At 37.4% G+C, this 72089-nt stretch overlaps 2 protein-coding genes across 8 annotated transcripts; one reads left to right on the forward strand and one right to left on the reverse strand.

Moving 5' to 3' along the window:
- Positions 1-3392: 3392 nt before the first annotated feature.
- Positions 3393-15509, reverse strand: LOC147487714 (uncharacterized). 7 transcript variants are annotated; one of them, XM_086571365.1, is made up of 14 exons: positions 15106-15403; positions 14915-15013; positions 11780-11888; positions 10593-10730; positions 9008-9061; positions 7235-7335; positions 7037-7154; positions 6602-6715; positions 6174-6209; positions 6040-6088; positions 4502-4579; positions 4337-4390; positions 3740-3819; positions 3393-3643 (listed from the first exon to the last, which is right to left on the reverse strand). In XM_086571365.1, exons 1-13 carry the CDS (start codon positions 15138-15140, stop codon positions 3758-3760), a joined length of 1047 nt encoding a protein of 348 aa, XP_086427491.1. In that variant the 5' UTR covers positions 15141-15403; the 3' UTR covers positions 3393-3643; positions 3740-3757. The 7 variants fall into 7 exon arrangements, 5 of the variants coding, with proteins under 5 accessions (XP_086427491.1, XP_086427490.1, XP_086427488.1 ...); XM_086571364.1 differs by adding an exon at positions 15421-15509 and having other exon boundaries at positions 3550-3819; positions 15106-15152; XM_086571362.1 differs by having other exon boundaries at positions 3550-3819; positions 15106-15402.
- Positions 15510-36613: 21104 nt separating this feature from the next.
- LOC147487715 (uncharacterized) lies at positions 36614-43288 on the forward strand. Its single transcript, XM_086571654.1, has 7 exons — positions 36614-36910; positions 37009-37212; positions 38203-38327; positions 38820-38824; positions 39374-39544; positions 39819-40005; positions 42890-43288. The coding sequence occupies exons 2-7, from the start codon at positions 37186-37188 to the stop codon at positions 42909-42911; spliced, it is 537 nt and encodes a 178-aa protein (XP_086427780.1). The 5' UTR covers positions 36614-36910; positions 37009-37185; the 3' UTR covers positions 42912-43288.
- Positions 43289-72089: the final 28801 nt, after the last annotated feature.

Raw genomic sequence — 72089 nt, forward strand, 5'->3', positions numbered from 1 at the left:
AGCCATAGCAGCTCTCAATTCTGGAATTTTGACAGCTTGAGAAAAAGATGTAGGAACAACTGAAGACGAAACTTTAGACAAAAAAGTTTTATGACAAGTAGAAAAGTTAGTGTCAGAAACATAGAAAGTCATAGGATATGGAGTGGAAGACCGTGTTACCTTAAAGTCCGAGTAGATGAGGTTGGCCGAACGAGAAACTGTAGGTGCCTTGGTGAGAGTAGGACAGTGATAATCTTTGATGAGAAGTGGTGGGGGGTTTCGTACTCTAGTAGATCGAAGTGAGGTAGGATGGTTGGGTTGTGGTGGCTGAGGGAGTTCCAAAATTGCAGGGGCCGGAGTTGTCTGAGTTGGAAGAGTGTCAGTAGGGAGGGCATGGGCTCCGATTTGTGGGGGCTGAGGGCTCGGGCGCGCTCCGTCTACTAGAGTGACAGGAGACGATTGAGGGTCGAATGTCTCATTGTCAGGGATGGGTAAGGGATAAACTGGCAGATGGGATGGTGGGAAAGATAAATTTTGATAGGGGAAGACATTCTCATGGAAAATCACGTCACGGGAAGTATAAATTGTCTTGGAAGATAAATCATAAATGCGATAGCCTTTCTGAGCATAAGGATAACCAATGAAGATGTCAGGTTTCCCACGGTGATCAAACTTATTTTTAATAGAAGTGTTGTGAGCAAAACATAAACAACTAAAAACACGAAGGTAGACAGAAGTGGGAGGTGTTGTAAATAAAAGCTCATGAAGTGATTTGTCATTTAACAAGGTGCTAGGAATTTTGTTAATGAGATAGCCTGCGGTGAGTATGCATTCACCCCAGATGGATAATGGGAGATGAGCTTGAAAAGGTAACACTCGTGCAATGTTGAGTAAGTGACGATGTTTTCTTTCAACAGCGTTTTGTTGGGGAGTAGCAATGCAACTACGTTGGTGGATAACCCCATGTTTTGAAAAAAATTGTTGCATGTTATGGGATATAAATTCAGATCCATTGTTGGATCGAAGGATTTGGATTTCATGAAAATGGTCATCAATGTTGCTATGGCCAGATATGAGTGAATGTATTGTAGAGTGAAATTGAGTATGAACCATGGCAAAAAAGGATTGTAAATGCATGGCAGTTTCGGATTTGACAGTCATAAGATAAATCCATGTAGCACAACTAAAATCATCGATAATAGTTAAGAAAAAAAGAGCATTGGAATAATATGGTAAATGAAAAGGACCCCAAATGTCACAATGAATCATTTGGAAAGGTCTAATAGTTTTTATTGAACTATGAGAAAAAGATAAACGTGTTTGCTTAGCTTGCGGACATATATTGCAAGTAGCATTATTGGAACTAGAAATGAAAGAAAACTGCTTAACTAAAATCTACAAAGGCGTGGAAGAGAGATGTCCTAAGCAATAATGCCATAAATTATTGGTGGTGGAGTTGTGAGATGAGCAAACGGAAGCTAATTGGAGATGGTAGAGTCCCTCATTAAGCCGTCCCAATCCAATCTTCTTCTTCGATAACTGGTCCTGAAAAAGGCAAGAATCATTAGTGAACGTGACAAAGATAGGGTGAGATTTGACTAGTTCACTAATGGAAAACAAGTTAAAATGAAAGGTGGGAACAAATAGAACATTGTCAAGACACAATAGAGGAGAGAGAATAATACTACCAACATGAGTAATTAAATGGTCTGTGCCATCCGGAAGTTTAAGAGTAAAATGTGTTAAACAAGCATGATAATGAGAAAACAGATGTAATGATGAACATACATGATTGGTAGCACTAGAGTTAATGATCCATATGGATTTAGAAAAACTCGATAGAGATATATATATACCTATCAGATTTGCTTGTGAAGTGGTACTACCTGAATTAAGCAAACTGAGAAGTTGGTTGTATTGTTCAGTAGAGAAAACAGAAGAAATGGAGCCTGTAGCAACCGAATTGGCTTGAGTAGGCTTGGGTGGATAACCATGTAGTTTGTAACATGTACTAATATGATATCCAACTCGGTTACGATGGTTTGCAGAAAGGGCGCTGCAGCGTGTGCGGGTTGCCCCCAGATCGGAGGAGGGCTCTTAGGCCTTGGTGAGAGGCAAACCATTGTTGTGCTGCGGAGGTCTAAACGGGCCTGATTTCGAAGAAGAAGCCCAATTAGTCTTCTGAAAGTGAGTTCTCAGGGCAGCACCGTCTGGAGCAGAAGGAAGAGAGAGTGCATGAATCTCTTGTTGCTTCTCCTCCTGTCGGATTAAAAAATAAATCTTGGACATACGAGGAAAAGGATCCATTAAGAGAATTTGACTGCAGATGGATTGAAAACGAGTATCTAGGCCTTCCATGAATTTCATAGAACGGCCGTCTTCAACCTCTTTAGCAAAAATAGATGCATGATCACAAGTACAAGCAGACATAGTAGATAAAGAACTTAATTCATCCCAAAAAGATTTAAGCAAAGTGAAATAAACAGATACCGGACGATTATCTTGCTTGAGAAGAGTGACGGAATCCTTCAGTTGAAAAACCTTAGGTGCATTAGTTTGTGAAAAACTATCACCTAGATCTTTCCAGATTTCGGATGCAAAGTCGGCATAGAGGATGCTGCCACGGATATCTGGAGAAACAGAATTCATAATCCATGAAGCAACGAGGTCATCACATCGCGACCACTTGGATTTTTCTTTAGGAGTGCTGGGAGGTGTGACAAAGCCATCGACAAAACCAAACTTATTCTTTGCTCGAAGGGCTCTAGAGATAGACTGTAACCAAGTCGGATAATTGTCACCGGATAACAGAGGAGATACGAGAATAGCCTGGTGGACAAAGAAAGGATCATCAGAACTTGGAGGAGAGTCATTATTGGTGTTTGAGGCGTCGGCCATTGAAAATTGAGAGGAGGCGGAAGCTTAGAGTGGTTAGGGTTAAGGTTTGGATCAAAATTAGGCTGATACCATGATAAATTAGAGAGAGAAAGATTTGAGAATATTTACTTGATTGATTTATAAGGAGATTACAATTGTTTATATAAATATTATAAATTCTAAATATAGATTACAAGTTTAAAATATAAACAAAACAGTCGGTGTGTATTTGACTAACACGAGGCATGGGGCACGCTATATCTACTGGACAATTGTTATGCACGAGGCGCGGGGCGCGCTCTGCACTATTACGTGAAGAACAACTTCTAATGTTACTTGATCTTTCTTATTTAAACAAGAAGGAATTGTATTACGTTCTTTAAACAAGAAGGAATTGTATTACGTTCTGGAAGTTTTGAGCTCAATCTATGACGGACAAATGCATTCTTTTTTTCACTTTCTTATATTCTATTTACTAAAACGCATAACAATACTTGATAGTCTTCACCTACAAAACCAAGTATTAAACATGCACGTATCGATAAACGGCTCATCATATGTACAAATTTTGTATGTTCCTGTATTACAATGGATCTTTGTAAGTATGACAATCTATGACAATATCAAAAAAATCTTTTTCAACGTTTGCACCGTGACTTTAATGTGCATCTTGAGTTCTTTTTTACGTTTAGATTTGTTGATCATAACCTTTTATTGGTAAAGATTGTCGACCATAACTCCATAGTACAGACTTCAGACTTTACAAAAGTACAAATGATGACAATCTCTGAAAATTTGCAAAAATTTGCATTATTAAAGAAAATGAGCTGTAACATATGATTATCCAAAAAAAATGAGGTATCCATCACCAACAATCAAATACCTAATAACCCCAAAATGTTCACAGAATATGTCCAAGTATCAAACCATCTTCCCAAATAATGTCGTCATCATCGTTAAGGCCTACAACCAAGTTGAAGCACAAAAGCATTAAACATATATTATAAGAAAATATAAATAAATAAATGACAAGAGTCTCTATAACAATATTTTGTATCTAAATGTAACTGCAAATACACTATCAAGTTAAATGTGTCTTATTGATATGATTATCAGAATTAGAAATTAAAGTAAATTCATGATAATAAAACCAACAAAAATAGCCCCAAAATGTTCGCTGTCCAAGTGTCTAACCATCTTCCCAAATAATGTCGTCATCATCGTTAAGACCTACTACCAAGTTGAAGCACAAAAGCATTACACATGTATTGTAAGAAAATATAAATAAATAAATGACAAGAGTATCTATAACAATACTTTGTATCTAAATGTAACTGCAAATACACTATGAAGTTAAATATGTGTCTTATTGATATAATGTCGATAATTATCAAACTTAGAAATTAAAGTAAATTCATAGTAATAAAATCAACAAAAATAGCCTTGCTCTAAATAACATAAATTATAATTAATAACTAGCCTGCATCTTCATTGACATTGGGACCAACATCGATTGCCTGATCACCATTACTCTCTGCAATTAAATTAAACAAGAAATGCAGTTAAAATTTAAGTAACTTCATGGTAATAACACTGACACAAATAACCTTGCTCTAAAGATCAGAGAGTGAAATTCAAAACTAGCCTGCATCTTCATTGACGTTATTAACACAAGCAACTTCTTGATTAATCTTGAGACAAACATGGATTACCCGATCACCATCTACAATAAGATTAAACAAGAAAATCAGTTACAAATGTAGCAGTGAAATTAGAGATCAGAAAACATGACAACAAATATAAAGATCAGAAAATAAAAATTAAAACTATGCATCTTCATTGACTTGATCAACACAACCAGCTTCTTGACCAACATTGGGACCATCACCAGTTGCACTTAAATTAAACAAGAAAAGCAGTTATATGTATCAAAAAGAACCTGGCAATGATGTCCAGTGTGTCAAAAAAACATGACAAAGATCAAACAAGAGCATAGGTCTGTTCACGCCAGGACCATAAAGTTGACCAGATAATGTGCCAGATCAAAATACTGCATTTCTACTAGATGTTTATTTCAAAGGATCATTAAAAGTTCAGATGATCCTTCCATCAGCTAATCCGTCTTCTTCAATAGTACGTTGTATGGTCTAACAGATTTAAGTGGGCACCTTAAGAATTTGGAGGATGCAAATTGCTTATATAGATTGGGATATATTTCTTAAAGGAATTCAGTGTGATTTGCTCCAGATAAGAAGCAGTTATGACAGCAATCAGAGGAACAGTACTGTAAAGATCATCCCCTCTGGAGCAGCACTGTAAGGGTTACTAGTAGAAGAGGAAGAGGTCTTAACACCTCTGGTTATGACGAACCGAACCTGGATAGTTATAGCAGAAGAGGAAATGGCAGAGGCGATTTTCAAAGGCCTTGAAATAAATCACAGAAGCAATGTTACACCTCTAACAAGTTTGGACACAAAGCCAGGCAGTGTAAGGATCATATTCAGTGCTATAATTGCGACAAGCATTGTCATTATGAACGTGAGTATAGAAGTGTGCCTCCTTGACTCCTCAAAGGCTCAAACCCTAAAACTATCTAGCTAAAGGCTCTTACTCCTTGGGCCGACATGGCCAGCTAATAATTTTTATTTTTATTTTTTTTAAAAATGAGGTCCCAAAAAGGACGCCTAATACATCACTTACACTATGGTTGGAGTTTAAATCAAGTTCGAAACAAACATAAAAGTCTTAGACCTGTGTGTCGTTTATGCAATGATCTAAAACGGTGTAGGTTTGTGTTGGTCTTTAAAGATTGGAGCATGAACCACCACATTCACCATTGAACCTACCAACAGCCAACCAAGGAAACAAGAGAAATCCTCACTGCTAAAGGAACACGCAAGAGGGTTTATTCAGCTCTTACCCGTAGATACAGCAATTTCAGTTAAAAAATGAGTATCTTGAAATGGTCCCACGTAACATATCTAATGTATTTTTAATGGTTCCACAAATTAAGTTAACAGGTGGGCAATGCCAAACCTTGTTGGAGTGCACTATGAAGGAAAAAAACGAAATGGGGGAGATGAGACGGAGAGGGGGAGGGGGAGGGGGTTTTCACTTAAATTATATGAAATTATCTCATAAAAAATACATCAAAATGGAACTAAGATGATATTTATCACGTACCAACAATCTGTGTTCTGATCTGAACCAGTTTTACTCGAAAATCTTCTCCCTGCCGAAAATCATGCATGAATCATTTGATATAAAAGGACAAAGTAAATTGCAGTTGAACCTTTTATTTTTAGAGAAAAACTGACCTCCTTTGCAAATAATTCCTGATAAAGAACCCTACCCTGCCAAGAATTAATTATGCTACAAAATGAAACTAATAATAATGCTTGAGGAGAAGAGCGTGTCAATCTACTTGCAATGAATTCTATTACAGTAAAGTCATTAATAAATGCCAGCGGATGCAATATGAAACACAGAACTAATTAAAATTATTCATTACATAACATCTGTATCGTACGAAGACTTCAGACAAGTAAATACTGGTACAAGACAGAGGGGATCTATCATCATTCATAAACTTCTCGGAGACAGGAGATCTATTATCATTCTTATTACATACAGTGTCTCAAATGCCATGGCAAAAAAACATAAATATTAGAAGCATATCAGCACATATGCAGGATATAACGAGTATGAAATAAGAAACAAGTATGAAATAAGAAAATCAGCACACCTGCACTACAGGACTTGGGGACACAATATTATCTTTGACAACTTCAAGTGCTCCACATGGATTTGGAACATTCTTAATCTTTTGAAGTTCATGCAATAATGCAATGTGCTTTCTCTGCATATATTTCCAATTACTCACTATAAGTATGAAACTTTCTTCCATGTGCAAAATATACAATACTGAAAAATACTTCCCAGAACATCATTTGGAAATCTAACTGATTTTAACTGGGTGTGTGTCCACATATATATTTTTATGTTTAAACTTCAAAACAATAATCATGCCATGCATTTTCAAGTGGCGGAACATGAGATGGAAATTTTAATTTTCAAACCGTTGAGATTAACAAAAAACCTGCCAAGCGATAGCATTTCTCACGTGCACATCCAAATAATAACTGTAAAACAAACAATAAAAGACTTATTGGCAACACACTGCATATGTGGTTGAATGCAGCTTACAAAACTCTCGTGCTTTTTGGCGTTTCAGCATAGTGTCACATTTATTCTCGCAATAAATGGGAATTGGTGGATTTGGTAAGGGCTTCTGAAAGCTGAACAGAGGTGAAAATCAGAACAAAAACATATACCAAACAACACCATAAAGATTTTGAGAAAAAATCCTGAAGTGAACCTTAATTCACAAGAAGTGCATATCTCCAGCTCCAATTGCTTGAGTTCAGCACTACGGAGAGACAATATATGATGGATGTTGGCCCCAACTACAGCATAAAGCTACAGCACAATTACATAATGCATTTGTATAAGAACAAGCCCCAACCACACCAGACGTTTCTATATAATATGAAAGAAAAGTAAATTGTCCCTGTGAACACTTCCGCATGTGATACGAGATGTGAGCCACTTGAGTAGCCTAAGTCTCGAGTTTTAAGACTTTGTACATTTGCTAGTACAATCATTATAGGTAAATAGTAGGAACTTAAGGACAAAAAAAAAGGATTTCAATAAGAAAAATCAGAAATAGAAGACACTACATTCTTAATGATCGGTGTTTAAGAAACACTTTAAAGCCTCAAGCCTCTCTGAGAGAGAGAGAGGATTGTTACTTAAACATAACCTAATAGGGATATTTTAATCTTTAAAGAAGCTATGAGGGGATAAGTCATAAAAAAAAAAGGATGAGAAGGTAAACACAAATAATAACACATGAGGCTTAAGCCTCAATGCGCTAAAGCCCTAAAAGGCTTAAGGGCATGTGTTGAGGCTTAAACCTCAGTGCATTTTCTTAAACCTTGACAATGACATTCCACTATGGAATCATAAGCTGTATAGCCATATATTGCCTTAAAATGTTGTACTAATTTTTTATTTCCTCTTGGTCTCTCTTCTCCCTGCTCTCCTTTCATTCACTTTGCCATTCTCTTGTGGCTATGGTTGTCAAACAATTTTATCTTCCTCTCAAAGCAGGATGTTGTAAGCCTGATAACATAAGAGAGATTCAACTATGTAGACGTATTTTGTGGAGTTGCCGAGCGCTAAATAACGCCACCAGGGCAAGAAACGGCTATAACCCCCCCGATACACACACACACTGGAGTAGCTCGAGTCCATATTCACGTAACCATGACGATACAAACAAGATTAGACGCCTATCAGATGATGACATTCTTATACTTTCCTTTGTTAACCGATTGAACCAAGGTGACTTTTAAGCATTTACGGCCTTTATTAGCTTTTGAGGTGGTAGTTTCAATCCAAAAAACTATACTATTTTTTTTTTTTTTAATAAGATGGAGGGTTTGGCAGACCCTAACCTGTATTAGAACTGATTAAAGTCTTACATAAATCATGCCCCTTTTATCCTCCTCGACAATTTTACATAGTTTAGCATCAAGGGGAGGTATAAAAGTGCATATCTCATTTGCATTAGTATCAATACCCGCTAGGTAGTCTGCAGCCCTATTCGCGTTTCCCTATAAACATGTTCAAAACTTACAAAATCAAAATCCAAAACAAGCTTTTGAATCTCTAGCACCAAAAACTATACTATTTTTCACAAAGAGATTCATAGGAAATTGTATAGAGAAGGATTTCCGAAGTAAAGGTAATCGGTGGAGTAGCCTCACGGGCACCTTCGCATGAGGATAAACTTTGAGAATTCAATGAGTCAAAGTGGCGTGATCTGCTTATTGACTATGGCGGTGCACCTAGAGATGTTACATTTCTAATGTTCATCACAGTGTTAAAATTTGCTATTAGCATCCATGAAAGGATGTAAGGAACGCCATCTCTTTGGTACTTCAAGTTCATTCGAACTTGTTGAACTGTGGTTCTTTAGAAAAACAGAGAGAATCATGAGTTTGTCCATCTCATGTACTGTCTAAATGTGGCATCAAGATATATAGTCAATATCTACATATACAAAAACTATTATATATAGCAATACCTGGTCATAATCCAAAGAGCAGTAGGAATTTGGCCACGGTAAACTCTCAACTTGCTGTACAGAGGTGTCCATCACGCATCAGATCAAGAACAAAAGAAATATATAAAAGAACTGTTAGAACTTAGCAAAAATACAAGGGAAGAAATTTATGGTCGATAGTAATTTTTGTATACTACAATAAGCTCTTGGTTTCTGGATAATGGATTTAATTAACATGACAAATGCAATCCTTTCGTTTCCTTTTTTTCTTTTTTGTGGCTCAGTAATAAAGAAATTTCATTAAATGAATAAAGCAAAGTCGGGTGCAAAAGCTTACTGCCTAGAGGTGTGTACGGATCGGTTCGGGTGGGATTTGGACTGAAACTGACCACTGAACTGACCCTATTGGTTTAGGGGTTAAAGGATCCAAACCAAACCGACACTTTACGCTTAACCAATCTGAGCCAAACCAAACGGACACTTTACGCTTAACCGTTCTGAACCTAAACCAAACCGACACCTTTCAGTTACATCAGTTTTCGGCTCTAAATCAGTGGGAAACAAAGGCCATAATTTCAAATAAAATAAAAATTAAATCTTTAGATCATGTCTTTGATGAAAAAGAAGTAGATCCATCGGATTTGAACCTTATTCTGCACGTAATCTTTTCAAGTTCACTTTCACCCATCAAATTGGCCATGTGAAAGTTCAAAACCACAAGTTAACCGACTTTGGACCTTAAAAGAGCTAAGGGATCCTTAATTTCCCGCATACAAGGATTTGGAAGGAGAAAAAGATACATAAGATAAGATAGTTGAAGAAGACAAAGAAGTGTTGTTCAAGTGGGCTAGTGTGTGTCCAAGCTTCCGAGGAGTGGATTATATAGAATTTCTATATAATTGGGATGCTTTTGTAACTAAGTGTATGCGTGGGTATGATTGAGTAGCTACTTGTTACCTAAGACCTATATGCAATTTGTGACGTGTAACCTTTTGAACTATAATGAATAATATTGAGTTTTATCGATCAAGAAAAAAAACAAGCGAGGGAAAAAGTATGGATGGAGTAAGAGAGAGGGAAGCCAACGGCTGGATAGAGAATGAACACGTAACGTTTAGTTTCATTTAGGTGAAGATCTAATGCTAATAATGACTCTTTGGCAGCTAAAGGTTAAAAAGTGGAAAATTTAGGAAACCAAATTGAGAAACGGTTCAATTGGTTCTCTCGGATTTTTGCACACCCTTACTAATGCCATATGGAAATCTTAGTCATCAGATTGTGAAGTGAGAGCAAGAACGAGAGCGAGAGCGAGAGCGGAAACGGGAGAGTAAGAGCACCTAACTTGAGAAGCTCCACTACCTAGAGCACCTTTGGAGCGCCCACAATTAAATAATAAATTACATTTTTTTTTATATTAGCTACATAATTATGTAATTAACATATTTAAAACTTATCAAGTACTTGTTTCGTCGTCTCCTCACTAAATCTGTTTGACACTAAGTTAGTACCGAAACAATTGGTTAGCATTTGACAGGTGTTCATATATACCTAATTTTCGACAAGTTTTATAACATGAAGTGATATAAAAATAGTGACACATATTCACCTGATCTAAATAGGTTTCTAAATTAGTTGCATAGGAAGAGCAGACACTCGAGCAAGAAGAGAACGGCAAATTGTGTCCTTGATCCGACAATTCCATCTCTTTCCATACTTCTCTCTCATTTTCACGTTTGATAAAATCCTGTTATTTCATTTCCTTTTTCAGTTCAAATGTTGCAAAATTTATGTTCAAAAGAATTATTCGTTATTTGAAAGTTCAAACTAAGAGTGGAACTTATAGATAGTAAAAAATAACCACATAGAGTGCGGTTTGGAAATTTGAGATTGCGGTTTCCACTTTTAGAAAGCGGATTGCATGCAATTTTGCTAATAAAAAGCTAAACCGCGAGTTTAGAACAGAAGCGATTAGCCTAAGTAATGCTTTGGGCGACTAAGATGGAAATTAGACATGCCCACAACCCCAAACTGTTTCAAACTAGACCAGACGCCAACAAGATGTTACGAAATGGAATTATGCAACCAGATCATCATCGTCATTTTAAATTTCCTAACCTTATCAACAGAGTTGAAAATTTGTGGACCATCAAAACCTGAATACAATTTCTGGCAAGGTCAGAGATACCAAAACGAGCTAATTTTTTCTGAAAATGATCACATTGTGCAAGGATACCATAATAATATCCACCAAACAGCATCATCTAATTCATAGTGTATGTCCACTTGCTATTCAGGAGGAGGAGGAGGAGTTGGGGGAGGGAGTGATTTCGGTATATTTCAAAATCCCTATAATTAAGCTTTCATTTTTGGGTGAACTAGTATTACCACTACTAGATGAGCCAATTAGGATTTCCCCCCACTAGATGGGAAATTAGGGTCTCCCCCCTAAATACACACAAAAAAATTTCGGTCAGCCCACTTTGACTTTTTTTTTGTGTGTATTTAGGGGGGAGACCCTAATTTCTCATCTAGTGGGGGGGAAATCCTAATTGGCTCATCTAGTGGGGGGGTAATACTAGTTAACCCTTCATTTTTTAGTCAATATGAGTACATTCATAGTGTTAAAGGCACAACTAGTATTTGTATCGATCTTCTTGCTGTCGATAATTCCCACAAGTTTTATTTTCAGATTTCATGGACTTTCATTTCTTCATTCTATAATATTCAGAATATTCAGAATATTTCAACCATGGAATGCCAGTTACGATTTAATTTGAGAATAGAAGACCTTACCTCCCTGCGTACCAATTGTTTCTCTATGAGATGATTCAATATTAGGTTGAAATATTCTTCATCCATCACGAACTCAACCCTGAAGAGGTCTTCTCTGATCCATTCATGACTACACCATATGAAAAAAATAAACCAATAAGCACACATGGTCGCAGTGATGTGGAAACAAGAGCAACTGTCACAGAACAACTCCTGCGCATGCTAAAGGCAGTCTTTTCAAACAAGCATGACAAGTTCTCAACAAAATTTAAATTAATACCACCGCAATCAACAAGACTTGGTAGGCATAATTAGGAAAAAAAATTAAAAAAATAAAACATAAAAAATCTTACTAAATCTTATTTTAACTTTTTCTCTTGAAGTACAATTTGACAACATGGATACACATCCATGGCAGATTTCATCAACACCAGGACCAATCTATATAATAAGATAGGGTTTTTGGGCACTAGAAGACAAAATAACATTTAGGCAAGGACAAAGAACTGTCCAGATTGATTCTACCAACCATCGAACGGCAGCTGTGCATTTAAATTCATCGAGATGTGTGTTTTTAGTCATTGATAATTAACATTTATCCAGAGCACATTACAAGTTTACAACGCATAAGCTGTATGGCCATTCCAGTTGGTAAACAGCCGTTCCGTTAGTGACTGCTCGCGGGTTCGAGTTCTGCCATGACATACTTTGTTTTGATTTTATTCTTTCATTATGTTTAAATTAATAAAAGAAGAGCATGCCCTGTAAGGAGTCAAACCTGGGGTCTTCACCTGAACATTGCATGAAAATAATCATGCAACCCAGTCTAACTGATTATTTTTGGAGGCCTTATAAAATACCTATTACCTAGGTTACATTGACACGGGCACGCGTGTCGGTGTCCGACACGGATACGGGGTGTCGGATACGGCGAGCAGTTGAAGATCGACACGGGGACACAGATAGGAATAATTAATTAATTTTTTAATAATTATAAATTTATTAAATTAGATGGTAAATCAGAAATTCGAGGTAAATTAAATACAATATGTGTCCGTGTGTGTCCGACACGGATACGGACACGGACACGTGGATACGTATCTGACACAAATTTTTTTCAAAATATGGCGTGTCCATGTAACCTAGCCTATTACGAAAATAGGGTAACAACATTTTCAAATCTAAAGCATGCCGAAGGTGGGCCGATGAGTGTCTTTAAAACACAGGGCATATTCTAGTAGAGAATACTATTGGTTGAGGAACAAACCGAAAATCTCAAGTAGGGTCATGTACCCCATCTAGGACAACCAAAACAGGTTCAAAAAGATAGTAAAATAAAAGTTGGCATAGCCGAAGAAAGGCAGTAAAAAAAAATCAAAATAAATTAAAAATAAATAAATATAGGCCTTGAGCACATCCTTGAGAAATAGGCTGAAAACTTTGCCCTTTACTTTGACGTGGTCAACATTATAAAGAATATACCAGACAAAAACAGAAAAATAGTACAAACTATTAGAGAAGACAATGGACAAATTATTGGTACAAAGGCTATCCGCCGTAAACTGCCTCCCCACAAGGAAATAGTTTCACATTGTTTATCAATTCTTCTGATGAAAACAGAAAACATTTAAAAGGGCGTCCTCAATGAAAGTGAAGGTTTGTCCCTTAAAAATTATATATAGTTTTATACTATTATGTAAAGGCGCGAGGAGAGATAAAGCAAGAGAGTGATTCCACGTTGGATAATTTCTTCTCCTTAAATTTTGGTATGCTTAAGAACCAATTATCCGCAACTACTCTAAAACACGTTCGCCTCTCATTGCTCCAAAACTACCAAAGACATTTTTTCGAAAGTCTGATGTATCAGCTCTTTTGATTCATATCATTTCAAAGACGATCCACCACCATTATTCAAAAAGTTGCAAGGAACACCAACAACCGCCTGCGATTTCTTTTTCAAACTCTTAAGAGTCAATTTTTTAATCCAAACCCAACAACCTTATCTCGACTGTAACCAGATCGTCAGTCAGCATTTCAAGATACGATAAGTACTCGAGATGAATCATGGTGCTCTACAGAGTCTTTGTAGGCTAACTCTTTGACGGAAGAGAGATGCACAGTCTGAGTGAGTTGAGATGCATAATCTGAGTATAAGCCCATTCATTCATATATCAAAGTAACAAAATTATAGGAAGTCGATCTAGCAGCAAGGAGCTACTTGACCTACTACTAGTACCCCCATTCCCAATTACAACCCACTTTATGACAATAGCATATCCCAATTACACATAAAGTCTTGATAGGTCACCCCCCTTGAAGCAGGGATCAGCACATGCTAAATCATAAAGCTCCTCTCGGATCCCCTCCACAACCTTTACAACATCCTACTCTACTTGCTCACTCTTGCAACCCTCTCCTTGCATAAATTCCACGCAATAGCTCCTGGAAGATGTTCTACCACTATGAAGCAAGACTACAAAGTTTTTTAGTATATTGAAGGGACTTTTATAACCGGACTACTCGACTTTAAAAGTGAATGGTGAAAGGCAGGAATTATTTATCCATCAAAACTGACAACTTTTTTTGTCCCAAACAAGGTCCACTTTGATAGTCTGACGATCTGTGGGCAGGGCTTGAGTTCCAAAAATAGCTCATGTTACTTCTTTGAAAAATCATGTCAATTGATTAAGAATATTTTCCTTAGTCTAGTGAGACTTACAAGACAGGAACTTGGGTCATTCAGGCGAGACAAATAATTTTTTTACAATTTACCAAATTGTACAGAAACACTCTCCATTATCGGTGGTTACTCGTAAAGTTCTTTAAGTGCAGTCATAACTAACTATGAAACCAAGAGAAAACACATTGCATTAACTAAATAAAACTTTTATAATCCCATCTTTGAAACTCTAATGAATAATTGTTTTTAAGTTTACCTTAGCTATCTACGTAATGCCAAGTTACATTGACACGGATATAAAGTGTCTGACACAGAGAAATATCAAAAATTGAGATACACACATACAGAATGTGTCTGTGTGGTGGATACGTATCCGACATGGATTATTCTTAAAATATGGCATGTGACATAGACACGATGAAAGCCATTCTAACATCAAGTGCTAGTTATCAAAAAGTAAATTAGTACAAACTCACTGTGTTAAAGCCTTTATCATTCTGACAGCACCGAAACCTATAAAACGTTCCCCTGCTTTCTCCGCAACATAAAACAATTCCGCGGCTTTCCTTGCCACCCTAATTGTTCCCACATAAAAAATAAAATAAATAAGACTAATATCAGTGATTTGCGTGTGAGACTCTTGAAATAAAAAAATTAAACAATGTACCTCCCAAACAGAGACAATTTCTGACACTTATCCATTCCGTGATGTCACTAGTGCATCAAACAACATAGGAGACAGTACAAATAATTAAACAAGATCATCAGTGTCCATAACCATTGCTACTCCAAAAAGAAGTTCTACTTAATCATACAAATCTATAAGTAAAATCATCAACACCAACTATTTGGCAATCCAAACAATTCTTCTTGCTCTAACATTAACATTATAAATCTTTTGATAATGTATTGATTGTATAACTGTTTCACACATCAAATAAGAGGAGAACGCTAGTAGAATAAAAAAATGGAAGAGGATTACCAGCGCTTGAAATGAGAGGGGAAAGATTTGAAAGTGGTGAACCCACCAAAATGCTTATATACTTTTCAAGAAAACGTTTTAGTGGGGTCCCCACTTTGTGATGTAAAAACGTTTTAGTGGGGTCCCCACTTTGTGATGTAAGAAATGATGAGTGTGTCGAAATGAAAATATAAAAGGCCCATCCCAAATAGTTATCAGGGAACCCCCATAATAACCAAATGGTTTATTACCCCATCATCTTTAGATCCTCCATGTCATAAAATTAATCCAAAGGTTAGGTGTGGTTGGTAACTTGGCACCACCCTATTTTGTTTTAGATGAATGTCAAATGAAATGAAAATGTAGAGCATAAGGGAGTTTATTATGGCAATTGTGATTTTTATTTTAGCTAATGTATGTAAGAGCATCATGACGTTGTTATTTTTATTTTCAATTTGAGTGACAACCAATTTGAGTCACCAACGCGTTGTCAAATTATCATTTCTTTTATAAGAATTGTCAAAACCGGAGCCAAATTGGTTAAGAAAATAGAAATGGTGTGCACGGTACAACTTGACCCGTCCCAAGAGTGGGATGGGACTACTTTAGTCCAAGTTTTTTTTTGTTTTTTTAATAAAAAATTCAAACAGTTCGATTTTGTACCGTTGGATTTTATTAACATTGGGCTTTTGCACTGTTGGGCCTGAACGATTTTAGAAGATTTACAAAAATTATACCGTTGGGCTTTTTGTAAATCATTGGGCTGAACGATTTGAGAAGATTTGCAAAAATTGTACCGTTGGGCTGAACATGTATTTGAGTGGTATTAGATTATGTTTTAAGCCGCACTAATTTATTTAAATTTTATGTTGTAATCTGTTTTTTATTATTTACGTGTATATGTTTTTCTTTAAATAAAATTGTATTTTGTTTTAATGAAAGTATATTTTCTTGAAAAAAATGTGTTTGTTTATAAGTTGAAATTAAAACAAATCAACTCAACTAGAAATGAAAAACATTACAACTTAATTTGAAATAAAATACAAAACATCTTATAAAATTCTACGGACTTAAAAACACATGCAAAACAATTAAAGACAATACACTAGGGAATTAAACAAAATACAAATATTACATATCCTACACTTAAATTCTAAGAGGTAACGACTTGTTTCTCCACCACACATTGAAGGATTGCATTGATCGCGACAAGCCACACCTAGGGCAGAAATCATCGCTTCCTTGCAAAAATGACATACGTGTATGTCAACCTTTTTGAATGATAGATGTTGATATTTGAGGGACAATCATCAACATCACACTTTAGAAGTTTGTCTTCCAATGTTCCATCATCATTGATAGTTATGACCACTATCATCATGCCGTTGCATTCAGGGTTTGGGCATTTGATGTTAATGTATGGACATGAAGTAGCGTAATGACCAACTTCCTTACACCACTGACAAATCTCAAGTGTAGAAATGTGGACAATATTTGATCTGCCCATATTGGTAGTTGAAGTTGAGAAAGATTAGAGAATGAAAATGAGAAGCTGAAATGAGGAATGAAAATGACTTTGAATATATATGCAAAGGCCCAACGGATAGAAATATATCCGTTGGGAATAAATGCCAACGGATATAAATTGATCCCCCCTTGGAAAAAATGCCAACGGATATAAATTGATTGGAGGAATAATAAATTGAGGCCCATGGGCTTATTAGTCACGTTCACATGGGCTTGATTGTTCACATGAGAATTTCTTTGTCTACATAATAAAAAGCATGTATAGATTCTAAGTAATAATTAACGTAATGTCTTGAATTTAAATTAACGTAATGTAATAATTAATTTAATGCATAAAAAAAATTGGACATAGTCTCCTTTGTTTAATCAACATAATTCATATACCTAAACCTGTTAAGATTCTCAAAAACCTGTTCAAACCCTAAAAAACAACAACAACCAACAACAAAAACAATGACATAATTAAATTATTACAAAATAGTGCAATATAACACTATGGAGCACTGCCCTGACTGCTCTGGCCACTCCCTCTCCGTTTTCTCCCTCTCTTATTAGGAGCACTGTTTTGTTGCATGATATAAGTAGCAATTCTCTAAAACATCAACACAATGCAATTAAAAATATATATATATATATATATATATATATATATATATATATATATATATATATATATATATATATATGAAAATATAAAATATATAAAAAAAAAACCAAGGCTTAATAAAATTACCAAGGCTTTGTTTGTCATCATCTCAGCCATCCTATCGCTTGCTCTTTTGCTCTTTGCATTCGTTCTTCGCCTAAATAGCCATAATCTTGTTGAGTGTGCTCAATTAAACTAGCTCGAAGCCCCTGGTTGATTTGCCTTTCATCTGTTTCCTGCATTGTGTCAATATTGTATATAAGTTAAATATACATAGTGTGTTTAAATTAACATAATGAAATATAAATATACCTCATTAAACTGTTGTAGATCAGGTACAAGCACCGGACGCTCCAAGTGAAATGTGGTCTCCATTCCCTGAGAACTAACAATGCGGTATGACCATGGGTCATATGGATCACTAGGTAGGGGTGTATAACCATGATATACTCTAGATGATCTTGTGGAACTTGCAGGTTCTGGGAATTGGACGTCTCGCCTAAAACTCTGACTAGTTGCGACATCCATGTTTGCACCTCTATACAGTGGACCCGCAGATAGGCTTCCCCTAGAAACTTTTCGCCAATAAGTCTCATAATCAAGACTGGAGTTCACATCAACATAATCTGTAAAACACGGCCACGCACTCTCAACGCGATACCGTTCAATCAAATTCTAAAACATCCATCCATGGCATATATCGTGGGTGGGGAGCAGGAATATAATGATATCCAATGGTTTGCATAGTCACCCTATCTCCAAGGAACCAAGCACATTATATCGGGGGCTTGCAATATGAATCTTTTAACGACATTAGAGTACTATATCGACAGATATGCATATTCTCAAATTGAGAACCTTGCCACGGACTCTAAACAATAGATTTCATACTTTTCGTCTCTATTTGGATCCTAGCAGCTTGAAGATCATTATGGACCTCTTCCTTTAATCTAGCATGACCAAAAACAGCCCATCCCTGTGGGCGAGGCCATAAGTCCTTATCCCAATCCTCTTTCAGTATAGGGTTTAAGCAAGCCAAATACTCATATACCACGATCTTGAAATAATCAAATGAAAGTGTATCTAATTAATTTAAATTATATAATATTTAACTAACAAAATAAAAACTTATATCTTAAAAGTTAAATCCTATTGAATTACTGTAGTATCCAAGTAATTCCGTTGCATTGCTTCCCATTTGATTTGTTTGTACAAACAAATCAAGCCCTCAGATATAAATGTGCCATGAAAGCACCTCCCCAATCAAAATCTTCCAAGCTATCAAGGTCTACCAAAGACGCTTAACCAACGTTGTAAAACCAACTTGTAAAACCCCAAAAATATAACAAAAATCCTAATAAACTCATCCTCCTCCCGCAGAGTTTGGGTCCAAATATAGGGCCAACGTCACTTCATGTTCTAAACAATATTCAATACTCAATCGGTGCATGAATTTTTTCTCGATGTGGGTTCAAAATGTATCTGCCATCCATATTCTCTGAAACAAGTCTACCTTCAACATCAAACAACGAAGGCAGTAGAGTCTTCAACCTTTCAAAATCATCTTCGATACTTGAATCAAACAAAACTGGCTTCTTCTCGCCCACACTTAAACCCGTTAGCATTGTAAAGTCAAGTGGTGTGATACCAATCTCACCACATGGAAGGTGAAAAGTGTGTGTGGTGTGCCACCATCGTTCCGCCAATGCAAATATCAGTGGACGATCAGTCCGAATGCTTGTACATGATATCAATGGACCAAAATGTGTTCCCAAAATTCGAGCTCTTACGTGCTCCATTTCCTCCCCTCTTTCCACTAGATGACTCCAGAAGTCTTTAATACTCGGCATTGCGCATCTCCATCTCATCGAACTCATTTTCTATACGTTGAGGCATTTAATCAAATAGTTAGTATACGTTAAATTTTAAACACGATTTTAAATCAAAATCAATTGAACAACGTTCATAAACTCATACTTACTCCGTCAGTGTTATATAAACACGAAACATGCATGTCTGGATTGGGAGCCAATGTCGGATGATCAACAATACTCAATCTCTGTGGAAAATTGAAATCATTTTCCGGTACGAGTTCACTCTCATTTTCGGAGGATTTGAACTCCCGAGCCCGCATAATAGTCTTCTTCTTCCATTTCGGCGGCGTTGATCCATTGCAAAAACGAAACAAATTTGGTTGAAAATCGAATTTTTATTGGGTGATTGAAGGTTTGGATTTTGAGTTATGTTGGTGAGTTCTTGCGGGGCAAATGTTACTTGAACATTGTTCGCGCGTTTTCAAATAAAATGGGCTAATGGAGTGCACGGGACAACTACTCCCGTTTTTAAAAATTTGGAGTGGAACGGGACAACTTGACCCGTTCAAATTTTTTTAGCAAAATTTGCCCAGACCGCATTGTTTCGATCCCTTCCTTTTAGAAATTTTTCGCTCCTAAAAATGATGATGTGTCACAACGAAATTTAAAAACGCGTTGATGATGCTCTAATGCTAGTGAAAATGACCAAGTCTTTTTTGACACACACACACAACCCGGTGGACACACGCGACAAGATCAAGTTAAAAATACATGCACCAGGTCTGTTCATGGCTTCATGCTTAGAGCAAGTCCAATGGGGTAACTGGAAATGGAATCGGAACTTTAGAAAAAAATTATGGCTTCGGTATTTATTTTTAAGAACCGTTTAAAAATGGGAACTAAAAAAATCGGACTATATAAAAGCGGAACTTAATAGTTTTTTAAACAAAAAAACCAGTTGTTGTACTTTTAACATAAAAATCATCAAAATATAAAATATAAAAATTCAAAACGTTTATTTATATATTACGAACTTTTATTTATTAGTGTAATATGTAGTTTTTATAGTATTTAATGTTATAAATAATATTAAAATATAGTTTACAACCTTAAATATATAGTTTTATTTAACTTATTATTGAATGACATAATTATTTATATGAATATTTAAAAAATGACTCATTCGTACAGTATTTTTGTGTTTTTAGCACACATTTTTTAATAAAACTAATAAAAAATAGTGCAAATAGTAAATATCTTATGAAACGAAATGAAGAACCAGAACTGGAAATACCGCTATGAACCGATGGTTATGGGTATAGTTCCATAATTTTAAGAACCGAAACCGTAAAATTAAATAGTTCTTGCTTCTTACAACACTAAGAACTGGACCGTTGACACCCTTAGCTGTATGGGCTGCTAAAGTGTCATATAACACCCCCAAACACCAAAATGTCATTCCAATGAGGCTGCTAAAAGGGTCCTAAATATAGCTGGTGTGATAAATCCAGCTAAATTTGTGGTTTTGTCTAGCAGCTGCCATAATTATGTTCCGGGAGACGGACGACAAAGTTTCAGTCATTTATATGTTAAATTTTGACGGACGGCACACTTTCTACCGTCTGTGCTTTAACTTTCAACTTAAGTTTCGAAAATATTGAACGGACTACACACTTTCTGCTGTAAGTATCAATTTGGCACTTCAACTTTAAAACCTCCATTAGAACTGTTTTTCGGTTTTCACATGCCAAATTTAACTTGCCTAGCTAAACCTACCAAAAAAGCTTAGGTGGCACCTTTTATCAACTCTCCATTGGACTTGCTCTTACCCGCCTAAAGGAAACCAACAAATTCCAAAATGAACCATTGGTGCACCCTGTCGGCTGTCAGTGCCCATATTAGTTTGACTCAAATTGGAAGTGTGGTGGATAGCTATCTGTTTTGATTTGGGGGTTTCTATGTATAAGCGAAATTAGGATTAATTGATAAAGTGGGTTGAAATTAAAGATGTGGGGAATCAATTAAAGAAATGTAGAAAATAATGATTGGGGTTGTGCTGTATTGCCCAAGATACTTCATATTTTGTGTCGTGCCCCGTGTTGGTGTGTCTCGCGGACATACAACTCAAATACGACATCGACACTTTTAGATAAAGAGGTAGAGGATAATGTACATTATTTAAAATATGGCCCAAAAAGATATTATAGAATCGTAACGGCAAAATTTGACTTATAATTACTACACGTCTACCACCATCTTGTAATGCAGTTTTTGTTATAAAAAAATTTAAAATAAAACTAAATGTTAGTTGTGTCCACAAATCTAATTTAGGTATTAGATCCGGATTTCGGAATTCTCGGAATTCCGACAAATCCAAAATCCGAAATTCATCAAATTTCGATCCCTATATATTCTGAATTTCGGTTGATTTCGGAATTATTAAGATTTTGACTCTATATTCGGAATTCCAATTTTTTAAAAAACCAAAATATTAGGCAGAATTCCGACGTTTCGTTCGTAATCACGAACAATGATTATACCATGTCATGTCGAATTCAGTAACAGTGTCCTAATTGGACACTCATACCCGTTGTATGTTAATGGATGAATAAAATCCCCAAACATATAGAGATTAAGTCCCTTCTTTATTTTTTTTTTTTTTTTCAATAAACATCACCCATATATTACGTAATTATAAAACCATAGGTACCAGATTCTGTTCCAGGATACACTTTGGAAGATTACTCATGTTCAGTTGATGGTAAGCCTATCTTGCCAACTCATGAGCATCCTCATCCGACTCCCTACTTACCCAATTAAAACTAATAGAATTGAAAGACAACAAAAGATTGTTTACTGAAGCTCTCAAGCTTTCCAAGGCCCATAAACATGTGTGGCCAGACAAAGCTCTGATTACCTATTAGCAATCCCCTTCAAATCTAACTTCTTTCCATCCAGATGAGATGGCCAAAATCACAGCAACCTCTACCGCTACCATTTCTGCTTCTTCAACAGTTCTGGCTTTGTGCCTCCTGGTCGCTGTACCCACTATGCTACCTACATCATCCCATGCTACGCATCCAGCTACCGCCCATCTTGTCCCTTGTGAGAAGGAAGCATCAAACCTGATAATAACACAATCATTATGTATGCTATGAAAAATATTATTGTAATGTAAATCTGCATCAGGGTTAGAGAGATCAGAACTCTCTTTAGAATAAGCCTGAATACATCTTATAGCATCCATGTTACTTCTCCTAATCACCCTCTCCCTATTCTGATTCCTTCCCTCAAACTTCAACTCATTCCTAGTTTTCCAAAGGTTGTTGAGGAGGCAGCATGCCAAAATTCCTGCCTGTGCCTTCTCCTCCTTATCAGCACTTTGACACCACTTTATAAACTTGCTCACCCACTCTTTGATAGACCCCTTCCTAGGATCATCCACTATTAATCCTAGCTCAGATGCATACCAAATAGTTTTAGACCAGTCACATTCAAAGAACAAATGCAAGTCAGTTTCCAGAGTTTTGAAGCAGAAAGGGCAAGAGAAGTCCCCTGGTATCTTCCTTCCTACTAGCCTATCCCCCACAGGCAAAGCACTCATATATAACTTCCACATAAACATCTGAGTATTAGCTGACAATTTAGATTTCCATATAGTGTTGATAGTGATGGAATTGAAACTGGAAGATTGTCCTTCCCACTCATGTTTATGAAGTCACAGTTAAAATACCAGTCCTATCCTCACACCAAACCATCTTATCCTTACCATCCCCAGTAGGTATAATAAGAACTTCATGGATTTTTTGTGACATAAAATGGTCAAAAAGAGTGTCTAGCTTAGTTGGATCCTTGCCAAAGCCATCCTCCTTGAACAAGTCAGCCACATGCATATCCTGAAGCTGAGGATTCACCACCCCCAGTTCATGGAGAGTCCTTGGTTTCCCATTGCAAATTAACCATGGATCCCTCAAAACTGAGGTGATATTCCCATTATTGATATTCCATACCAACCCTCCACTAATCAGATTGAATACCCTATGTATCCCTTTCCAAAAGAAAGATGCATAGTCAGGAGGCTTCTCCACATCCCCAATCCAGTTTTTACTATATATACTATATAAGGTTTTTGTCCACATAGAGTTCACATCTTTTGCAGCTTTTCAGGGCAGCTTAGCCAACATGGCTATGTTCATATCTCTAGTTTTTCTGAACCCCAGTCCTCCAACTGCTTTGGGTTTGTTTATTGTCCTCCCACCCAATGGTGTGGACACTTTTTGCTTTTTCAATGTCATTCCAAAAGAAGTCTCTGCAAGCTTTATCAATTTTCTCACAGGTTGAGACTGGGATTATATAAGTGGACATGGCATATATTGGCGTTGCTTGTGCCACAGCTTTGATCAAAGTAGCTCTGCCAGCTTGTGACAGAACCTTGGCTTTCTAACCCTTGATCTTTTTATACACTTTGTCCACTAAATACTCAAAGTCTTCTGACTTCTTTTTGGAAAGTATGATAGGAATACCAAGGTATTTCTCCTTGGCTTCAAACTGCCTCATGTTCCAGAACCTTTTGAGCTTGATCTTGTATCTAAAGCCCACATTCCTACTGAAGAACATACTTGACTTATTATAGTTTATTTTCTGTCCAGATGCTTCACAGTATTCACTTAGGGTCTTTTTTTAGATGCCCCCATCCTCAAGGTTAGCTTTAGTGAAGATGATAAGATCATCTGCATAAAGTAAATGAGTAATGGGGGGATCCTCTCTTAACCTTAATGTCATGTATCTTGCCTTCTTGTTCATCTCTGGCTATCATTCTTGATAAAGCTTCAGAGACCAAAATAAAAAAGTAAGGAGACAGAGGGTCCCCTTGTCTGAGCCCTCTTTCAGGCTTAAACTTATTGAGAGGGGACCCATTCAACAACACTTGAAAAGACACAGTAGATAGACATTGGGAAATCAAAGACCTCCATCTATCACTGAATCCAAGTTTGGCAAGAATATTATTAAGAAAAGACCACTCCACTCTATCATAGGCCTTAGCCATGTCCATCTTCAAGGCAACCCAGCCATCATGTTTCTTATTTCTCATGACCTTCATATTATGAAAAAGCTCACAAGCCAACCCAGTATTATCCCCAATATTTCTCCCTTTGATAAAAGCACCTTGAAAATGAGAAATAATTTTATTAATATGACACTTAAGTATATTAGCCAAAATGTTCGAAATGATTTTATAACAGAAATTGCATAGACTTATAGGTCTAAATTTGGAAATATGATCTAGGTTAGAAATCTTGAGTATCAAAGTTATGAAAGCCTCATTAAACGAGGGATTAAGAATCCCAGATATGAAAAAACTTTGTACAAAAGCAATAATGCTAGTTCCAACAATGTCCCAGCACTTTTGAAAGAACACCCCCTGGAATATATCCATCAGGTCTAGGGTCTTTAAGACTCCCAAACTTCTTAACAACTCTCCAAATATCATCTTTGGTAGGTACAGCAGTAAGTAAATCATTTTCCTTATCTGTTATACAAGGGGAAAACAGATCAAGAATACTTTCATTTGACTCAGGAGAGTCAGAAGCAAAAATATTGGTGAAGTAGTTATTAACATTAACTCTTACTTCTTCTTCACCAATGCTCGAATCTCCCTCATCATTTTTAAGTTTTTCTATTATGTTTTTTCTCCTTCTATAGATAGTGGAAAGATGAAAAAACTTAGTGTTCCTCCCTCCATCTTTGATCCAATGATTGGTTGACTTTTGCTTCCAAAAACTCTCTTCCTTGATCAACCAATCTATCAGAAGGGCCTTCAGCCTCTTGGATTCCTCATAGTTCTTCTTAGAGAAAGGTTTTGACAAAACCTTACTCAAAAGCTTTTGAGTATCCTTATTATTAGTAAAGATATTGCCAAAAACCTTTTTATGCCAACTAGTAAGATTATTCTGAGTAGTTTTGATCTTATGCAAAACATTCCAGTCAGGCATGTCATGCATAATAGACCCCCAAGCTTTATCAATCACAGGCATGCAAGTATCATCAAGCAACCATATGTTATAAAATCTAAAAGGCTTTTCATGCTTCACATCAGTTAGATCATTATTTAAGTTTATCAGGATAGATAGATGATCAGAGATTGCATTCACCAGGGTTTTTACAATCATCTTAGGAAACAGCATTAACCAAGAATTAGTAGCCATAGCTCGGTCCAATCTTTCCAGAATATGGTCATGCACCTTCCTGTTATTACTCCAGGTGAACTTAACCCCCCCTGTATCCTAAATCTATCAAGCCTAAGTCATCAATCATCTTATTAAAATCTAACATGCTTTTATTCATAATACTATTCCCTCCTACCTTTTCGTCTAAAGATGCGATAACATTAAAGTCGCCAAAGAGACACCAAGGGCCTGGAACAAGCGGAGCCAAATCTCTCAACTCATCCCAAACCCTTTTTCTGTGACATGCTACTGGATTACCATAGACAAATGTGAAAAACCAAGGCTCATTATGATGATAGTTAGAAAGTTTACTGTCACACGGTTTACGTGTGGCTCCCAAGATATCCAAGTCCACATCCTCTTTCCAAATGATGACATAACCCTCCACTAAGCCCCCCGTGAGCGGTAATCGGAAGGTTCCCATACTTTATCATCCTACTAATCTTACTCATTCTACTACTGCAAGCTTTTGTTTCAGAAAGATAAATTATATCAGGATTGTATTTCCCCATGAGGTCCTTTATTTGTTGAATCACCGTGGTGGTACCCATCCCCCGGCAATTCCAGGCATATATACTCATTGGGGTGAAGGCGGCTGTGAAGGGACAGCCACAGCGAACCCTGGGGGAGAACCACACAGACCCCCACTGCTTGCCTTATCATTCCCAGATACATTCATCCTATTTTCCCTAGTACTTGAGCTTTCCCCTGTTTGAAAATTATTGTTTCCTAGAAAGCTATCATGAACATTATGAAATTGAAAACGTTGTGCTACATATGATGCATCCACTACTAACGGGGTAGGCTGGGTATCAAACCTCTCAGTATCTATCTCATATCCTAGCAGACCTTGCATACCATAATGATTCTCATCCATCTGTTGATGTGGTTGTTCCAGAACTTGATTCCCAACGTTAAGCACCATCATTGAGAGATCAGGGATGTTGTTCTGGTCTTCAAAGATCACCGATTCATCAGACCCATCCGAATCCGATGACGACAGAGTGTCATCCATTTCATTTGACTGCCATGGTGATGGCTCAAAAGAGATAGCTTGCCATAAGAGTCAGATGGATATTGTGACCCCGCAGAGTCAGTGGATATTGGAATAATATGTGCATCTTCTGGGATCAGCTCATTCCCCAGACCTCTCCTTCTCATCTCATATGCATAACGTTTTGCTTTTTTAGATCTCCCTTCTATTACTCTCACACTTCTCCTCACCCAATTTCTATCCCCATTTTGTGCCATATCTTCCTCTTCTCTAATGCCTTCTAGCTTTCTTTTGGTTCCAATGGATATACTACATCCGAATCCAGCCTTTATCCCCCCTATATTTGATCTCCTCTTCACTCCTTTCGATGCCATAGTCTTGAATCCCCTACCACGTGTAGATTTGCTATTGAATTGATAGATGTGCGCTTGACCATCTTGGATAAAGTTCCCTCCTTTTAAAGTATCTGCCTTATCAACTTGTATTGGGTTAACCTTGGAACTAGTAGGATTTAAGAAACCCATCAGATTATCTGTGCGACCTCCTCCTAGTTCCAAAGCCTCTTGTGTAGATTTGCTACTAGTCTGACCCATCATGCTCAACACCATGCCTTGTTCTGAACTGTTCTCAGAGTCATAGCTAAGTTGTTGTCCCCTATTAGAAATGGGTAGGTTTACCCTAGTTGGGCCTGCCACCACCATGATACCTACTATGCTCTCCGGGCTTCTGTTTAATTCTCGGACCATATCGACATCTACCAGCCCACCCAAAGCATCTGAGCCTGGGCCTAACAGGCATGGTTCCTTTGGTCTACTTTCGTTTATGCCTCCCTTTCGACTGTTATGTGCCTTAGAAATACTAGTCGTTATATTATCCGTTGGCCCAGTACTCTTGGACTTATCTGCTTTGTCAGCTCCTATTTCTCCATCATTGTCTCGACTTCCCCTCACAGCTGGTGACATGGTTTTCTACCATCTTTCTTGTCTTGCTCTAACGGTATACTTTCTTCCTCCAAACTCCTGGGCTTCTCCTCCGATCGCCGGCGTTTCATCAAACCGGAGTTTTTTTGGTGTTCCTGAAATAGATATAGACTATTTTCCAGTATATGTTATCCCATTATAGAACATATTGGCTCGAATCTGACTGGTGAAAAAGGGTTTGATATCCTTCGGCGATCCGCCACACTTCATCAAATCGTATCGGTGTTGTGCCCGTATTCTACAAGTGTACTGGTCGTGTCCAATAACTCCACAGAAGAAGCAAAAGACTTCTAGTTTCTCATACTTGAACCTTACCGTCATCATTTCATCTGTCTCTAGCCTGACCTTTTTATCTTTGGACAACCTTTCTTTGATATCCAGAACCACCCTGACTCTTGCCACCGGTTTGCTAAACTCTGGTGGACAAGATATATCAGCCGCAAAGACTATACCCAAATCTACTCCTATTTTCCACACATTCTCTTTATTAATTCTAACTTTTGGTAGATCCCAGATCTAGACCCATAAATTAACAAAATCAAAGAGATGCTCCTCAACCTTGTTCACCCTTGTCCATTCCTTCACTGAGAAGATATAACCATTCAGGACCCAAGGCCCATTCTCTAAAACATGCTTGCGTTCTTTATCATCAACGAAGACAATTTTCACATGTTCTCTATCAATGAGATATACTGTTATCTTATTCTTAGTTTGCCAGGTCCTATGTAGGTCCTCACCCAAACCTTCCAAATTGATAGGATTTCCCCCATACATCTTCCCCACTATCGTAAGAGAGGCATTGACTGGTTCCTCCTCATTCAAACAGTTTATATCCACTACTGCTTCTTTCCTTGCAAAGAAGAGATTGTGCATATCCTTCTGTAACTACTAGATCTTGTCTTGCTTTTCTGTGTTTCCACTAGAGGACTCCCCCCTCATCATCTCGTGACTAGACATAACTCTAAGTAGGTGCTTATCTTTTTTTTGTTCGTAACCATGTGCTTATCTCCTATAAGCTACATATGGGGATTGATTGGATTGACCAAATCTGCCTCCAATAAGGAGACAATTGATTCTATGAGAGGGTAGTTCGAATTTGAATTGTTTCCCCCTTTGGGCTATGGGGGAATGAATCTAGACATTTAGCTTGGCAGATGGGCTCAACCTCTAATCCGGTCATCCCTGACCTTTGATCAATTAATCCTAGTCAAAGGGGTATTTCGGTCATTCCCAATCAATGTCGAATTTTGGTCAAACCTAGTCAAGCATGGTCAAAGTTATCCCAATTAGCAGTTTGATCAAGGACCAGTCAGTTGCTTGAGACTTTAACCTAGTTGCTGGTGTGCAAGTATATATGGAGATCTAGTCAAGCACACTAGATGCATGATCTAGCTGTAAAACAGCGGTCGGGTTTGTCATTTCGTTCACATTTCAATAAAATTGCAAAATATTTCATCTCAATGATTTTAATAAGTTTTGTTGTTTGATAAGTTCATTTTATTCTTCCTAGAACTCATAGACAAGTCTAATAGAAGAAAACTTGATCCCTAACATGTATGACTCATCTCTAAGCTCATACATGCTAGCAAGTGGAACCAAAGCAATGACTTATCTCTAAGCTCATCACTTTGATCCCTAACTAGACACTACACCAACTATCATTTTGGGATAGGATGTAGGTCTAGTTGTTCTTCCTAAACAACTTACCAAACCAACAACGAAGATTTTCCCTCACATGAGTTTTATTAACTCCCTAAACGGATATAATTCTCACTCGGGTAGAGTTTCCGCTCTGAGATCACATAACTAAAGTTTTATTCTAATTAACAGAAAATAAAACTGAATTAAAAACATTTTAATTAAAAATTGGAAATTAAATTCTTCATTACACTAGGAAAGCAGTAAACTACTCTACTCCTACTTGATGGAATGCTAACCATTCCATGAGAAAAACTAAAACTAGACCCTTCTATTTATAGTTGAATGGATGGTCGGATCGAATCTCAGAAATCTGATCCAACGACTGAGATTTGATCACTATTCAACTTTTTGACTTTAAGGAATAGTAATCACTATTTGACACTATTCAACATTATTTGACACTATTCGGAACTATTCATCTTTTGACTTTACAAAAAGTTAAATAATAAAAAATCTAAAATATCTACGTCGTCTTCGATGAATAGGGACGTGCTTGGCTTTATTTCTGATTTCAAACCATATATCCATTTTGTAAAAGTAATATACTGTTGTGTAGAGTTTTCTGCACTGATCATTTTGACAGGTCATATGCTTCAATCGGAGTTAGGAGACGAAAGATGTCACCATTTGAACTTTCTACTGATTTTCGGACTGTTACAAGTCAGTTTGACCAAGTCTTGACCCGAACATGACTCCTTTGGCTAGCTCAAGAACTCAAGTTTGGATTATTCAACTTGTTTCATGGTTTTCTGAGTCCATGAGCTTTGCTGGCAAATTGTAGCTTTAAATGAGCTGATACTGAAGATTTCAAGTCCAACCTTTATTCGGCTGTATTTCATGCTAAAACGCAGGTTCTATGTGTATTTTATCGTTGACTGTTGAAACCTGTGAAAACATGAAAATACAATTAATTTACATTTATTAAACACATAATTGACCCAAATGTAATGTCTCTGCGGGGTTTAAAACACAATTTTGGATACTTATCAATGCACATGCGTAGGCTTGCCTGCTTCTAGGCCCACTGAACCATGTATCCTAGTGCTACCATGTTTGCGTGAAATTTTGGGTATTCACACACGGGTAGATCTATTCATGGAGCAGACCTCCCCAAAATTTAGATTTAAATAAATAAAAATAAAAAATAGTAGTGTTAGAGCATCTTTAGGTGAGATACTATCTTAGCATCAAACACCAAATTAAAATTTGGTGTTTTTTCATCTTCAGGAGATACACATGTTGATGAAAACACCAAAAAAACAACAAACCAAACACCAAATCGCCCAAAATTTGGTTCAAGCTTTGGTGTTGTATCAAATCTCTCTCGCGGTTTTGGAAAAACCGCACGGTCTTTCTAACACCGCATGGGGTTGGGCTAAACAGTGGGCTTCAAAACCGCACGAGAGATTGGGAAAGAAAAGAAAGAAGAAAGTTGATGTGCGACATATCACGCGGTTTTTGGAAAACCGCGTGGGCTTGGGCTTCAGTGGCGCGGTTTTGAGAAAGTCGCGTGGGCTATATGGCGCGGTTTATCCAAAAGTGCGTTATTTGATGTCGAATATTTGATGTTTCTCCTGAAGTTGGTTAGTATTTTTTTGGTTTGGTATTTGGTTTGGTTCAAAATTTTGGTGTTTTCTTGGTTTCTTTCCTAAAGATGCTCTTAGTGTGTTACTATCCTACCTTAGGCCTACAGTTTATATTTTGTGCACACCCATAAACCCATAGTCCTTCTTTCCAGGTTTGTCATTTTTTATTCTTGCAAACTTCATTTTCCATTATTTATGTAACCAATTTATAGAATTAATTACTAACTTTCCTAAACTCAATTTGCTATTGCCTTAATTTTAGTTGAATACTTACACTTTTCATAATTTTATGTTAAGTTGTTTATAAACTATATGTAAAGTGACTATGTTATTAGTTTATGGGAGATTGGGAGCAAGAATACATTTTCTAATGGAAACTTAAAAGATTTAAATTGGTATGTTTTTTAAAGTATTGGGAAGACTTATAGTCTATATTAGGTTAGGCTTTAAGGAATAAATAAAAATTTTTTTATAGTGACATGCAATTGATTTTTGCATAGATATCAATAAGTTCCTTATAAGGAAGCCTATTCCTGATCAATCACCCGTGCCCGTGGTAGTAGAAGATACTCCCCCTTAATCAAGTGCAACATGCGCTAAAGCGAAACTGCGTGGAGAATTCCTTATGGGGAATTTATCGTTAGTAGTCACATTCTGTGGTGCTCTACTTGGTTGAAATTCCTGACTCTGCCACTGTTCACACACCCTGAGTTTTAAACTCGAATGTAAACATATCATGTGTGCAACCCACGAAATAAATAAACACTACCTAATGCTTCCAATAAAAAAAGGGTACGTCAATACAATATGTACTACGGGTTTGAGAATATTGGTTCGATCAAGACTTCACACTTAGGGTGCGTTTGTTTACTCACTTAGTTAAGGAAAGGAAAGGAAAACTATAGAATGGTCACTTTGGAATAAAATGGAATGAAAACTAAATTTTGGTATTGTATGTTTGGTAAAATGGGGAAAAGAAAGGAAAACCAATGGATGAAATAAACCATGTTTGTTATGCAAATACTAAAGAAAAGAAAGAAAAATGGAAATGGGTTTATTTATATTTATATTTTTCTCTTTCCTATTTCATTTTCCATTTCATGTTTGTTATTCGAAAACTAAAGAAAGGAAAGGAAAACAACCATTTTCCTTTTCCTTTTCCTTTTTCCTCTCAAATCCGTGGGTTGACCCTCGGAATAAAAAAAAAACCTTCCCATTCCATAGTTTTGTCTCCACATGAGAAAGACTATAGGGCGTGTTTGTTCCACCTTTTCCATAGTATTTTTGCTATTTAGGGAAAGGAAAAGGAGAAAAAAACCAGGGAAATGGAAATGGTTTTGTCCATGGTCCACCTTTTCCATAGTATTTTTGCTATTTGTTTGCCCATGAAAAGGAAAGGAGACACTATTTTTGCCTTTCCATGCAAAACAAAAAAAACCTATGGAAATGGAAATGGTTTTGAGTCCATGGTCCGGACCTAAAATTTTAAGGAAAAATAAAAAAAAAAAAAAACAATAAGCAATTTACTTTTTTCCTTTCAAACAGATTTCATTAGTTTACATATTTTTACCAAACAGACACTATTTTCCTTTCCATGGCAAACAAACACACCAAACTTATGGAAAAAGTGGACCACTTTATGCTTTTGTTCATTTTTTTTTTCCAAAGAAAAATAGTTTTTTTCCTTTCCATTAGTTTTTTCGAAACCAAACACATTTATTTTTTCAAAAAACTAATAAAACGCAGCCTTAGGCTTCTAAATAAATACAAGTTTCATTTTAAGCATTTCAAAATAGAGAAGGAAGCCAGATACCTAATTGAAAAGTAAGACAAAACTAGCTACACAAACACTGGATGGATATATAAGTCCATTCCCGTTCTTTCATTAAGCAGGCAATGCGTATACAAGTCTGTACACCAATACACCATGTGCTAATCTATAATCAAGAGCTAAAAAAGTCCCGAAAAAACAAAACGTCTCGACCAAAAACCACTTGATAGCCGTAACAAATAGGCAAATGGAATGTACTCGATCTCCAATACTACTAGGGATGTAATGTTCTAGTGATACTTGCTGGGTTTTGTCCATATGTGCAAGTCCCTCTAGGCTCTTGTACCTCTCTTTTACTAATATATATATATATATATATATATAGGTAGTGTTATGGCAAAATCTGCCTGACTCAATGGGGTATCTGTGATAAACTAACGGGAATGGAGATCGAGCCCATCTATGTAGCTCTGGTTGGTAGAGAATCTTGGACTTGCTGCCTTGCTGGGTGTATAAGTCGAACTGTTTGGACTGGTGGCTGTTAGGGCTATGTATGGTATGAATGAACTACTACCCATTATCATTGCATCAGGAAAAAAAAATGAACCACTACTTATCAGAAAAGGGGTAAAAAGTTTAACTTACATAACAGAAGTGCAGATGCACACCAGCTAGTGAAACTCGCCTTGGAGTGTTTGGCCGCCATGGATGGAACACGTTTAAGCTCATGAATTGAGAAACCCCCATCTTGGCTGATAAGACAGAATTACTTGTCGTATCATGAGAGAATTGGTACTCCATAAGCTCTGTAAAATTTTATGACTGTACAGTTGATTTTAGCTAGTAAGGTGATATAATCATGTAGTTTGATTTTGGTTTGTACCTTGTTTTTGTTGATTGAATATATAGGATAAGCTATCTCTATCTCAATAGTTGATTTCTCCGATTAAGAGGGATGCGATGTTTTGGATTAGTCGAATACAACCCTTCGTAGTTAATAAAGTTATACAGAAAGCTATACAAGAAAAATCTTTCATTGGGTAATAACACCAAAAAAGACTACTTCTATGTTTGTTTCCAAGGCAGAAGTTATAACTAAAACAGGGGAGCAAAAAGATAAGAGTAAATCCTACAAAAAAATGTGATTCCAGTAAAAAGTGCAAAGTATCAACTCAACTGAATATATGTCACCATTCGGTAGAAATTACCGTAGAAAGTGGAGAAATATCCTTAAGACTCATCCCCTGTTTTATTTCAAATACTTCCCTGGAAAACAAAGTTTACAGAAACAACCACAGTACAGCCATGAGCTATCGTACCACCAGTAAAAGAAAAGAGTCTAGGCTGTCAAGGTGATCAATCTTTACCTCGGAGCCATCGGGAACTGAAGCTAGAAGCTGCAAAATTCGTGAAAAGTATAGAAGCTTTTCAAACTGAAGAAGCAATGTATTGAATCGGCTTCTTGATCCATACGAATACATCCGAAAGCAAATCCATAATATAAAATGAAAAAATTCACGTAGAGCAGATCAAGTAGAATATGAAATTGGAATCCCAGATAAGCAGCCAAATCCAGTACATGATCAAAAGCTGCCTACCAGGACTATCACACTACTTCAAAAAGAATCTTCTTAGTTGGAAATATTACATTGGACAGAAGGAAATTCCATAAACTCATCAGAAACAGGGACAAGTAGGAGTCTAGGAGAGTACTACATGATGCAAAGTTTCAGGGGATCCGGGCCTGCAGGCACCGTGAAGGCGTGAACATAAACTTCCATAATCTCAATAAAGTGTTCCAGGCTGGAGATCGAGAGGTAGGAAGGATTGGGAGAGACTCAGTGACGTGAAGAATGTGGTCTTTCGGGGTCTGTATGTTTTGATAACCAGAAAATTAGTCTAGAGGAGTTAGTTATAAATATTTAGTAGTCCTAAGACTCCTCTTAAATTTGTTTAGAATTTAATACCCCAATTTGACCAGAATATGAAACTAACCACCTGTTATCCAACTTTACCAGGAATAGACGAAAATATTCTCATTTGGAAACAAACATAACGGACCATCTACCCAGTAATATAGTGAGATACAAAACAAAAAATTCACTTATAACTACCTGCCTTCACATTTAAAAATGCATATAATGAAAAGAGGACATCTAGGGCGCATCAGAGTGTATGAGTGCACAGGAATGAGAGCCCTTGGACAGTACTTCTTTGCTGCAATACACTAGTACTGTGCCTATATGAGTGGCCCAGATGTTATACGCTGAGTACACCTTACGCACACTAGTTTTTCGGTAATGAAAAAACTAAAAATATTATGCCTCCAATATTTTGTGGAGGCATTTGACACTAGTCGTTAAGTCTAAACTCCAAACCACTAGACACTAAACCCAAAATCATTATAAACTAGACCCTAAGCCTAAACCCTAAATCTTAAGACACTAAACCATAACCCCTATAAACTAGACCCTAAGCCTAAAACCTAAACCTTAAGACACTAAACCCTAATCCCTATATCCTAAATTTATAAACATTAAACCCTAAACCAACCCGTTTCATTTAATAGTAGTTAATCAAACCCACAAAATAAATAATTAAATACATTTTGTATCTGCATTTTAAAATGCGTGGTGTGTATGCATTTTAAAATGTATAAGTTTATAACGTGGTGCATCTGCATTTTAAAATATATAAGTTTATAACATGGTGCATCTGCATTTTAAAATGTATAAGTTTATAACGTCCACATTCGGATGAAAACAGGTAGTGTCAAATTTAACTTTTGGAGCAATACACGGTACTTTTTGCTAAATTCTATTCAAACCCAAAATCTACTATTTTTGTTCTAGTAGTTATTTTATCTAAAAGTAGTTATCTTATTCAATCTTATTCTGGTAGTTATCTTATCAATAAGTAGTTATCTTGGAAGGGTGAAAAAGAGAATAATTTATATTAAAAAATAACAGGTGGCACCTGGTCTCGAGTCAAAAGCTTAGATTCTAAAGATTTTCTATAAAAAAACACTTATGGCGGATAAAAACAATATAGGGGTATTAAAACCCAAAAAAACTATGGATAGGGCTTTTGAGTTGTTTTTTTTTAAAATGAGACTCTCTAGCCCAATTTCTTGTTTTGATAACTAACCCCGTCCAACTCTCTACCTAACATTTGGCATGATATTCACAAAGCACGTGAGCGACCTTGTTAATGGGACCACATGAGCATGCGTTAACGAAACTAGCAAAAGGCACGTGCTGCGCATGTATTCAACTGTGCAGCCGTTTTGTTTAACCCCACCAATGAAGACAAATGGCAAAGTTTAGATATTCAAAAAAACAAAAGAAAATTACAATTATATACCTTTATAACATATGTGAAAAAAACTATTTTATCTCTATTTGTTTGATTTTTCCAGACATAAGGCCCATTATGATTAGAAATTAATTTAAAAAACTATAAAACTATAATTTTACTCCTATAAAATGACAAAAATAAAAGTAAAAAATAAAAGAAAATGTGAAATTACCAAACTACCCCTGTCACATACGTGAAAACACTATTCATCCTACCCCATATTTTTTGGTATAGTAAAATAATAATAATTAAATTAATTAATTAAATAAATATTAAACTTTGGTCTTATTAGATAATCGTCACGAGGTTTTGGTAATAAACTTGTAGGGGTCTCACTACACCATAATAGTTTGTTTGTGACAGGGGCTTTTTTCGTTTTGTGATTCCAAATAGGCGTCAGAAAATTTGTGACGCCATTATGGCATCACTGTGGGTTTTGCGGTCACAATTAATCAAATAATTCATTTAATTTATTTAAGAAATGTTTAGAAAATATATTGACGGCAAGGTGGCGTCAAAGAATTTAATTTACCAATGCACGTGTTGGGCATGTGCGACAGGACGAGGCGTCAACACCAAAATGTGTCCAAAGACTTCGATTTCTTCTCGACCTCAACTTAAGAACACCAAATGAGAAACCCTTCTTCTCCACCTTTCTCGATCTATTCGTATTCCACTTGTTTATGTTTTTCCCAAAATTACACTTAACATGGATAAAGGGGTCTCAAAACCACTCGATCCAAAAAAAAAAAAAAAAAAAAAAAACTTAAAATAGGGCAAAAAAACATAGCGCTAAATCTCTCTCTTTTCAATCGTCACTAGGGTTTCTTCTCTACGTCTCTCATGGATACAGTTGCAAGGCTCACTTCCAAAAAATCGTCCTGCTCACTACGTGTTCGATTCATCTGGTAAGAATTCCTCGTTCATTGAGTCTCTGGTCGTAGTTTGCAACACCTTTACCCAAATTTTAGTCAGAAACTCATTGGAAAGGACTATTTCTCTGCAGTATGTAAATACAAAAAGTCAAAAACTATCCAATCTTCTCAGAAAGAGGTTTACAGCACCTAATTGGGTCAAGGTTAGTGACTAACTCTATATTTATTTGGTTTTTAAAGAAGGATTTAGGAGAAGATGACTACTTTGCTGAATGATTTAACAGCACAAGGAGTCAAGAGAAGTTCATATGTCTGTTGATATACTTCTTCAAGAGGTATGTAAATCTTTAAATCTTGCTCTTCTATCTTGATGAGAAGAGGTAGGGGGTGGAGAGAGAGGGACAAGAAAGAAGGAGGGGGGGGGGGTTACTGCTGCATTTGTATTACTTTTTGTTTCTTCGAATTTAATGTTCCACCATGGTTTAAAAACCATAACAATACTATGTTAATTCAATGCAAGTGTCAATAACACGACTCTTCTGATTCTCATGTTTTTTATATCTAGAAGCCATAAGAATAGAAGCAAAGCAGATTTTACCCCATGGAGTTCTCAGGAAGCATCGTCGATCTGACAGCAATAGGAGCACCACTTCCTCCCGAAAGATAAAAGTAGTCATTCTAATACTCAACGTGCCAGGAGCCAACTTTTAGAGAACCACCTTGCAAAATTGTTTGAGCATAAAATGGAGATTTTTACCAAAATAGAATACACACAAGTATTTATTTTCCCGCTATTGGTAAATTTAATTGTTTTATGAACTATAAATTACTGTGTGATTTGTGGGGTTTGAATTCACAAGTGATATCATAATTTCCAGGAATTGATGATATCGACTATCGTAAAACTTTGCCTTAAGAGCATGCAATAATTTGTACGTCTCCAAACATTTAATTGGAGTGGATTTCAGCAAATTCAGTTGGATATCCAATTTCCTCAGACTCCTTTAAAAGAAATTGCTGAAGATGAAGCTGCCATTGACTTCTTGTTGGATGAGGTAAAAAAACCAGATTACATTCACTGGGGAGGGAGGGGTTTAGTTGTCAAATGAATCAAGGTGTATATAGGATCATTTTTCAAAAACTTTGTCGAGTTCGACTGCGTGTATATGGTTTGGTAGAATTGTGTAAAATGAAGATATCACTTGTTGATTGTCAATGTTAGATGTTGCAGCTTCTTATTGTTAGAAAGTACGTTTTTTTTTTCCTTACTTTGGATGTTGTTGTTTCTTAATATATTATTATTATACTTGTTTTTGTTACTGTAGTTGTTTCAAGAAGCACCTGCTTCTACACTTGAGAAAGTACCATGGGAACAAGTGGTTGCAATGGCAGACCAAGTATCAAAACAAGCTACAATAGGTATTATCCTCTATTTATTTTTTGAGAATTTGTGACTTGGGGGATTCTTTTCATATGTACTTGGAGTAATACCTTTAGTATCTGTTTGTGGGGGGTAGGTATAGAAGTAATTTTGTTATGTACTTTGTTAATAATGAGAGGTGAGGCATGAATTTAATTGATGGTATGATGGTTGCATGTGGATTAAGTAATTAAGTGTGGCTTCTTTACTGTTTTACCTGAGAAATTATTTGTGGGTGTGGGTTCTGCGAATGTAAGCATAGAGAAATGTGGTAGGATGTTGGGGAAGGTCTATGAGGGAAGTGCGCTATGTTGCTTATAAAGGAACCTAAATGTTGACTTTTAGCATCAGACTGTGTAGTCCCACACCACCGCAATGCGCCCTCAAAGTTCCATTAGTATTATGTTGTGAAGTGGCCATTAATTATAGCTATTACTTCATGGCTTTAAAGTATTCCATGGTCTCGGGCTGCTAACAAGTATCCCCATGTGTTGCTCCCAGTATAGCCTTCTCTCAGGTAAGAAAAAGTCCTAGCAATAAGAAACGGTGTTATCCTGCTCTTTCGAGGACTAGTGTTCATCTTATGGAAATACCCTGGCACAACTTAGGCCAATCTCGTGTTACTACTCAAGATTACATTATTGGGTAGCGAAAAACTCGGGGACGCTCCTTATTTTATCTCATTACTTTTTATCTTATATTTTTAGCATAAAATTTAATTTGTTTTAGCATATAAATTGAGTGGGGACTTAATTTTAAACGTATGTTTGGGAAAATCAACATAGTTATACCTCAAGTTGATTTCCCAATTGTTATTGAGTTTAGCTTTGTACGTGGCATACATCACAATCATGTTGATGAAAAAGAAAATATAGGTAATTTCTAATGGTTCGTCTTCTCCCTGTTTTATGATCACTTCCCATCTTAATATCATATTGATTTTAGTCTTTTTAGACAACTGAGTTAGCCAGGAAAGTTACTATGTATACATGTACTTCTGGAATTAAGTCATTACTCATGGTTGTTTTTTTCTATGCGGTGGGTTGCTATGGAAAGAGGCGCATTGTAATTGCAAGCACTGGAAGAAAACATGAGTGTTTATTTCAAAATGCTTCAGGGGCTCCTCCTACTTTCTCATGGGACTAAAGTTGGTGCTGGACCTACTCTTTCTTCTTGTATCCATGCATTTGCAAAGAAAGTTGTTGAGTGCAGTTTAACATTTTTTAGAGAGGCAGTCTTATCATATGGTAATATTCTCCTTCTTTGCCTGTCTTTTCAACAACATCTGATTTGTATAAATATTAGGAGATATATTGGATAGAACTGCATCTTGGTCTTTCGTTCTTCTTCTCCTTTTCTTGGGTGCTTAATTACTTTAGCTTTTCTATAGCATTACTATGTAGTAAAAGTTTCTTCTTGTTATTTTTTTTCGATGAATGCACTTGTTGTTGTCTGCAAATTGAAAGTGTGAGACTTGTTTGTAGGAATGCGATGATTGAACTTTTAAAAGTTGATGTGTAGATTCTCGCAGTTTGACTCATATCCCGCTGCTAATTGGCACTGTGTGGGAGGCTTGTGAGTCCCTGAAGAAGACTCCCACCACAAACTACACAAGCATTCTGCGAGGCATTACACAGGCAGCAGTATCTGTGAAGGATGTAGTGCGTGAGCTGAAGTTGCTTCAATTTGAACAAGAGCTCAAAGATAGGTAGAATTTACCCGACTTAAGGTTTGCTCAATTGTTATTAGACTTTTTATATGCAACAGTTCTAAGATTTTTGGTATCACTGAGGGAATTCCTCAGCATGATTTGGTATGCCAATCTTTTTCTCAACATGATAGGGTTTTACCTTTTATTAGTTAAGCAATACCTTTGGTACTCATAAAAAATAAACCAAAAACACTTAGGCTTATAAGTCAGAACCAAGGTTATATGCATATATGGAACATAGATGATTGGCTCCTTTTTGTTGTAAACTTTGCCTTTTGTGTGGTAAATCTATGTGGAGCACTTGTGAAAGTTTTCCATTAAGAAAACACTTTTTATAACATATCATGCTTCCTATTTATTTTGTACATAGTCAAGGTTAAATGTTGATAACCATAAAAATGAATAGCTTTACCTACGAAATAAAGCGATGAAACTTCAAAACGCAAGTAAAACTAAACTTATTACCGATGCTCAATTGCTTATAAAAAATATCTATACTCGCAAATATATCGAAATAGAGTGGAGTAAAGGATTCGTTCCACTCCTAGTCCTTTAACATTCAAGTTTTCTACAATTGACGAGTCTATTCAAAGTCTAATGATAGTATTGTGGAAATTATACTACGATGTGAATTCAAATAACAAAATACAAATAACGGAATGACAGAATGACAGAATGCTAAGAGTTGAATCTAGATAAAGAATTAGGGGAATTTGATTCCACCTTGAATCCAACTTAATAAACTAGCATAGATTTGTTGTAAACCAATCCTTACGTTCTTACGATAAGAATTGGTCATTCTAATCCCTAATTATATATGACATTTCTACCAATTCATAACTAGCATGTGAGGTCGTCCACCCATTCTCATGGCGAATCAACGACCTTCTAGAGTGGAATAGATTCTTACAACGATTCTATACTACACAATCAAGTTTTCATCAAGGCTTCATCAAACCCCTCTAATGGAGGTTTAGCCTTGACTCATCAAACTATCATTTCCAATTGAATTAAAACTAGACATAATATAAAAATTTGAACTTTACTAATTTAACTACTCAAGAATTCAATTCGAAATTAAACAACTAAGGAATGAATAACAACCAAGAATTGAAATTAACAAGAACTACTATTTTATTTATCTAATAAATGAAGAACAATGATTCAAATAATTAATCTAAAATAAGGAAAGAAACTAATTAATTAACTAATTGAAATTCAAAAACTAGATCTACAAGCTATTCTAATGGCTACTTTCTATTCTAAACTATCTAACTATATTTTTCTTAAGAGCTAAGTCTTGTTTTATCTAAAGGAGGAGACCAAATCTACAATTTCGTGCATGGGCTGAGGAGCCATGTTTTGGGCCGGAAAATCGAGCCCAAAGCCCAATTTCTTCAGTCCACAGAGCCCGTTTCAGCTGGCTTTGACTTCAGCAGACTTTTCGTCCACTTCTTCTCCTCTGATTGGATCAAGGCTTGGACCATTGGAAATCTCTTTCCGATCTGGTCATTTTGAAGTAAGGTAGGCCCAAATCCGATGCCTGAGTTCAAAGATATGGTCTTCGGAAGTTCTTCTGACTTGTGCACTATTTCTGCCTGTGTTGACTTTTCAGCTTTTGACCGGGCTTTACAAAGGCTTGTCTCCTTGAATCTTGGTCTTTAATCACAGAACTTCTTAGCAACCAACCCTTGCTCCTTTATCTCACCAAAGTGGCACATTTCTGCACATAATTGACTTCAATGCCTGAAATACATAAAAACACGTAATCAGCATTAACTCTTATTTATTACTCGCATAATTGGTCTAAAAGTATGACTGTTAAAGGGTTAAAACTACAGTTTTGGGCTCTTATCAAACCACCCCCAAACAGCATTTTGTTTATCCTCAAGCAAATATGAGAAATTAGAATAAGTGACCAAAAATGGAGTTCTAACTACTCTCGTTTCGCTGAGTGCGATTGCATTGACCATATGCAACAAGACCTTAAACCACTAGAAATTCCCTAGTGGACGAGTTATAGCCTCGTGAGAGTTTTCCAGTGAAGGTACTCACAAACTTCATTTATACTACAACTACTAAGAAATAAAACTACTATTTCCTTATTCATGCTCCAAATTATCTATATATCTCACTAGCAATGAATACAGAATAATCAAGTCAAAACCTAAGCTAATATATGCATAATAATCAATCATCTACAATAAACATATATACAATGAGTAATACTATGAAATGCACTAGCAGGTCCATTTCTGAAAACTCGGAATAACGTCCTTAAGTAGGTCCTCACATAAATGTCAAGACAAAAACCACTCTGATTTTTCTGCTCAAGTTTCGCTACTCCAGTATGCAGTGGGCACAGTGGGCACACTTTATCTTACAATCTCAATGACACAAGGAAGCCGGAGTCGATCAAATACATCTGCCACTTACTATCATACTAACCTATTCCTAATTGAGCTAGAGGTTCTTATTAGGTGTTGCGGGGATTAGGAGATGGTTTAAGAAGGAAAGAAATGGATATTCAAATAGGACAAGTCTGAGATAATAGAGTCTTCATTTTATGTAACTAGAGAAAACCTTGTTTCTTACTTTTGCTTCTACACTTTGTTTCCATCCTTAGCCATATTTTTCTTTTTCTTTGGCTTTTGACTCCTTTTATTCTATTTTTGGAGTTCTAACTCTTTATTTTCTTTTATTTTTATTTATTTTTTATTTATTTGGATGGAAACTTTCTTTTCTTATTTGAAACGACTGACAAATTATTGATTTCAAAGGTCTTTCTCTTTTCTATTCTTCATCTCTATTCTCAGACTTATTCAAAGAATGGGTAGGCTGATAATTTTTTATTTTTTTATTTTTATTTGTTTTGTAACAGGTTAAAGGATTTGCGGTTATGAAAGGCTAAGGAAAGGCTCAGAGGGGCAACTAGCGGAAAATAATTTCATAAGGGTTGAATTTTTGGCTATATCGATCCAAAGAGGGCCTAAATTCTTGCTTAGGATATGGTATAGTGATCAAGCAAGTGGACGTGTGATTTATCTATCCGGATTTTACTTCTCCCTTGTGTCATTTCTCTAATGTTTCACTCATATAAGGCTTTAGACTATATTCTCACAGGATTTGTAAAATAAGAACTCTAGCCTAGGTTTCAGAAACTTACTGCCAAACAATCCTAGATACTCATGTAATATATTTATGGCTAGATGCAAAGATTATTACCTACATATTAACCTAAGTTTCTACAATTTATTCTAATGCAAAAGCTACGTGAGACTTCTAGATTATTCAAAGCATAGAGAAAGAAACAATACCAATATTCCTAAGTGTATAGTATAAACTTTTTATTTTTATTTTTCTGAATTTTTGAAATTTTAACTAGAAATAAATGCATATTATACATATCTATATCCTAATAGATGCTTTAATTACACGTGTTTCTATGCCCCCAAAACAAGAAACATGCTTTGTCCTCAAAGTATTTTAAATAAAGAGGGTAGGAAAATACCATTGAAACGTGTGAAATTCCGGAACATCTGCAAAACAAGGTTATAACATACTAATATAGAAAATAAAACTGACGCAACTCTATAGGAGTTCCACCCGTTATGAGGTAGTAAGAAATTAAATTGCTTGGGACATAAGCAGACCCTAACTGAAACTAAAAATTTTCTGGCACTCCCACTTAATCTTCCTCTTCCTCATCATCCTCTATAAAGAGATGAGGTTCCTTCGCGTCCTACCACGCCATGATAATTTGCCAGGCTTCACACCATTTATCATCTATGGTTGCTAACCTATTAAGCGCCACTTGGTCGGATGGGGTGTAGGGGGCAACCAAATGAGGTTGCACCTACCATCCCGGCCAAGTCATTGCATGGAAAGATCGAATAATAGAATTGGTGGGTCTCACAGTGTCGACGCCAACCCGATCCGTGTAACGGGCACAAAAAACAGGAAAGAAACATAGCATAATACGACAAACTAACACAGGCATAAGAAGATACTTATGCCTCATGTTCTGGGCTCGTGCTAAACTAGACATTAATGTCTTGGGAAGGTCATATAGCAGACGTCCCTCAGCTAGAGCAAAGAAAACATCGCAAGTGGTGTCATTCGCAGAAGAAAAATGCCACTCCCCTAATATGTTTAGCATTATAAAGAACATCACCGTGCCCAGGTTCATGGATAGGCTACCAAGGGCGACGTTATATTCCCCTTGGTCCTCTATCCTAAAGATTCTTCCCCCGTAATACTCATGCAATCCTCATAGTTATAGAGGTACATATTATCTACCAAATAGGTCCATGAGTCTTGTATTTTAGCGGGCATAGCAAGTCCGAGAGCAAATACTAACAAGAACCTGGTAATTTCCATCGTTTCATCCTCAATGGTGATAGAGAACACTGGTTCTCCATCCGGTCTATCAAAGAATGTACAATTATCATAAAAATAAGATGTAAGTGCAGGAGAATAAAGTTCATCAGGACTTAGCATTAGTGGTTCCCAGCCTGCTTGGATGATCACCTCGCAAAACCAAGCACCATAGGTGTCGCTCGAAAACAAATCTTTGAAAGATTGCTCGGGGATGACTTTAGGAGTTTTCATCTCAAAACTACCTTCTGGAACAGCTGCAACTATCTTAAAGCAACCCACAAAAAATTGGATTTTTTTCTTGCCCACAGGGGTCAGGGTGCAGGGTGTGCTCAAGATAAGCCTGGGATGGGCGCAGGGTGCGCTCTGGTGAATTTCGAGTTCCAGGCACTTGGGCACAGGGGGTGCTCACTTTTAGCCTGGGATGGGCGCGGAGTGCGCTCTGGATGAAAACTAGAATTCCAGCGTTTTGGGCGCAGGTGGCGCTCGGGTTTGGGTTGGAGAGAGAGTGAGGTCGTTTTCAGGGTAGAATTTTTTTGTGGGATGAGAGCGCAAGTAAGCTCCTGGGCGAAAAGGCGCGGAGAGTCAGGAGCATACGCTTGAAGTCTTGAAGGAAAAAATGAGGTAAATTGAGAGGGAAACGTGAGAGATGAATGTGAGATGTAGTTGGGGTTGTGAGTGTAGAATGAATGAAGTTTTTATAGGTTTTAAATTGCTAAAACGAATCGGGAAGTTGCCAAAAAGCTTTAAGGCAATTGCCGGAAACAATAAAATTTCCAAAACCGAAAATGGAAACAACTCATATTCTTGATTCTAAAACAACCCTAATATCTTTTATGTTGAATTTAGGATAGAAACTGCCTAACTTATCGAGATTTCATCCTAGCACAATATCTATTCATAGATATGCCCATATCGGCAATATTCTCACCATCACTCCAAAACAACTTCTAAATTGGATGATTATATAACAAATCATGCTAGATAAATAATACCACCCCCAAACAATTTGGGAAGGTGGGATCAAAAATAAAAACAATGCACAATTTGAAAAGAACCATATCATATTCAAATTCAAATTCAAATACAATTAACTACCGAATTCAAATTTAACTACTAAATTCAAAACTTCAAATCCGAACTAATAAAAACAATAAAACAACTAAATAACATCGAAACAACATATTTTTCTAAACTCTAGCCACGTGATGAAGATGGATCTTAAGATGGAGATTGGTCCTGGGATGAAGAAGGGCCCAAGCCATCCGTTCTTTGGCGACGACGCTCATGCCTCTCAGACTCATCTGAAACAGAATCCTCTAAGGGTGGCATGCGTCGTAGAATCTCTACTCGGAACAAGCGCTATGCTTCCATCTCTGCCTTCATATCTGTATAATACGTAACCTGATACTGGAAGATTGTCTCCATGTTATAATGGAGATTCGCCTTGCTCTTGTCGAGCACTTCAAAACCCATCTGGAGGGTGTTTTGTTTATTTCGAATTATAATCTGCCTATCTCGTATATCTTCACAAATAGCGTAAATGCAACGCACGCTAGTATGCAACACTGACATGCGTTTTGAATCAGATGTACACTTTCCCAAGGCATCTTCATCCAAACATGTCATGTCCTCCATTTCCTCATCCGAATCCACCACCCTATCCTCAAGTAACATCCAAGTCTTTTGGATACACTCCTTATAACTAATTTCATTTGCGTGCAATTTCAACGTCATTTGCTCAGTTCTTGGTTTATTCCCCCAAGACAACATTATCTTTGTAATTAAAATAGGAAATGGTGCGATACGCTTCCCAACTCCTCTAATCATATTTAGCAAAAACTCGAGGATACAGAATTCATACCTCTTCTCTTGCAATATCTAGAGAATGTGCAAATATGTGAACCCGATGTCGCTCACTTTCTCCTTTCCAATGACGTTCTTACCAATCCACTGAGCTACAGCCCGGCCAGTTGGTTGGTTCGCAGAGATGACTGTCGAGCACAATGAGAAATCTTATTATATTGGCCCTCTATAAGGGTGTCGTTTATCAATGCAAGAACTCCAGTATACTGGGATTCTTGCACAGTGGCTTCTAGGTGGCGTCTAGGCATAATGCCTAAAATTTCAGCCAACTTCTCTCTCGATAATTCTCTCCTAGTCCTAGCCACTTTCATGAAAATTTTCTAACCGTCCAACTCTCTCTTCTTATAGAACTGTTCGACCAAATCGGAGTGGTAGAAATCATCTATCGAGTACCACAACCGATTCCAACCCCTCCTAATCATCTCGTCACCATAAAACGGCGCAAAGCGGTTGGCCGTAAACGCTTGTTCCGACAACAACCTTCATCTTTGAGCCATTGATATTTTAGAATGATTTGGGGTTTAAAAGGACTGTGGGAATGGAGTTTGAGACTCCCTTACTAACTTAACAGTAGTGGTGGTGCGGGGGTGGCATGGCAGTTCGAGTTTCTTTGAGTTTTGGGTGTTTTTCGGTGGTGGAAATTTTTGGGATTGGTGGAGGAGTGTTTTGGAGAAGATTTGAAGTTGGAATTGTATTGTGGGCGTGGGTGTATTGAGGTTTATTTTTATTTTTTATTTTGGTTAGGTTTTTGAATTTGGTAATGGCGGAATTGGAAAGAAATCGCGATTCTGTTTGATTCGGAGGAAGGAGACGACGCGCGTGCGTTGGGCCCAAGCCTAAATTGATTTTTCGATTTTTGTTGATTTTTTTCACGCAACTTCAAACTAAAATTCTCGCTTCGTTACCAGTCCGATTTATGCGAATGAGATATGGAAATGATCAGGAGAGAATTTCCAATCTAATGATCCATAAAACACTATTCCGACCGTGGATAACATATAAGAAAGTGGAAAATGCCTCAAAGTGCGTACATGACGTAAGTTATGCGAACGAATGAAATCTAACTTAATAGAAAATGTCAACCCGAATCGAAATATGATTAAACGGTCTAAACAACATAAATGGAAAGTTTGACCATGAAGGAAAGAAACGGACACTCCACCCCCAAACAAATTTTAGACAATAGAGTTTAGAAATTTTGTTTTTAACAGTGGGTCTTTTAAAGTCAGATCCCCGAGACTTCTTAACTTATTATGTATGTGATTTTAACAAAATTTTTTTTATTTTTTTTATGAATAAAATTTTTAATATAAGAAAACAAGAAAGCATTAATTGAATTATTCACACCATAGAGGAACATGACTCAAAAACCGAGAAAACATGCAAGAGTGAAAAACGTGAATTATGTTAATCGTGGACTTAGGATCCAGTACTTACAACCACATACTCCATAGGGAGGGCCCGCTTACCTGAATGGTGTACTTATCAATATATGGAAGTGATAGGAAGTACAACAAACAACAAAATGAGTCACTTATAGTAAGATACTCGAGATTTTAACAAATAGCTGGATATATATATACCCTGCAGTTTCCATATATCAACAACCTAAAGAGTTGTAGGTCTTTCCATAAATAAATAACATGGAATGCACCCCCAAACAGAATCAAGCACCAGGATTTTCGACGACGCAACCTAGTGGAATGAAAGCGAAGTCTGATAGACCTAGAACGTAATCGAGCGTGCACCTTCTTCTTCGTCTTTGAACGAGAGGGTGTCCAAGTGAATGGTCGTGAGAAAATGGATGTTTGTGCAAGATATGGTGGATATGGGTTTATTTTAGACGTAAGGGATGGAAGAAATGAGGATGTGGGTTTAGTACAAAACTCATTCATGGTGTAGGTAGGAAGTGTCTCAATCCTGACAATGAAGGTGTCAAGTGCCTTTTCCTTTGTAATTATTTCCGTATTAGGAGTATTTAGAAAATCATTAAGCACAGAAGAAGCAAGAGGGGCAAATGCAAACTGCAGGTTCCTTTGAAAAGGTGGAGGGCGGGGAACATTGATGATGGAAGATGAATGAGTGACGGGATGACGTGAGGTGGATGAAAAGGGCTCAACTAGAGCTCTCAGGTCTAGATCATCAGAAACCTTGAGATATACAAGACATTCCTCAATAGGTAGGTCAAAAGAATCACTAGGATAGAGGGTGAAAAATTCATCATCCGTCATAGCGTCAAGGGATGAATGGATATCAATAGGAGGGAACTCTCAAGGTGGCACAGAAGAGTTGCAAAAGAGGCTAAGGAAATCTTCCTCGATTTTGTCTACGTCCAAGGAGTCCTTGTTGAAGTTGGAACTTCCAAGGGCGAGGAATTTGTGCATCTGATTATCTGGAAACGTGGTTATGAAATAATCATGAGCTAAACTCTCGATCATGCTTACCTCTCTATCTCTATTGGTATCAGGAACCTGTGTGATCGGTTTAAATACATTGACCTCAGCGGAAAGATGGCCAAAAGATAAAGACATCGAACGATTGCGGCAATTTATAAGCGTGTTGGCAATTGTCAAGAAAGGGTGTCCTAAAATGATCGGGACAGAGTCGTTAGCGCTTCTGTATCGAGGATAACAAAATCCGCAGGATAGTAAAAATCCTAGACCTTAACCAACGCGTTTTCCACTACACCCTTAGGATACTTGATAGACCTATCAGCTAATTGCAACGTCATTGTTGTAGGTTGCATTTCTTGTACACCTATTTGTTTATATAAATAATAAGAGAGTAAGTTAACACTCGCCCCCAGGTCTAATAATGCAGTGGTCATGTGAGTATCTGATAAGAGCCCAAAATTGTAGTTTTAACCCTGTAACAGACATACTTTTAGACCAATTATGTGAGTAATAATTAAGAGTTAACACTGATTTCGTGTTTTTATGCATTTCAGGCTTCAAAGTCCATTATGTGCAGAAATGTGCCACTTTAGCGAGATAAAAGAGCAAAGGTCGGTTACTAAGGAGTTCCGTGATTAAAGGCCAAGATTCAAGAAGACAAAGCCTTTCTAAAGCCCGGTCAAAAACTGAAAAGTCGACGGGCGTAAAACAAAGACACAAAGTCGTGAGAACTTCCGAAGGCCATATCTTCGGACTCAGACCTCAGAATAGGGCCTACCTTATGTCAAAACGACCGGCTCGGAAAGAGCTTTCCAATGGTCTAAGCCGTGATCCAATCAGAGGAACAAAAGTGGATGAAAAGTCTATTGAAGCCAACTGCAGCTGAAGAGGCCTTTTTGGACTGAAAGAATTGGGTTTTGGGCCTGATTCTCTGATCCAAAACATGGCTCCAAGCCCATGCACGATTTTTGGATCTGAAAGTATAAAAACAAAAGCTTAGCTCTTTGTTAATGGTAGATTTTTTAGTAGAGAATAGTAGATTTTTAGCTTAGAAAATAAAGGAGCTTAGAATAGAAAGTAGCCATTAGAATAGCTTCTAGATCTAGATTTAATTGTTTTAATTAAGTTTAATTTCAAATCCAATTCTTGTTTTAGATTAAACTATTAGAATCATTACTCTTAATTAGTTTGATTAATACAATAGCTAGTTGTTAAATTTCGATTCTTGTCATTTACATTTGTGTTAGATCTGATTCATTTACTACTTGTTATTCAATTCTTAGTTATTAATTAGATTTTAATTATTGTTTAATTTAGATTAGTAAATTTCAATTCTTTATATCATGTTTAGTTTAACTTTAATCGGAAATGATTGCGTAATGATTCTTGACTAAACCTCCATTAGAGGGGGTTGAGAAGCCTTGATGAAAGCTTGATTCCGACTATCGTAGAATCGTCGTAATTTTCTTTCCACTCTAGAAACGATTAGTTCACCATGAGAATGGGTTTAATCGTTCACATGTTAGTTATGAATTGGTAGGAATGCCATGTGTAATTAGGGATTAGGAAGAACCAATTATTTCGCTGAAGCGATTCGATTCGGATTACGACGATTCGTCGTTAATAGGATTAAGTCGAGTTAAGGTGGAATCAATCCCCCTCTAACTCCTTATCATAGAATCAACGTAGCATTCCCTTAGTTGTCCTAATAGTTGACTAGTGCATCTTGTGGGTAGTTGCATCGTAGTCTAGTTGCCCTTTTCGTAAATCTCTCATTAGACCTTAAGTAGAGTAATTACACGTGATAACAAGCATGCGGAAGGACTAGGAGTGGAATGAATCACTCTACTCCACTATATCTCATAGGATTGAGAGTAGAAATCTTTGATAAAATATAGCATCATAAGATAGTTTTAGTTTACTTACGTTTTGAGTTTCATCGTTCATTTCGTAGGTAGACTATTCAATTTTATCTTTTATCAAATGGCGCCGCTGCCATCTTGGTTTCACTTTCGTATTGTTTTCGTAGTGTTAGTACTTTTCTTAAAGTCCCATTTCACCCACCCACCCGTGTTTGATTCATCTTTGCGGTTATCCGATTCAACGTTGGAAAGTTCGAAAAAAAACACCGAAGCGATCGCGCTTCTAGCAGAGCGCACTGCTCTATAGCTGGAGCAAAGCGCGACCAGCCTTAAACTCACGGAATACCAAGTTACACGGAGCCTACGCTTCTATGCGAGCGACCAGGCTTTTAGCAAATTTTTTCGGATTTCGGCGGTTTTGATTCGAACTTTGATTTTTCATATTTTTCAGTGTTCTAACTTGTTATACACGAATCAACACGCCGTAAACAAGACGCTTATTCATAAGCGAAGCAAGGACGCAATCAGGTATTCCTTTCTTCCACACCTCGTGATCTCTCCGTTAGAGGTTTATACTAGTATATCAAGATTGTTTGGAGTGTTGACGTGTTTAGCTAACTTTGGTCTTAGCCTTGTATGAGATTAAGGTCCGGGCGAACAAAAACAGCGTAACGAATTACACAACAACGTCAACAAACAAGTCTATCTAGTATACCACCCACTACACCTCTAGCTACTATTTCACACACATCACCTGACACAATGCCCGACGAAGAAGAGACTCCTCTCTCTGACTTCTACAAAGCCTTGAGCGATAGCCCCAAATCTTGCATCGTTCTAGCAGACCGATTGGGGATTTCGAATCCCCCAACTATTTTAATTTGTTACCCATTTTTCATGGATTAGACCATGAAAAACCTTATCAGCACATGCGTAGGATTGAACAAGTCCTAACAACATTCCACCATCCTACGGTTGGTGCGGAACAAATTAAACTCAGGGTATTCCCTTTCACCTTAGCCGATAAGGTGGCGTCTTGGTTAACGCCAAACGCCTAATTACGTGGACTCGTGGGCTAAACTTGTTGAGTTGTTTATGGAACATTTTACCCACCCCTAAAGACGGATGAGATGCTTTCCAAGATTCATTTCTTTTCGACAAAATCCTCATGAATCATTTTCGAGGCTTGGAATCGTTTCACCGATCTCCTTATAGAGTGTCCACATCATAATTTAGCTTAAAGACACGTTAGTTCGTTGCCTTTTCAAAGGACTTCTACACCACCATAAAGAAGTCCTAGACATAATGAATGGGGGTAGTTTCTTAAGTAAAGGAGCCTCAGAGGCATATAAATTTTTAGAAGATCAGACTAAGTGATAAGAGCCCAAAACTGTAGTTTTAACCCTTTAACAGTCATACTTTTAGACCAATTATGTGAGTAATAATTAAGAGTTAACACTGATTACGTGTTTTTATGCATTTCAGGCTTCAAAGTCCATTATGTGCAGAAATGTGCCACTTTAGCGAGATAAAGGAGCAAAGGTCGGTTACTAAGGAGTTCCATGATTAAAGGCCAAGATTCAAGAAGACAAAGCCTTTCTAAAGCCCGGTCAAAAGCTGAAAAGTCGACGCGGGCAGAAACAGCACACAAAGTTAGCAGAACTTCCGAAGGCCATATCTTTGGACTCAAACCTCGGAATGGGGCCTACCTTATGTCAAAACGACCGGCTCGGAAAGAGCTTTCCAATGGTCTAAGCCGTGATCCAATCAGAGGAGCAGAAGTGGACGAAAGGTCTGTTGAAGCCAACTGCAGCTGAAGAAGCCTTTTTGGACTGAAAGAATTGGGTTTTGGGCCTGATTCTCTGGCCCAAAACATGGCTCCAAACCCATGCACGATTTTTGGATCTGAAATTATAAAAACAAAAGCTTAGCTCTTTGTTAATGGTAGATAGTTAATAGTAGATTTTAGGTTAGAAAATAAAAGTAGCTTAGAATAGAAAGTAGCCATTAAAATAGCTTCTAGATCTAGTTTTATTTAATTGTTTTTGATTAAGTGTAGTTTCAAATCCAATTATTGTATTAGATTAAACCTTGGAATCTTGTTCTTCATTTTTATTAGGTCAATAAAGTAGTATTTCTATCAACTTCGATTTTTGTCATTTCCATTTCTAGATCCAATTTCAATTCATGTCCTTATTGCATTTTAGTCATTAAATTAGATTTCATTATTGTTTAATTAAGTAAATTTCAATTCTTTATATCATGTTTAGTTTAAATTTAATCGGAAATGATTGTGTAATGATTCTCGGCTAAACCTCCATTAGAGGGGGTTGAGAAGCCTTGGTGAAAGCTTGATTCCGATTAACGTAGATTCGTGGTAATTTCCTTTCCACTCTAGAAACGTTTAGTTCACCATGAGAATGGGTTTAATCGTTCACATTCTAGTTATTAATTGGTAGAAATGCCATGTGTAATTAGGGATTAGGAAGAACCAATTGTTCTCACGAAGCAGATTCAATTCGGATTACGATGATTTGTAGTTAATAGGATTAAGTCGAGTTAAGGTGGAATCAATTCCCCTCTAACTCCTTATCATCGAATCAACGTAGCATTCCCTTAGTTATTCCCATCGTCGACTAGTTGCATTTCGTGGGTAGTTGCATCGTAGTCTAGTTGCCTTTTTCGTAAATCTCTCATTAGACTTTAAGTTTAGATTACTTACACGTGAGAACACATCATGCGGAAGGACTAGGAGTGGAACGAATCACTCTACTCCACTATATCTCATAGACTTGAGAGTAGAATCTTTGATAAACATAAATCCATAAGATCAAGTTTAGTTTTACTTGCGTTTAGAGTTCATCGCTTTATTTCGTAGGTAAAACTATTCAATTTTATCTTTTATCACTAAGCGTAATAATAATTTGGGGGGGTAGTGACGATTACTCCTGCTCCGCTAGTTCTTCTTCAACAGTTAAGGCTACCAGTATGTTTGAGGTTAAATCAGATCCTGAGCTTAAAACTCTAATTGAATCCCTCACAAAAAAGGTAGAGGCCATTTCTGTACAACAAAAGCCAATCCCCGTCATGAATGTAAATTCAAATCCATGTAGTTTCTGTTGGAGCCCTGAGCATCCCGACTCACATTATCCTATTGCCTATGAACATGCTTGTTCCATTAATAGTGAACCTAACGCCCCTTGGAGACAAAATCCCAACTTCGGTTGGAGAAATAACCAAAACGTCACACCTCAAGGGTACAATAATCAATATGTTAGGCCCTACATACGGCTTTAACCAAGCCCCACTATGACAAGGGCGTGGTCGGGGTAATTTTAATAATTATAACAACCAAGTGCAACCTCGACAAGGTCAAGCACAAGGTCAAGGTAGTTATAATAATTATAATGCTAATAGAGGTATCGTTCGTAAATAATAACTATCAAAATCCACCCATAAATAATTCCGTGAAATAGTTCCAAGTCCACACCACCCGTGACTACTACACCCACACAATCGGATCGTCTTGACACCTTCATACAAGTGAGCCAAAAACTTTTCCAAACCATGGCTCAATCTAACCAACAGCTTCTACAATCCGTTAATAATTTAACCCAACAGTTGGCTCAAAATAAAGCCCAACCCAAAGGTGTGTTTCCAAGTCACGAAATACCTAATCCTAAAACAACAAATACAGCCTTTGAGGTAACCGATAATACTAGTAAGGAACATGAAAATGTAGGTGAGCTAAAAGGCCATCACCACTCCGCTCCGCAGCGAGTGGTTGATAACAAAATAACTATGCATATAGTTACCCCCACCATAGAGAGTCCCCTACACCTGCTATATTACTAGATACCGAAATAGAAACTGAAGAGCCTACCACTGTAGAGGTACCAGTTACAACAAAACCTAAGAAACATGAAGCCACGGTTAAACATCCAGGTAATACCATTGCTAAATATAGACAGAAACCACCGTTTCCACAAAAATTAGCCATGTTAACTAGGGATACAAATTATGAGGAGATTAGGGATGTTTTCAAGAATCTAACTATAAACCTTCCCTTCCTCGAAGCTATAAAAAAGCTACCACACCATGCTAAGTTTCTTAAGGAATTGTGTACTACTAGGCATAAGACCAATATACCAAAAGACGCCTTTTTAACAGAACAATTCCCAACTCTATCTGAACATAATGAAATTGTTAAGTACAAGGACCCTGGTCGTCCTACGGTACAATGCACTTTAGGAGATTCTTATACAATGACCGCATTATTAGACCTGGGGGCTAGTGTTAACTTACTCCCGTTTTATTTGTATAGACAAATAGGTCTAGACGAGATGCAACCCACTAAAATGACGTTGCAATTAGCTGATCGGTCTATTAAGTATCCTAAGGGTGTCGTCGAAAATGTTCTGGTAAAAATTCAGGATTTTTACTATCCGGCTGATTTTGTCATCCTCGACACAGAAGTCGTTAACGACTCTGTCCCGATCATCTTAGGGCGTCCTTTTCTAGCAACTGCCAATGCGCTCATTAATTGCCGTGATGGTTCAATGTCCATGTCTTTTGGCCATCTTGCTGTTGAAGTCAATGTTTTTAAAACAAAGACACAGTTACCCGATTCGTCTATGGATGGAGAGGTTAGCATGATCGAGAGCTTTGCTCGAGATTATTTCAACAACACGTTCCCTGATAATCGTATGCCCAAATTTCTTTCCTTTGGAAGATCAGACTCCAACATTTCCATCCCTACACTAGTCGATACACATATTACGGATGAGGAGGAGATAGATGACTTTCTCAAAGATATAGAGGACTATCATAGTAACGTGGATATGACCAATCTAGATGAGCAATTCGATGAGTTTCTTAGAGCAGGTGATGATTCACCCTATCAAGAACTACTTTGCACAACAACCACCTCGATTCCCCTCCTTCCACCCTTTCAAAGGAATCTCGAGTTTGCACTCGATCATTTTGTTTCTTCTATGCTTCATAAGTATTTAAATCCACCTAGTAAACAAATACTTCAGAAGGACAAACCATTTGACACCTTCATTTTTAGACTTGAGACAGACCCTACACACACAATGAATGAGTTTTGTGCTAAAACCACATCCTCATTGTTTACAGGTTGTCTTTCTACAACTTATCCATATCCACCATATTCTACACAACCATTCACTTTTCCACACTTATTTACTAGAACACCCACTCATTCAAAAATGAAAAAGAAGGTGCATGCTAGGTTATGTAATAGGGTTAACCGACTTCGCTTTCATTTCACTAGGGTGCGTCATAGGAAATCTTGGTGCTTGATTGTGGTTGGATATGTTTTCTGTGATATTTTTTATGAAATGATCCACAGTTATTTCGGTTGTTGATATATGATAAACTGCATGATCATACATATGTTAGATAAGTCTCGAGTATCTGACTATAAACGACTCAACTTTTGTGTTTGGTGCATTTTCTTTGATTTCCATATATTGGTGAGTGCACCATTAAGGTAACCGGGCCCTCCCTATGGAGTGTGTGGCTGTAAGTACCGGATCCTAAGTCCACGTATAACATAATTCACGTTTTCCACTCTTGCATGTTTTCTCGGATTTTTAAGTCATGTTTCTCTATGGAGTGAATTATGTCTTTCTTGTTTATTGTTTTTCATTATAAAAAAAATATATATATATATATATATATATATATATATATATATATATATATATATATATTAAAGAATAAATATAGTAATATAGGAAGTCTGGGAATCGACTTTAAAAGACCATCGCTAAAACAAATTTTCTAAGCTTCGTTGTAAAAATTTGTTTGGGGGGTGGGGTGTTAAATGTTCCGATCCTAGAATATTTATGTCCCATTACAGTTGCTTAGGCCATTTAATTGTATTACGATTCGGGTTGACATAATCCATGATTTTAGAGTTCAATTATTCTCATAACGTACGTCATGCACGCACTTCGAGGCATTTTCCACTATCTTATATGTCATCCACAGTCGGAATAGAGTGTTTTATGGATCATTGGATTGGAAATTCTCTCCTGATCATTTCCATATCTCATTCGCAAAAATCGGATCGGTAACAAAGCGGCAATTTTGATTTGAAGTTTCGCAAAAAATTGAAAAAAATAAAATAAAAAATAAAAAATTCCGATTTGGGCTTGGGCCCAACCCGCACCCATCGACAGCGCGACCGCGCCCTTACCTTAGCCAACAGTCGCGATCTTCTTCTCCATACCGCCATTAACGCCCAAAGCTTCAACAAAACCTAAAACAAAATCAAATTAAAAAGAAAATGAAAATTAACCCAAGCCCAAAATCAATACCCAACCCAAATCAACTCCAAACGCGCCCTACCACCACCTCCACCAAATTAAATAAGCAAAAACCACCGGAAATTCCAAATTTTGGTGCTGCGCCACCACCACCACCACTTTGTTACTGTTACTCGGTCGGTCGATTTAAATCCCACCACCACATCCCATTTAAACCCCACTACATTCCAAACTTCCAATGGCTCAACAACGCCCGAATTTTTACGAGCAAGCTTTTACCGCGACCACCCGGCGCCATTTTATGGTGACGAAATGATCGGTCGAGGCTGGAATAGCTTGTGGTACTTTCGGAAGCCCCTATTACCACGAGGACTTAGTCGGGGCGGTTCTACAATTTGAGGGAGTTGGAAGGGACTAGGATTTTTGTTGTGGTGGCGAAGAGGAGGAAGGAAGTGGCGACTAGGTTGTTGTCCGAGATTCTAGGCATCCCGCCTAGAATCCATCCGATGTCACCCTGCAGGAGTCCCAACATAATGGGGTAGAGCCATTGATGAGCGAGATAGTTATTGGAGGGGACTACAATGCGAGATCGCGATTGTGTTCGACAAGCTTTCCTTAGGACCAACCAACCGGCCATTTCGGTGGATTGGTCTAACGATCTGGGGAAGGAGAAGGTCGGCGATATCGGCCTGAGCTGCCTCCATATCTTATGGATACTCCGGGGAGCGAAGTACGAAGTTCTATATCTTGGAGTTTCTGCTTAGCATGATTAGGGGAGTAGGGGAAGTCCGTTGCCCCTCTCCCGTGTTGATAACCAAGATCATGTTGAAGTTGAGAGCATTTCAGCGATCGATAGGACTTACATCACCCTACACCGTAACCCGCGCGATCTATAGGGAGTGTGTCCAACGAGTTTGGAGTTTGGCTGAGGATAGAGAAGAAGAAGAAGAGGGGTGGGTGGAGGAGAATGCCGAGGAGGCGGGGAAATCAGAATGCCTCGGAGGATGAGGAGGATTTGACTTGTTTTGATCACGGATGCCTTGGAGAGGTGTTGGTCGGGGCAGTAACGCATGGGCTGTGATTCATCGTGGCATGCGTTAAGCTCAACACTATCTGCGAAGACCTCCGAACTTCGATAGGCAACGATGCATCATAACCCGAGGTCCGCACCCGAGAGAGAGGGCGAGAGGTGGAAACAGAGATGGCGCCGAGCTAGAAGCTCGGCGCCGGTTCGGAAAAGATGATACACGATTCCCCCACCTCGGGGACTCTCCTTTTGAGGACACACCATCGAGGCACGGCCGTCGTCGCCGAAGGGCGAATGGTCTTTGGCCCATCGAGCCCAGGGAGCGATCTCGGACCATGTGCCCTCTGCTACCGATGCCGGAGTAGTTAGGGATAGCATCGTTTGATGTTTTATGTTTATTTGTAGTTTCATTATTGTTATTTATTTTAATGTAAGTTTTATTTCTGTAATTTAAATTTTGTAGTGAAATGTACTCGAATGAAAATTTTAATATAATGCGGTTATTTTTATTATCGTGGTTGTCTCATATTGATCCCACCTTCCCAAATTGTTTGGGGTGGTTTTATCTATTCAAAGATGATTTTTAGATAACCCTCGTGTTAAATTTTATTGCGGAGTCAAGGTGAAAAATGGGCGTTTAGGCATATCGAGGGAATAAGTATAAGGGTAGGATGAAATCTAGATTAAATAGGTAGATTCTATCATAAATTCAACCTAAAAGATACTAGGTTTGAATTAGAATCAAGATAATGAGTTGTTTCCGTTTCGGGTTTGGAAATTTTAGGATTTCGGAAGCTGCCGTAATTAGTTTTGGCAACTTCGATCCGTTTTAGCAACTTAAAACCTATATAAACTTCATACATTCTACACTCACAACTCACACTACACCTAAACTCCATCACTCACCTTTCACTCCCACGATTCCCACGTTTCGGCTCATTTTCCGAAGTTTGGTAACTCCGGCGCTTTCGCCCTATAGGAGCGCACTCGCGCTCTGCATAATTTTTTCTAAATTTTTGTCAGAGCGCACTCGCGCACTCGCGACCCGAGCTCTAACACTGGAAATTCCAACTACTTTCGAGGCGACTTCAAGCGCTTCTATCGAGCGACTTTCATACCGACTTCGATGGACGGAAAAATTTCCAGTTTTCTGCGGGAAGTATCCGGATCATTCGTAGCTATTCCAGAGCGTAAGTTTGAGATGACATCTCCAACATTGATACCGTAACAGTCTTTCGAAGATTTGTTCCAAAGCACTACTTATGGTGCTTGGTTTCATGGCGATCACATACGTTATCGGGGCTGCTTATAGTAAGACGGATGCACTTTATTCTCCAACACTAGCATCTTATTTTTATGATAACTGCATTTTCTTTGAAAGACCGGATGGAGAACAAGTGTTCTCCATCAACATTGATAATGAACCAATGGAAATTACCAGGTTCTTGCTAGCATTTGTTCTTGGACTTGCTATGCCGGCTGAAATACAAGACCCATGGTGCTATTGGGTAGATAATATGTATGTCTACACTTATGAGTTTTTGCATGAGTTGTATGGGGCGGGCATTTTCCGTATCGAGGACCAAGGGGACTATAACATCGCTTTTGGTAGCTTTGTCCATGAACATAGGGCTGTTATGTTTTGGATCATGCTAAACATTTTAGGGAATGGCGTTTTCTTACGTGAATGATGCCACTTGCGGCGTTTTCCTTGCTTTAGCCACGGGGCGTATGTGTCATGACCTTCCCGAACCTTGATGTCTAGTTTAGCTCGATCCCATAGCATGAGGCATAAGTTCCTTCTTATGCCTGTTCTAGTTTCCGTATTATGCTATGTTTCTTTCCTATTTTTGTACACGTTTCACGGATTGGATTACGTTCATTAATCGCATGCGACCCACCAATAGTATTATTCGATCCTTCCGTGCAATGACTTGGCAAAGGGTGGAGGATACAACCTCATCAGGTTGCACCCTACACCCCGTCGGACAAGTGGCTCTTAATAGGTTAGCAATAATAGATGATAAATGGCGGGAAGCCCGGCAAATTATCATGGCATGGCGGGGCGCCAAAATGAACCTCACTTCTTTATGGAAGAAGAGGATGAGGAAGATGATGTGTAATGCGGGAGATAAGGTAAGTTTTCATTCTAGTTAGTGTCTACTTATGTCCCAAGCAATTTCATTCTTGTTAACCCCATAATGGGTAGAACTCGTATAGAGTTGCGTCAGTTTTATTTCCTTTATTAGTACGTTCTAACTTTGTTTTGCAGATGTTCCCGAATTTCACACGCGTTTCAATGGTATTTTTCCTACCCTCTTTATTTACAATGCTTTGAGGACAAAGCATGCTTCTTGTTGGGGGCATAGAAACACGTGTAATTAAGGCATCTGTTAGGATATAGATAGAGTTAATATGCATTTGTTTTCTAGTTAAAATTTTAAAAATTCAAAAATATAAATAAATAAGTTCATGCTATACACTTAGGAATAGTGGTATTGTTTTCCTTCTCTATGCTCTTAACAATCTAGAAATCTCACGTAGCTTTTGCATCAGAATAATTTTTAGAAACATAGGTTAATATGTAGGTAATAACCTTTGCATCTATTTATAAATATATTACATGAGTATCGATGATTGTTAGCAGTAAGTTTCTGAAATCTAGGCTAGAGTACTTATTCTACAAATCCTATGAGAATATAGCCTATAGCCTTATATGAGCGAAACATTTGAGAAATGACACAAGGGAGAAGTAAAATCCGGATAGAGATATCACACGTCCACTTGCTTGATCACTAAACCATATCCTAAGCGAGAATTTAGGCCCTCTTTGGATCGATATAGCCAGAAATTCAAACCTATGAATTATTGTCCGCTAGTCGCCCCTCTGAGCCTTTCTTTAGCCTTTCATAAACCACAAATCCTTTACCCTATTACAAAACAAAACAAAATAAAAAATTCAACCTACCCAATTTAGATAAGTCTGAGAATAGAATGAGGAAGAAAGAAGAAGAGAAAAACCTGTGTAAACAAAAATTAGTTAGTTGCTTCAGGAAATAAAGAAAAGAAGTTTACATCCAAAGAAAAGAAAAATAAAAATAGAAATAAATAAAGAAAAAAAAAAAAAAAAAAATAGAATAAAAGGAGTCAAAAGCCAAAGAAAAAAAAAAGAAAAAGGAAAAAAAATATGGCTAAAGATGGAAACAAAGTATAGAAGCAAAAGAAAATAACAAGGTTTTCTCTAAGTTACATAATATGAAGACTCTATTATCTCAGACTTGTCCTTTTGAATATCCATTTCCTTCCTTCTTAAACCATCTCCTAATCCCCATGAACACCTAATAAAGACCTCTAGCTCAATTAGGAATAGGTTAGTGTGATAGTAAGTGGCAGATGTGTTTGATCGACTCCGGCTTCCTTGTTGTCATTGAGATTGTAAGGTAAAGTGTGCCCACTACACACTGGAGTAGCGGAACTTGAGTGGAAAAATCAGAGTGTTGTATCTTGACTATTATTGTGAGAACCTACTTAGGGGGGCTATTCGAAGTTTGAGAAACGGACCTGCTATTGCATTTCATAATATTACTCATTGTATATATGTTTATTCGTAGATGATTGATTATTATGCATATATTAGCTTAGGTTTCGACTTGATTACTCTATATGCATTGCTAATGAGAGGTATAGATAATTTAGAGCATGAATAAGGAAACAATAGTTTTATTTCTTAGTTGTTGTAGTATAGATGAAGTTTGTGAGTACCTTTCATGGAAAACTCTCCTCGAGGCTATAACTTCGTCCCACTAGGGAATTCCTAGTGGTTTAAGGCCTTGTTGCATATGGTCAATACAATCGCGACGATTGAAAGCGAGAGTAGTTAGAACTCCATTTTGGTCACTTATTCTAATTTCTCATCTTTGCTTGAGGACAAGCAAAATGTTGTTTGGAGGTGGTTTGATAAGAGCCCAAAACTGTAGTTTTAACCCCATAAATGAACATACTTTTAGACCCGATTATGTGAGTAATAATTAAGAGTTAACACCGATTCACGTGTTTTATGCATTTCGGGCTTCAAAGTCCATTATGTGCAGAAATGTGCCACTTTAGCGAGATAAAGGAGCAAAGGTCGGTTACTAAGGAGTTCCATGATTAAAGGCCAAGATTCAAGAAGACAAAGCCTTTCTAAAGCCCGGGCCAAAAGCTGAAAAGTCGACGCGGGCGCTTGACACACAAAGTCGTGAGAACTTCCGAAGGCCATATCTTTGGACTCAGACCTCGGAATGGGGCTTACCTTATGTCAAAACGACCGGCTCGAAAGAGCTTTCCAATGGTCTAAGCCGTGATCCAATCAGAGGAGCAGAAGTAGACGAAAAGTCTGTTGAAGCCAACTACAGCTGAAGAAGCCTTTTTGGACTGAAAGAATTGGGTTTTGGGCCTGATTCTCTGATCCAAAACATGGCTCCAAGCCCATGCACAATTTTTGGATCTGAAAGTATAAAAACAAAAGCTTAGCTCTTTGTTAATGGTAGATTTTTTAGTAGAGAATAGTAGATTTTTAGGTTAGAAAATAAATGAGCTTAGAATAGAAAGTAGCCATTAGAATAGCTTCTAGATCTAGATTTAATTGTTTTAATTAAGTTTAATTTCAAATCCAATTCTTGTTTTAGATTAAACTATTAGAATCATTACTTTTAATTAGTTTGATTAATAAAATAGCTAGTTGTTAAATTCGATTCTTGTCATTTACATTTTGTGTTAGATCCGATTCATTTACTACTTGTTATTCAATTCTTAGTTATTAATTAGATTTTAATTATTATTTAATTTAGATTAGTAAATTTCAATTCTTTATATCATGTTTAGTTTTACTTTAATCGAAATGATTAGCGTAATGATTCTCGACTAAACCTCCATTAGAGGGGTTGAGAAGCCTTGATGAAAGCTTGATTCGACTATCGTAGAATCGTCGTAATTTCCTTTCCACTCTAGAAACGATTAGTTCACCATGAGAATGGGTTTAATCGTTCACATGCTAGTTATGAATTGGTAGGAATGCCATGTGTAATTAGGGATTAGGAAGAACCAATTGTTAGCGAAGCGATTCAATTCGGATTCTGACGATTAAGTCGTTAATAAGATTAAGTCGAGTTAAGGTGGAATCAATCCCCTCTAACTCCTTATCATAGAATCAACGTAGTATTCCCTTAGTTGTCCTAATAGTTGACTAGTGCATCTTGTAGGTAGTTGCATCGTAGTCTAGTTGCCCTTTTCGTAAATCTCTCATTAGACCTTAAGTAGAGCAATTACATGTGATAACAAACATGCGGAAGGACTAGGAGTGGAACGAATCACTCTACTCCACTATATCTCATAGGATTGAGAGTAGAAATCTTTGATAAAATATAGCATCATAAGATAGTTTGAGTTTACTTATGTTTTGAGTTTCATCGTTCATTTCGTAGGTAGACTATTCAATTTTATCTTTTATCAGTATCTCCTAAGGTGCATTGTACAGTAGGACGACCAGGGTCCTTGTACTTAACTATTCTATTATGTTTTGATAAAGTTGGAACCTGTTCCGTTATAAAGGCGTCTTTAGGAATATTCGTCCTACGCCTAGTAGTGCACAACTCCTTAAGAAACTTAGCGTGGTGAGGTAATTTTTTAATTGCATCGAGAAAGGGTAGGTTAATGGTTAGATTTTTGAAAACTTCCCTAATCTCGTCGAAGTTTGTATCTCTCTTTAACATAGCTAATTTTTGGGGAAACGGTGGTTTCTCTATATATTTAGCGTATGGTTCAACTGGACGTCTAACCTTTGCTTTTTGTTTCTTAGGTTGTGGTTTAACTGGTACTTCTACAAAGGTAGGCTCTTCAATTTCTATTATGGTATCTAGTTCAATCTCTGGTGTAGGGACAACTGGTGGGGTAACTATAGGCATAGTTACTTTGTTATCCACCACTCTGCCTGAACGGAGAGTGGTGATGGAATTTATCTCACCTACGTTTGCATTTTCGTTACTAGTATTACCGTTTACCTCAAAGGCTGTGTTTGGTGTTTTAGGATTAGGTATCGCTTGTCTTGGAAACACACCTTTCTGTTGTACTTTCTTTTGTGCTAATTGCTGTAAGGACAGTTGGACGGCTTGGAAAATCTGTTGTTGAGATTGCATAAAGGTATCGAAACGATCCGGTTGTAGAAGAGTGTTAGCTATAGGTTGCGTGACTGGAACTATATCACATTGATTATTAATGGGTGGATTATTATAGTGATTATTTACCGGAACGATACCTCTATTAGCATTATAATTATTATTGCCATAATTATTATAATTACCCTGACCTTGTCCTTGTCGTGGTTAAGCTTGGTTGTTATAATTATAATTACCCTGACCTTGTCCTTGTCGTGGTTAAGCTTGGTTGTTATAATTATAATTACCTTGACCTTGTCCTTGCCTTGGTGGACCTTGGTTGTAATTGTTTGTTTGCCTAACATTTGGGTTAAACAACCTTGGAGGTTGTTGATTATTTCGCCAACCGAAGTTGGTGTTTTGTCGCCAAGCTGCGTTAGGTTCGCTTAAACATTATCTTGTTGTGATTGTTGTTATTCATATGTGAGAGGACAATAAGAGTCGGGGTGCTCTGGACTCAAACAGAAATTATATGGATTGGAGTTGATGTTCATGACGGGGATAGGCGTTTGTTGAACAGAAATAGCCTCTTCCTTTCTAGTTAAAGATTCGATTAAAATTTTATGTTCCAGATCGGGTTTCATCTCAAACATACCGGCGACTTTAACTGTTGTAGAAGAACTAGCGGAACGGGAGATATCATCACTACATCCCCAGCTATTATTACGCTTAGTCTGATCTTCTAAAAATTTATGCGCCTCTGAGGCTCCTTTACTTAGGAAACTACCCCCATTCATTATGTCAAGCACTTCCTTGTGGTGGTGTAACAGTCCCTTGAAAAAGGCACAAACTAGCGTGTCTTTCGCAAGGTTATGGTGTGGACACTCTATAAGTAGATCGGTGAAATGATTCCAAGCTTCTGAAAATGATTCATGAGGATTCTGTCGAACGAAATGAATCTTGGAAAGCATTTCATCGATCTCTTGATGGTGGGTAAAATGTTCCATAAATAGTTGAACAAGTTTAGCCCACGAGTCCCATGAATTAGGCCAAGGTAAGTTAACAAAGAAGCCTTTGTCGCCTAAGGTGAAGAGAAATACCTTCGGTTTAATTTGTTCAAAGACCTGTTGTAGGATGGTGGAATGTAGTAAGGACTTGGTCAATCCTACGCATGTGCTGATAAGGTTTTTCATGGTCTAACCTATGAAAAACGGGTAACAAATTAAATATATTTGGGGGGATTCAGAAATCCCCCACTGGGTCTGATAGAACGATGCAATATTTAGGGCTATCGCTAAAGGCTTTGTAAAAGTCCGAGAGAGGAGTCTCTCTTTCTTCAGCCATTATTTCAGGTATGGTGTGTGGTGTGCTAGCTAGAGGTGTAGTGAGTGGTATATTAGAAAGGCGTGTTTGTTGACGTTGTCGGTTAATTACGTTAGGCGTTTTTCTTCGGCCTGACCTTAATCTCATGCAAGTCTAAGACCAAACTTAACAAAACACAATAACACTCTAAACAATCCTGATATGCTAGTATGAACCTCTAATAGAAGATGCGAGGTGCAGAAGAAAAGAGTACCTGAAAGCCTCCTTGCTTCGCTTATGAATAGCGTCTTGTTTACGCGTGCTTGGTGTATATAATAAGTTAGAACACTGAAAACCTTGAAGGAAATGTAAGTTTGAAACAAACCTGTGGAAATCGAGCTGTTTCAGCAGAGGGCGCAGATAGCGCTCCAAATATGCCTAGGTAGGGTGCAGGTCGCGCTCGGGCAAAAGGTGTGATTCTAGGCGTGTGGGCGCAGGTCGCGCTCCAAGTTGGCCTTGGTAGGGCGCAGGTCGTGCTCAGGCAAAGAGTGGAATTCTAGGCGTGTGGGTGCAGGTCACGCTCCAAGTTGGCCTTAGTAGGGCGCAGGTTACGCTCAGGCAAAAAGTGGAATTCCAGGCGTGTGGGCGCGGGGTGTGCTTGTGTTTTGCCTTTGCAGGGCGCAGGTCGCGCTCAGCCAAAAGGTGGAATTCTAAGCGTTTGGGTGCAGGGTGTGCTCCAATTTGGCTTGCCCAGGGCGCGAGTCGCGCTCCGAGGAATTTTTCGAGGAAAATTGCAGTGCTGAAACGGACAACCACGGTGAGAATCAAACAAGGGTGGGTGGGTTATGGGAGTTTGAAAAACTATCAATTCTAAAGAAAACAATACTAAAGAGTACTAAGATGGTAGCGGCGCCATTTGATAGCCATAAAAATGAATAGCTTTACCTACGAAATAAAGCGATGAAACTTCAAAACGCAAGTAAAACTAAACTTATTACCGATGCTCGATTACTTATCAAAAATATCTATACTCTCAAATCTATCGAAATAGAGTGGAGTAAAGGATTCGTTCCACTCCTAGTCCTTTAACATTCAAGTTTTCTACAATTGATGAGTCTATTCAAAGTCTAATGAGAGTATTGTGGAAATTATACTACGATGTGAATTCAAATAACAAAATACAAATAATGGAATGACAGAATGCTAAGAGTTGAATCTAGATAAAGAATTAGGGGAATTTGATTCCACATTGAATCCAACTTAATAAACTAGCATAGATTTGTTGTAAACCAATCCTTACGTTCTTATGGTAAGAATTGGTCGTTCTAATCTCTAATTATACATGGCATTTGTACAAATTCATAACTAGCATGTGAGGTCGTCCACCCATTCTCATGGCGAATCAACGACCTTTTAGAGTAGAATAAATTCTTACAACGATTCTATACTATACAATCAAGTTTTCATCAAGGCTTCATCAAACCCTCTAATGGAGGTTTAGCCACTATCATTTCCAATTGAATTAAAACTAGACATAATATAAAGATTTGAACTTTACTAATTTAACTACTCAAGAATTCAATTCGAAATTAAACAACTAAGGAATGAATAACAACTAAGAATTGAAATTAACAAGAACTACTATTTTATTTATCTAATAAATGAAGAACAATGATTCAAATAATTAATCTAAAATAAGGAATGAAACTAATTAATTAACTAATTGAAATTCAAAAACTAGATCTACAAGCTATTCTAATGGCTACTTTCTATTTTAAACTATCTAACTATATTTTTCTTAAGAGCTAAGTCTTGTTTTATCTAAAGGAGGAGACCAGATCCACAATTTCGTGCATGGGCTGAGGAGCTATGTTTTGGGCTGGAAAATCGAGCCCAAAGCCCAATTTCTTCAGTCCACAGAGCTCGTTTCAACTGGCTTTGACTTTAGCAGACTTTTCGTCCACTTCTTCTCCTCTGATTGGATCAAGGCTTGGATCATTGGAAATTTCTTTCCGAGCCGGTCGTTTTGACGTAAGGTAGACCCAAATCCGAGGCCTGAGTTCAAAGATATGGTCTTTAAAAGTTCTGTTGACTTGTGCACTGTTTCTGCCCGTGTTGACTTTTCAACTTTTGACCGGGCTTTACAAAGGCTTGTCTCCTTGAATCTTGACCTTTAATAAGAAAACTTCTTAGCAACCAACCCTTGCTCCTTTATCTCACCAAAGTGGCACATTTCTGTATATAATTAATTTCAATGCCTGAAATACATAAAAACATGTAATCAGCATTAACTCTTATTTATTACTCGCATAATTGGTCTAAAACTATGATTGTTAAGGGGTTAAAACTACAGTTTTGGGCTCTTATCAAATGTCATGGCATGCACCATGTCTCCCTCCTAGTATGTGATGTTGGACATGATAGCTTCACACTTAATTTTATATCAAGATGTTTTTTATACTTTCATTTATATCCATTCTTTCACTTGTACCACTATATGTGAATTTTCCGTGTAGTTGCTTAATTCTGATGTCAAGATTGTTTTCATATCTAGGTTCGGGTGAAGGCTGCTCTTAAAAAACAATCTAAAACGCGGTTGATTGGGCCAAACTGTCCTGGTATTATTAAGCCCGTCGAGTGTAAAATTGGAATTATGTCTGGGTACATTCACAAACCAGGCCGTGTAGGAATTGTCTCTCGATCGGGTACCCTTACATATGAAGCGGTAAGATTCCATTGCTAAACATGATGATGGTCTTTGCCGTTGGTATATTTTTGTAGAATAAAACAATACTTTGTTATGCTGTATCAGTAATGGGTGATTACAACTTTCGTTTATGGAACCTATAGAATCACACACTCCAAAACCAATAACAACTCAACTATCAACCAAACCACTGAAATATAAGTTTGGACTCTTATTACACCCAAACTTCTATTCTCCAACATCCTAGACTTCTATATGCATCCAAACTTTTACTTCAAACAACTTGTACAAATGAGACAGTCATTAGGAAACCTGTAGATCTCCTAATTAAGAATACATAACTGGTGATCTTCTAATTGAGAATACATATTGTTTTACTGTTAAAAAAAAGTACTAGAAGAGATTGGTAACACATTCAGACTGTCTATCTTATGATTATAATGATAACGTTTGTCTTTTAGTACGTGATTCATAGCCAGTATAATGACCATTTTTTATAGTGCACATAACAGGTATTCCAGACTACTGCTGTAGACCTGGGACAATCTACCTGTGTAGGTATAGGCGGTAATCCTTTCAATGATACAAACTTCGTTGATTGCCTGACAAACTTTCTTGCAGATCCTCAGACTGAAGGTATACTTATAATAGATCTGAGCCTTGGTTTAAACTAGATTTGTTATTGGCTAGTACATGTAAAGATGCATTCTACTTACCTTCTATGGTTTCCTCATTAAGATGAATAATCTTGTTGGCACCTTTCATCATTATGGTATTTGTCTTTGAGAATTTTATGCGTATACGTGTGATTGGTTTGACCTTATGGTTGGTTTGTCTTCTACTTTGCTGTCTATATCACAAGAGTCTCCGCAATGAGCCAGCATTATGGTTGCATTTTAACTTACTGCTTACCTTAATACCTGTCCACAATCAATTGCCATATGTTTGTCCCCATTCTTTTGGGTTGTTGGTTACTTGGTTATGTTCCAGCAAGAAATGTATCATTTCATTGTTAGCAAAATTAGTCTACTCTTTGAGTGAATAGTAGCTAACAAGTAAAACAGCTAGCTCCTATGAAGGCATTCACTGTGACATCTGGAGTCAATGATCTTACCTATTTCCTATTGTTTACCAGTTAAAAGGAAGAAAGATTGACCTGTTGCCTATACGTTGGTTTGCACTTTTGCCCTTCTTTAACAGCTTCGGCTTTTGGAGTAAAGTGGTTCTCGACACTAATTAGTAATCATGGCAATGAAGAATATAAAGTTCTATGGAGTGAAAAGTTACATGCACATTTCTTCTCATTGACTTTGACGTCTGCATTTCAGGAATTATTCTTATAGGAGAGATAGGAGGGACTGCAGAGGAGGATGTTGATGCCTTTATTAAGGTACAACTAGTTGATTAATAAGCTCGGTTAATCTGCTGGCCAGAAATATTAGTATCAAGTAATTAATGAAATTTTTAGAAAATGGTATAATCTTTTCTTCACCATTAGCAATGATGTTAATGAATGGCCAAGATAAAGGTATTTTGATTGATACCGATAGTTGTTTTCTGTCTGTTTATTTATTTTTATTTATTTTTTATTTTTTTAATTTTTTAATTTTTGCTTAAAGTTAATTGATTAATTAATAAAATAGGAAGTTACAAAATGTTTCAAACGGTACATGCACAGTTTCTTCTCACCAATATTTATTTATCTTTCTAAGAAACAAATCTAAAATAGGTGAGTTACGGATTTTCCACTCTCAAAAACTTTGGCCTCACATCCCACCACCTATGTATACCAGCAGGTAGAGTCGCACCATACTTTGCCATGCAATCTGCAACAAAGTTGACTTCTCGCCAAGTGTAGGTGATGTTTATCCATGTAGCCTCTCTCTTGAGCTGCTCCCAAGTGTCCTTCATTGACCAGTGGACATTGTTCTGCTGGAAAGCTTGAACCATCACCTTTGAGTTTGACTCTACCTAGATGGATATCCAACCCATCTCCAGAGCCTTCTTAATACCCTCCAAGATCGCACCTACCTCTGCCATGATATTTGATGTGATTCTGAACCCTCCTGCTGCTACACCCAAAACTTTACCAGTTTTGTCTCTGAAAGTGTTGCCCCACCCTGATTTCCCTGGGTTCCCAATTGAGCAACCATCTGTGTTCACTTTCATTATGTTCTCTGGTGGCAGTAACCAATAGCATTCGATTACCTTATGCAAGCCCCGAAGCTTGTGCTTTAGTCTCAGTCTTTGCAGGAGCATCATATCTTGAATGTTGTTTTTCATGTGCCCCTTCGATTTGTTGTGGGCTTTAACCATTTCTCTCCTGATCTCCTGACAAATGAATTTGAAATTCGAAGCCTTTTCATCATAAATTACCTGATTCCTGTTCTTCCATATGCTGACTAAGCAAATGATGCTTGCTGCTCTCCACATGTCCAGCACCAGCGAGCTGAAATGTTTACATTGATGTAGAATATCGTTTGTCTCCTGAGGAATCCTTGTCAGGCTAAAAAGGTTGGCAAGATATGTCCAAGCTCGCACTGCTATATCACATTGAAACAACAAGTGGGATTGTGTCTCTTCATTTCTCTTGCATACTCCGCATCTGGAGGCGAGCTTGATCTTCATTTTATCTTTCATTCTATCATCAGTATGCATTGCACCATGAAAGATCTTCCATCCTGTACCTTTAACTTTCGGTGAAGCAAGGGAGCTCCAAAGAAATTTTGCCCATCTCTGCTTTTGTGATTTGCTTCTGATATCCTCATAAGCCCCAGCCACTGTGAAGTTTCCGTAGGGGAAGAGATCCATACTCTTCTGTCTTCAATTGTCGGCCTTGGCTACTGCAGAGTGTCGGTGTCAATGCCTACTCTTTCGAGGATTTGTAACATTGAATTGTTAAAAATCCATTGGTTTCCTTGTATACAGCTTGCAAGCTTGTCTTTGTACCTGAGGACCTCCTTTCTTTCTTCCTTGTCAAGGACCAGGTTGTCCCCCCAAATGTTTGTGGAGTTTCCCTTTCCTATGACCCATCCATGATACGGTCCCATTTCTTTGAGAGCCCATTTAATTCCTATCCAAACTGTGGAGGTTTTGTAAGTTGTCTAACCTCCGACTCTGTTGGTGTACTTTGCCTTCATAAACTTTGTCCAGTCTAAATCCTCATTTAACAGTGCCCATGCCAACTTCATAAGCATTGCCAAATTGAGATCCTTTAGTTTCCTGATACCCTGTCCCCCTTCCTCCAATCGCTTGCAAGTCTTTTCCCAAGAAAATGTGGTAGCTTTCTTGGTTGATGGATCCCCAGTCCATATAAAGTTCCTAATGATTGCCTCTCCTTCTTTTATGACAGACTGCGGCCACTTATAGATCGCCATATTGTGCACTGGGATGCTATTGAGTACATGCTTTGCCAACACCACCCTTCCTTGGAACGAGAGCATGTGTCCAACCCAACCTGCAGCTTTCTTCCTTATTTTATCCACTAGCGGAGCCAGAGCTGCTTTGGTAGGTTTTCCCATGAAGAGTGGGACTCCCAGATATCTCCCCGGTAATTCTCCTTCTTTCAGAGTTGCCATGATTTTTTTCTTCTTTCTTCCTATCATAGGGCTCAGAAAGATCTTACACTTCTCTTTGTTAAAGGATTGTCCCGAGGCTACCTGATACCTATCAAGAAATTTAACAAGGTTTTTAATACCTCTCAGATTGGCATTGCAAAAAAGGAATAAGTCGGTTTAAATGAGTTAGTAGAGTTGAAGTAATACTGGAAACAACTATTTTTTCCAATGTTTATGATTTTCAAGAACGCTTGGTAATTGAGAACTAGATTTTTCCAAGCTAATATTTCCGAGTGGAGTGCATGACTAACTCAGTTTCAATTTTTATATTGTAAATGTGATAAGTTCTAGAGTATGGACTTTCCAGCAATTTGGTAGATCTTCTAGACAATCACCAAACTATTTCTTAATTCGACGAACTATCGAATTAATAACTTTTACCAAACTTATATATGGTGGTTTAGGTAATGACTGAGAATTTTGAACAAGCAGAACATTAGATCAATGGCAATGTTCTGCTTACAGTATTAAAAGTATATTATCATGCTTATTTACATTTCTTT

Source organism: Coptis chinensis, chromosome 7, assembly GCF_015680905.1.
Source record: "Coptis chinensis isolate HL-2020 chromosome 7, ASM1568090v1, whole genome shotgun sequence".
Taxonomy (NCBI): Eukaryota; Viridiplantae; Streptophyta; class Magnoliopsida; order Ranunculales; family Ranunculaceae; genus Coptis; species Coptis chinensis.

Bases quoted from the DNA above. Each gene is read 5' to 3' on its own strand.
- LOC147487714 (XM_086571365.1), bottom strand. From the start codon at position 15,140: ATGGATAAGTGTCAGAAATTGTCTCTGTTTGGGAG. The intron at 9,062-10,592 runs GTGAATATGTGT...ACCTCTGTACAG, and splicing joins TAGAAACCTATTTAGATCAG to CAAGTTGAGAGTTTACCGTG. The intron at 6,716-7,036 runs GTGTGTTGCCAA...AAATATATGCAG, and splicing joins TGCATTCAACCACATATGCA to AGAAAGCACATTGCATTATT.
- LOC147487715 (XM_086571654.1), top strand. From the start codon at position 37,186: ATGTCTGTTGATATACTTCTTCAAGAG. The intron at 37,213-38,202 runs GTATGTAAATCT...TTGTTACTGTAG, and splicing joins TTGATATACTTCTTCAAGAG to TTGTTTCAAGAAGCACCTGC. The intron at 39,545-39,818 runs GTAATATTCTCC...GTTGATGTGTAG, and splicing joins AGAGGCAGTCTTATCATATG to ATTCTCGCAGTTTGACTCAT.